At 53.8% G+C, this 70,163-nt stretch overlaps 1 protein-coding gene across 1 annotated transcript; it reads left to right on the top strand.

The window, feature by feature from the left end:
* The first annotated feature begins 12,153 nt into the window (after positions 1-12,153).
* Positions 12,154-38,681, top strand: LEMD1 (LEM domain containing 1). Its single transcript, XM_062210755.1, has 5 exons — positions 12,154-12,235; positions 12,770-12,892; positions 15,389-15,453; positions 35,899-35,975; positions 38,492-38,681. Exons 1-5 carry the CDS (start codon positions 12,154-12,156, stop codon positions 38,679-38,681), a joined length of 537 nt encoding a protein of 178 aa, XP_062066739.1.
* Positions 38,682-70,163: the final 31,482 nt, after the last annotated feature.

Genomic DNA, 70,163 nt, shown 5'->3' with positions numbered 1-70,163 from the left:
GATAGGACCCAGCACCCCAAGAGCCAAGATCTGGAATCTGTTCTTTCAACAGGAAAGCAAGATCAAGACACGACTTCCCAATTCCATGTTGCTGAACAGTCCCGCACCAGGGCGTCTGGCTGTGTCAGAGAGAATCCTCCAGACCCCCCAGGCCATCCTGGAGTGGTCTTTGTCGACTGTGTGGGGTGTGTGGCCGTCCTACCTGAGCGCCCATGGGATCAGAGGCACAGAACCTTGGCTCTCTGTAGGGGAGCCCAGGAGGTCAGACCGCCCACCAGGAGGGTACGCTGAGGAATAAATTCCAAAAGCCGGAAACCCCCAAGGGTGAGCAGAGCAGCCGTGGCTCTGGCAGAAACCCCCAGGTTCTGGAGTTCACGGCTTTTCCCGCTGGGCGGCTGGTCGGCTCCCTTCCCCTCTGGGGCAGCCCTCCCTCCTCGCTCAGCTCATTGCTACGTTCCATCCGTTCCATCCAAGGGGCGGGAGGCTGCGAGGCAGGAGGGGGAGATGGCAGGACCCAGACAGATCCTCCGGACTCTCCCAGCCTCCGTTGCCATGGCAACGCTGCTATTTTTATCCCCTTGTTCATGATGCTCAGAGCTCTTTCTCCTTTCCAGAGAGGCCAGGCTGGCTTCTGCCCTCACCCACAGCACAGCGCCTTCTCCCAGCAGCCCGAGGAGGGACAAGACTGAGGCAGGGAAGGAGGACACCCCCCCCCCCGGCACCCCCTCAGAGGTCTGTCTCTGTGCTGTGGAGGGTTTGCTTTTCTTCCTGGCTTAGTCCGCCAGGTTCTTGTTTTCAGGATCAAAACTCCCCCTGGTCTCCCTGGGAGGCTGCCTTGACAGGAAGAAGGAAGCTGGGTGTCTCAGGATGGACTTTTGCCCCACAGCGGTGACACCAAGCGGTTCCCCTTCTCAGGAAAGCCAGACTTGGCTCTGCAGACTGTCCTGTTGGTGCAAGGGGACAGAGAACCGGGTTTGGTTCATCAGCGATCAGATACACAAGGGCGGGGAATCAAAACCAAGGCTTTCCTTTCTGGTCTGTCCCTCTACCAAAGAACTAGGACAAATGGCCTCATGTCTTTGTCCCAAAGCAAAAGAGCAGATCCTCTCCAGGCCGGGAAGCAGGCAGCCCTGTTTCCCTCCAGGGACTTGAGGTCTTGACTCGGTATTACCAAGAGCGATGCTCTCGATGCTCTCGAAGGCGCAGTTTAATGAAAGCTCTCAGAGCTGCCCTTGCTCTGTCTCTCTTCCCAAGTTCCCACCTCCGCCCAGGGACAGGGGAGCCCTGAGTGAATGGTGCTAACATCCCCATACTCTCCTCTGTGGGTCAGTGACCTCCGAGCCCAGCACCTGGGGTAGCTGAGTTACGGAGGTCTCATATCCTAAAACTGTGACCTTGAAGATGACCCAGATCTTAGCCCAGTCAAGTAGCAGTCCCTACCCTCTCAAACTCCTGCACTGAGGTCCTGCCTCAGCTGAGCTGGCTCCTGGATGGCTCATTTTCCTGGGGTGGCTGGGACCCACTTCCTGAGCCTCGTGTTGGTTTTGTTTTGGCTCAAGCTGCACGGTTTCCCGAATCTATGCACCTGGAGTAAGCACTTTTCTGGTTGCCACTGAAAAGCATGCCGGCAAACGCTGCTCTGTTAATTGCTGTAATAAACAGAGTTTATTACATCCCTTTGCAGTAAATGAATTATGTTGTCAGCATAGATGGGGCATCGGCGTTTATTTCACACTGCAATACACTGCAGCAGCAGGAGCTGAGCGGCTCTGCTGAGAGGAGGGGCCTGGAGGCTGGGAGGGAGAGTTGGGAGGTGATGGGGCTCAGGAGGGGGCTTCGGCTGTGCCCTGGGCCCCTGGAACTCTGGCACCCTCAGCTATGCTATCTATAAATCCAAGGAAGCCAAGTCGCTGCTTCCTAGTGTCTCCGAGAAATAGTGGCTGGAGACGGATCGGGGAGGTGGGTTAGGAGAATGGTAAGATTACATAGGGTTTTGTTTTTTAAGATTTATTTTATTTGAAAGACATAGTTACAGAGAGAGAGAGAGAGAGAGAGAGAGCGAGCTTCCATCCACTGGTTCACTCAAATGGCTGCAATGACTGGGGGTTGGCCAGGCCAAAGCTTCTTCCAGGAGCTTCTTCCAGGTGTTTGGACCATCTTCCTCTGCTTTCCCAGGTGCATTAGCCGGGAGCGGGATCAGAAGTGGAGCAGCTGGGACTTGAACTGGGGCCCATGTGGGATGCCAGTGCTGCAGGCTGCGACTTTACCCACTACACCACAGCCTTCAACCACGTAGTTTTAAAGGTGCTTTTGAGAAAGGATAAAAACCTTCCATTGGGCTCCTCAGAACCGTTGCCAGAACACGTGGGAATTTGCAGGCTCACCAGGAGAGACACACAGCACTAAGAACAGAACGGCCATGCAGCCTGTGAATCGTGTATCGATCAACTGCTTGAAAAAGAACTCCCATGGGCAGTGAAGACACCACCAAGGATGCCCCCGACCCACACGCAAGCGGGATTCCTGGCTCCGGCTCCTGGCTCCGGCTTCCTGCTCCTGCGCAGGCGCCCTGGGAGGCAGACGTGACTGCTCAAGTAGTCGGGTCTCTGCCACTCGCTGGCTTCAGTTCCCGCTCCTGGCTTTGGCCCTGACTGTCACAGGCATCTGGGGAGGGAACCAGCAGACGGGAGCTCTGGTTGTCAGGGAAATAAGTATTTTATAGGAATTATTACATCATGGTTCCAGTTGAACTGGGAAGACAAAGAATTGAGTGATCTCTGAAGCAGGGGGCCCTGAGAGGGAGCAGAGAGCTCAAGCCAGCAGCTGTAATCCCAGACCCTTGGGCTTGGGGCAGGCCACACAGGCAGGTGGGGGACAGGGCAGCGGACCCACAGCTCCCGAGGGCGTGGCCGCCTTGTCCCCGTCTCCAGGAGGGACCTGGGAAGCCTGCTCTCCCCCCTCTGCTGTCTGCATCCCAGGCCTTACCCACAGGTAGGAAATGTGGGCTGCACACCGCGGTCGACCGGATCCATCGAAGCGACCCAGAGTCCTGACCCTGTGTTCTGAAGGAGGAGCTGCGGGGGAGCGCAGGGCGGGCAGGCGCCGTTCCAGCCCTTGAGGAACTCACAGCTTCGTAAAAAGCAACACGGCAAGCACCAAAGCATGCCAGATGCAAGCAGAACCAAGTGCTTCGAGCTTCAGGGCTGTGTGGTGGGGAAGGGTCGGGGAAGGCTTCTCGGAGGAGGTGGAATCAGAGCCGAGCCTGGAAGGATGGAGAAAGCATTCTGGGCACAGATCCCGAGGACCCTTCTGTCCTCTCTGCCAACATCTTGGGACTTCTGCCCACTTCTGTGTACACAGACAGAGCCGGGCGACCCTGCCAGCAGGTGCCATAGGAGACGTCCACTGTCACCGTGGAATGTGAGCCCCCTTGCTCCCAGAGCCCTCTCCTCTTCAACAGAGTCTGAAACCTGCAGGCTCCTTCCTGCCTCCTCTCTTTTAGAGGACCCCTGGGGTTGGAACAGGAGGGAGGGAGCACCAGGCAGTTAGTTATCAGGTATTTGTCCCAGGGCACAGCTGCCTGCATCAGGTGGCTGGGCTCAAACGCGGACTTAGCTCCACGCGTGGCACAGAGCAGGTGCTCCGGATGAGTCTGGCAAGGGTGCCTTTTGCATATCTCACGTATTCCACTGCCTGGAGCACTGGGAATGGGCATGGAGTAAAAATTCAGAAAATACAGGTCAAATTTGAGCTGAAGATGGGTATGGAGAAGGCAGGAATTATTAAGTTAGATCAATGGTGCCCCAAACTTGCTTCTGGTTTCTGGAGGCAAGAAATGGTATATAAAAAAGTCTGCCCCCAAGGGCAGTGTGAGGAGGCCAGAGGGAGCGGGCGCCCCCCAGCGGCCGAGCGCTCACACGTGTCACCTCCCGCGGCTGCATTTCGGGGAGCATCCTGCAGGCGGCGCTCTCCCGTCATCTCAGCCGCAGCCGATCTGGGCTGGGGTAAGGAGAGCGGGGTGAGGGGAGGTGTGAAGGCAAAACAGCCCCACGCGTCACTCACATATTTACATCGGAACTGTCAAAACAGTTATTTTTAAGCCGAGTTCCGTCTGCTGCCGGTTTCAAATCGAGCGGCGCGGGGGCGGGGGCGCCCGGTGGCCCAGCGCGCATGCGCGGGGCACCCCGCGGGCCCTGGGGCTCCCGGCCCAGCGGGGCGGCCTTGGGCCGTGCGGGCGCTGGAGGCTGTGCGGCAGGTGGCTCTAATGTTGGCTACTTTGTCCCCGGCTTCGGGAGCCACGTCTGCCTCATCCACCTCTCCTGGACCACGAGACAATGGGGAGGCTCCCTCGTCCCAGGGGACCCCGCATGCCGACAGCGACCACTGCCCCGGCCTCACCTCCTACCGCCGGCTTTGGCGGCCCACCTGCGCCTTGGCCACCGCTTGTCTCCAGCATCCAGACTCGGTGGGCGCGAGGTCCAGGTGGGATCAGGAAGCTCAGCATCACCCCCAGCCCCACCCAGCCATTCCCTGGGGGCGGGGTCCCTCGGGAGCTGGGATGGGCAAAGGACCCTTGGCCTGCAGGCAGCAGAGTCTGCAGCTTGACCCTCCATGTCGGGGTAGCAAGAATTCATTTGGCTCCGCAGAGTGAGTGGCTGCAGGTTTGACACCAGAGACGCCTTCCTCTCGCTTCTCGCTGCCTCAGGGGCTGTGGGACTTGAGACAGACGCTGGCTGGCCCTGCTGCCATCAATATGTGCCCCGGCCCTGTCCGGTGTCTGCTCGGTAATGAGGTGTTTTGGAATGTCACCTTACCTGGTAATGAGAGCGGCACCTGCGCACAGCCAGAACCGCCTCTCTGTCTTCATTAGGCCTGGCTGCCGGCCGCCCTCGCTGGGTGACAGATGACGGGATGAGGAGCGAAAGCCGCAGCCTCCTGCTGTCCAGGATTCGTTCCCAGACAATGACCCTGAATGTCTGTCCCTGTCCGCACCCCCTCCCCGGCCCCCACCGAAACAGACAGCCGAGAAAGAGATGCCCTTCCAGGGTAGGGTGCAGCAAGGGCAGAGAAGGCTGACAAGCAGGCTGCGGGGCATGGCGTCCTCTCCGGGAGCAGGCAGCTGCCCGAGCCGCTGTGAGGTTCCGTTCAGATGCCCCACTGGGGTCTCTTCCTGCCCCGCCCCCGCTGTTTCTGCAGGTCACCTTCCAGAAGTGCAGAAGTCCCAGGGTGAGGGACGTTCTCATCCCAGACCTGCCTCCCAGCAACCTCATCATCCCTTTACATTCAGCCCTCGGAGGTGCCCACACAGTGGGGCGTGGAGATGAGCCAAGCCCCACATGGCCAGGGACAGGGACACAGCCGGGGATGGTGACGAGGCTGAAGGCACCACGTCCATCCGCTGAGATCAGACTGTGTGGTGGGTACCGTACGCATTCCTGTGGCCCGGCTGCTGTATGCCTGGTTGTGTCTGCCCCGTCTCTTCGACTGCCCGGACCCGTGAGGCTGGGCCAGGCGTGTCCTCCCCACCCAAGGTGCCCAGAGGTGGAGGCGTGCTGGTGGCAGGGCGGTGGTGGTGACGGCCATCACCTGGCGCTACCCGGGGTGATTGTCTGATCCAGAAGGCGCAGGGATGGCGGTGGAAGTGGCTGTCCTTGCTACGGGAGACTAGGAGGGAGCCACGTGGGGGTCTGGGCTTTTCCTGTGACCCCTGCACTGTTGTAGCTCTCTCTGTAGCTGTCTTCACAGGGTCTCCTCTAAGGCGTGGGAATTCTGCTCTGCGGGGTGCAGCTTGGAGCCTCTTGCTCCGGGATGCTGCACGCTGCTCCCTCCCACCATTCCCTGCCGCAGGGGTGGGAAAACTTCTTCCTGTCCAGGGTATTTATAACATCATTCCTGGGCCATCCAAAATGATCAACTTTAAAAACGAGCCTGCTGTAGATGGGCTGAATTTTGAGTTCTGCCCATATGAATGCCAGCATCGCAGGTGGAAGCTTTACCCGCTGTGCCGCAGCGCCGGCCCCATGACCACATCTTACCTCGCATTAGAACCTCGGAAAGAAGGAATCATGGGCACTCATTTTATTAAAAGCATATTTCCCATCGTGTTTATAAAATGCCTTGTTTCACGGACGTTTGTCGGTTTTCCCTGCCCGCCAACTTGGCTTATTGTGTTGGAGAAGATGCAATGCCAGAAACATCACCGCAGCAGGGGTGGGGAACGTCCAGGCCCGCCAAACCACTGAGTCTGGCCCCGCCAGGGCAGCCACGGGCGAGCCTTGAAATTCAACAAATCTGTAGCAGGCTAATTTAAAAAAAAAAAGATTTTATTTATTTATTTGAGAGGTAGAGTTACAGACAGTCAAAGGGAGAGACAGAGAGAAAGGTCTTCCTTTCGCTGGTTCACTCCCCAAATGGGTGCAATGGCCGGAGCTGCGCCGATCTGAAGCCAGGAGCCAGGAGCTTCTTCCAGGTCTCCCATGCAGGTGCAGGGGCCCAAGCACTTGGGTCATCTTCTACTGCTTTCCCAGGCCACAGCAGAGAGCTGGATTGGAAGAAGAGCAGACAGGACTAGGACCAGCGCCCATATGGAATCTGGCACTGCAGGCAGAGGATTAACCTACTGTGCCACAGCACCGGCCCCAGCAGGCTAATTTTTAAGTCGATCATTTTGTAAGGCCTTTGGCAGAAAAAAGGGTCCCTATCATTTTCTGTCCACCCCCCCTCCTTGGACTGGCAGCTCCTTGAGAGCAGAGATTCTGTCTCATTCCTCTTCTCACATGCAACCTCAGCAGGGCTCGGGAACTCCGCTCCCAGGGGGCTTTGCGTCTCTAATCCCGCGCCGTCCTGTCCCTCCAAGAGCTGGACCCAGCTCCTGGCCTCGCGGGCGAGCCCTGCAGTGGATCCATAGACCTTTAACTGCAGCCTTGGTGCAACATCCCTGCTCAGCCCCACTTCTCCTTCCCCTGCCCAGCTGGCACGGCCTCAGAGAATATTAGTTCATTTTAATATTAGCCTAAGAAAGATTAATTAGGAGGGCATATTTGCTCTAAAAGGTATAATTCATTCCGGAGCCAACCAGGAGTGGGGTATGGATTATCTGTGGGAGTACAGCCTTCAAGTGATGTGTGTGGTCCAGGCCTGGCCAGACAAGCGCAGTAGCAGCTTTAGCGTGTCGGTGCTGGGTGGACCAAGCTCCATAGCATTCCTTCTGTAAGACGGTGTGTGGCCAAGCCCAGAGACTGGGCCAAGATGGTGACTCTGCAAGAGGCGTGAACAGCAATCGGGAATCTTATCCTAGCTGCTCTGTCTCCTGAATCATTCATGAATCCTGTGTCTTCCTCTCTAGTCCTCCACCAAGCTGAATCATCCCTTTTCTAGACGGTGGTCAAACCCCAAGTAGTGCTGGAGCCCCCTGACTCTGCCCTACTCACCTGTCCTCCACTCCGTGTTTCAGTATTTTTTTAAAGGATGTATTTTTGGGGGCCTGGCACTGTGGCTTGGCAGGTAAAGCTGCTGCCTCCGGTATAGGCATCCCATATGGGCACTGGTTCGAGTCCTGGCTGCTCCACTTCTGACCCAGCTCTCTGCTATGGCCTGGGAAAGCAGTGAAAGATGGCCCAAGTCCTTGGGCCCCTGCACCCATGGGGGAGACCTGGAAGAAGCTCCTGGGCAGGGCCCATGAGTTCCTGCACCAGCTGGCTGCAGCCCGAGCAAGCCGACTCATGCCCCTTTGTCCATCACCTCACTGCTAGAATGTTCTTCCCCCGCCCCTAGTGATAGCACAAACTCTGGCTCAGCCTGGAAGCTCCGGGCTGAGATGAGGCTTTGGCCCTGTGGGGCTCTGCACTCCGCGCTTCTGCGGCAACTCTGCTGACACCTCCTTGCCTTGCCTTTCTTTTCTCTTGGAAGACGGACTGCAGCTTTCGTATCCTTGCGTCCGCCGCCTCCCCCTGATTTAGGTCAAGCAGAAATCCTGTCCCGTGGGAGAGCTCCCGAGTACCTGCTGAAAGACGTGGGTCAGCTAATGATCAACTGCCCTCAACGATCAGGGCAACTCGGGGAGCTCCAGGAAACCCAGCCCCCACCCCACCTCCATCAGCTGTAAGATCTGGGGCAATGGCTCGGTGGCTCAGTGGTCGGCCCCTTCCTTTGAACGGCCCAGCTGCGACTTGGCGTCAGGTGGCTCTGGAGAGGCAGGTTACCTGGAGTGGGGAGAGACGCAGGCTTCAGACTGACAGCTGCTGATCTTCGCTTGAGTAGATTTCCCCCTTGCAAATGCTTATTGGCAATTGAAACTGCAAATCTGCGCTCCGCTCCCCTATGTAAATTGCATTTACATTTAAATTGTGCATTCTTCTGAAGGCGGGGGCTGGTAACTAGCAAGACTGAACTTGAGAGGAAATTGTGCCCACAGCCAACCTGAGACTGAGTGACATCTGGCTTTTACTATTTCCGTTATTTCGGTTTAATAACAGCGGGTGGCATTAAGGGAAGAGAAATTGGATCCACGTTTTAATGAGAGGAGGAAGCTCTCGAGGTTGAGACTAAGAGTCTCAACACATTGAATACCTAGGTGATTGGCAACGAAAACTCGCCCCCTTCAAGAGATGGAATAAAATGGGGGGAATAAACAAACAAAACCAAGCTAAGGCTCAGGACCGCGAAGACAGAACGGAGGGGGATGCTGCAAACATCAGGGCCAGTATTTCAGGATGCTTCGAGAACGGGAGTTCTGAGCCGCGACCCCGTGGCCTTAGAGAATCGCTCCACACGGAGGAGGGGCTCAGCCCGCCATGGTGGTTGAACACCTGCTTTCATCCTTTCTGAATCTGGTTTGATTTAAACCCCAGAGATCTGTCCGAGAAGGTATTTTAGAAACGCCGGTTTCTTCCCCGTGGCCTGACTGCTGAAATGGAAGTGGTTCCACCTGCTGGCTGCTGTTCTGTCGAAAGCAATTCTGGGAAATGTAAGCAAAATGCTGCTGCATCCTAATAACCCAAGCCTATCATTTTTCTTTGATGGAGACAAATGTGTCAATTTTCCAAGTCTTTGTTTGGAGAATCCAAAGTCTGAGTGTTGGTAAATGTTTGGGTTGCGTGTTTGGAAACTGGTGCTCTGTTCAGAGCGGGAGCCACAGCCTCGGAGCCTTTGGAGTATTCCCAACCGTGCAGGATCTCCAAGGGGCGAGTGTAAAAGGGGTGGGGCCTCCTCAGCAACAGACATTCTGAGGGTAGGGCCCAGGAAGAGTTGGAATAATGGAAAATATTTACATAGTGCTGCCGAGGTGGCTTAGCGGGTTAAAGCCCCAGCCTTCAGTGCCAGCATCCCGTATGGACAATCCAGCTCTCTGCTATGGCCTGGGAAAGCAGTAGAAGATGGCCCAAGTCCTTGGGCCCCTGCACCCATTTGGGAGACCTAGAAGAAGCTCCTGGCTCCTGGCTTCAGATTGGCCCAGCTCTGGCCGTTGCAGCCATTTGGGATGTGAACCAGTGGATGGAAGACGTGTGTGTGTGTGTGTGTCTTCCTCTCTCTGTAACTGTCAAATAAATTTTAAACAATCTTAATAAATAAATAAAAATTAAAAAATAACTTATTGGCTTGTTGGGAGTGCCCTATAGGGAAAGTACCAGCGATTTCCATTGCTGAAGAGGAGGACCCAGCGGGGTTTGTCACTTACCTTATCCTTCCCCACCCAGCTGGGCAGTGGGCAGGCCGGCTCTACTGCTGCCCCCCTAAGCCGTTTCAGACAGTTCCCTCTGTCCCCGTATTTAATCAAGCCATTGCATTTTCTCCCGGTTACATTTTGTCTTGCCTGATTGTTTTTAACTCCCAGCAGTCTTTCTTGAGAGGCACGAGTTAAGAGTCTGACGGATCTTGCCTTATGCAAAATAAAAGCAGCAACAACATGCCTTGTGCAAAGTGGGTGACAAGGGTGCCCGGGTGTGCAAGGAGGGCCCAGACCACTGTGCCTCTGCAGCGTGCTGTTTATCTCACCCTGTCCTGGTTCTTTTTCTTTTCCTTTCTTTAGATTTATTTATTCATTTGAAAGAGAGAGAGGGAGAGATCAACCTCCCACCCATTGGTTCACTCCTCAAATGGATGCAACAGCCAGGGCTGGGCCAGGCTGAAGCCAGGAGCCCAGAACTCCATCTGGTTCTCCCACGTGGGTGCAGGGGCCCAAGCACTTGGGCCTTCTTCTGTTACTTTCCCAGGCACATTAGCAGGGACCTGGATTGGAAGTGGAGCAGCCAGGACTCTAGCGCTCACATGGGATGCTGGCGTGCAGGCTGCAGCTAACCCACTGTGCCACAATGCAGCATCTCTCTCTCTCTCTCTCTTTCTCCTTACATGAGAATCCTTAGTGAATTCATATCAGTTTCTTCTACTTCCCTGGTCTCCCTAGAGCACACGGCCAAACTGCCCATCATCTCCTGTGGGTGTTTCCCCGGGAGCCCTGGACTCTTGAGTTCTTTCTCTCCCCAGCCTCTGGGCAGCCCTTGGGCTGGTAACTCCACCTCTCTTGACTTTTCATTACGGCAGTCCACCCATGAGGCCCACTGGCGCCTCCTTGTGTTTGCGCTGAGGTTAAATTATGTTGGCACGGATCTGTTGCTAAGGGCCTTGCTGATGTCACACTGCCAGGATTATGACGGCCATAATATCTGACAAGCAGAAGGGGACTGGTTGCTAGTGGAAACCCTAGGGTGACACTCACCCCAGTTTAGTGACTAAGCCAGCTGCGTAGACTTTAGACAGCCATGTGAAGGGGTAAGTGGATTAATCACCCAGTTGGATTCCATTTGAATATTGTCTTCCATATGTGGGTTCCCTCTGGGCAATTGTCTAGTGTCACTTGAAATTGATGAGGGCTCTTTTGGAGGTTATTTTTGGGAAGCTGGCGAAACAACAGACAGCTGTTCAGAGAACAAATGTCACAGGATCTGCCTGAGCCGGCTTCCAGTTAAAAAAAAAAAAAATCTGAGGTGCTGCAGGGCTTTGTCCTTTTTCTCCCCAGAATTAGGTAGTTTCCTAGTGACCTAAAGGTGCCAACGCAGCTCCCAGACACAGGAAGGGAGGAAGCCGACAGTCGCTAAGTGCCGAGAATGTGCGAGAATGCGATCCTCCGAGCACTGCTCTGGAGTGGAGCGCACCGGGCGTGGGCAGACCACCCTGTGTATCACACACGCCGCGTAGGACATTCTCCCTCATCGGACGCTGACCGATCACCAATAAAAGCAAAGTCATTACTTAAAATTGGTCCAGACTCTCCCACGCTGGGTACTCACCTCGCAGTCATTTTCTTAAAAAACCTTGAAGCACGATCGAACCGAGGGATAATAAATAAACTCCGACATTAAGATCCGTTACCAGGTTTGACAAATGACCGTGTGTCGGGCTTTTAAGGAAGTGGAGGGGTCCGTTTTGGGAATGCAAGGGTCAATGGCGAATCAATCTGAATTTGTGGCAGCGCCAGTTCGGAGAGCCCCATCAAGACTTGCACAAATCTCTATAAATCAATTTGTGTGCCAGAGAATGAGTCGCCGATTTTTTTTTTTTTCCAAATGCCAATTCAGCAATTACAAAGTCTGCTGGTGGCTAATTAAAAAGTACCATCTCGTTATGCTCAGAGTGAGATTGCAAGTGCGAAAACTACTAGTGTTCGCAGTAACCGACAGCTCGGGACTCTCTGTACTGTCATCAAAAGGAGGGCAGGGATAAATAACGCTCATTTAACTCGCGAGAAAAATCTCTCAGCTCCTTCATATTTAATTAACTTCTCGTTGTCTCAGAGCTCGAACCTTACTCAGAGCTCCTGAGCGGTAATGGAAATATTTGCTCATCTGTCTGCAAGATTTTTCTCTCATTAACTGAGCAGAGAAGCCTGAACCCCAAGGACACTGGGGAAAGTGACCCCCATCCAAAGGCGTGCGCGCAGCCAATGAACCCGAGCCGGGCTTTACTGCAGAAAAAAAAAAAAAAAAAAAGCAGGAAGTGGAGATTTGTGCTTTATTGCCTGTGAACGGGGAAGATGGATCATAAACAGTTTTCTGGGCTAGTGGTTTCACTTCTTATTTGTCAGGCTGTCTGCATGAATTTAACGTTTTCCTATTTCAAGGATTCCGCTGTCGGACAAGAGGCCCGACTTCTGTCACCATGGTGGATGTGAGGTGTCTGAGCGACTGTGAGTTGCAGAACCGACTGGAGGAGCTTGGATTTTCACCCGGCCCCATCCTACGTACGTGTCCGGCACACGACACCAGCGGCTGGCTGTTCAGCCACCGCCAAAGGCACTATATCAGGAACGCGCATAATAACAGAACGCGTGCAGTAATAACCGGTACCGGAGGCGTGGGTGGGGGCAGGGGGGAGCGAGCAGAGAACCCCGAGGGGGAGAAGCCGTAAGTATTCCCGCAGCCCTATTAACAGATGAGTAAACATGGGACGGGCCCTTTTCAACCGTAGAAACCCGGTTGCTCTCTTGGTTATCCTGGCCTGGTTTTTTGTTTTGTTTCTAGCATGCACTGTTTGGGTATCTCTTGTCTGTGTTCCCAGGAGGTAGAACACAATCTTGTCTGTTTGGCCTCCAAGGCCTGTCTCTGCAGCTAAGCCACAGTGGAGGGGAAGGAGTGGCCCCGGTCACTGTGCGGTCCACCTCATTTCAAAAGCCACGATTAACCCCTGATGGAAGGGATGAGAATGAAGTGAGACCTTGAACCCACCAAGGCCAAGTTCAAAAGCGATTTCGTTTGTTCCCCGTGTGCCTCCTCAGCTTCCACCAGAAAAGTGTACGAAAAAAAGGTACTGCAATTGTTGGCCTCCGCTCCCTGTGCCTCACCTGCCCCGAGCAGACGTGTGAAGCTCCAGGAGTCTCCGGACAGTGACGACAGTGAAGGTACGCTCACCAGCGGCACCGGCAAACGGCAGCTCCCCACCTTGCCGGAGACCTTGTCCTCCGTGGTGGGCGCAGCTTCCGGGCTGCTCAGGCTGACCTGGGAAGTGGCCGTGTGGCCTGCTTGTTCACAGAGGCTGCAAAGTAGGTCCCTGGGCAGCACGAGGAATCTGTAACCCCACGTCTGTGTCCACCCCGGGTCGCAGCCGGGTGGGAAGTGGTGGGGAGCACTGGTCCATGTGCACGTCCTGCTACTCACTAGAAGCAAACACGCTGACTCCTTAAAACCAAAAGTTCCTGTGGGTAGATTCGGGGTCTCCTCTGAGGCCTCGACCCCTGGCTTGTCCCCGTCAACAACTTTGGCCATCATTTCCTTCCGTCTGAATGACACCATGCCTATTAAGAAAGACTCAAGGCTCCCAGACCCCTTCTCCGCCAGCTGCCCTCCTGACGCACATGGGGCCTGGCAGTGCTGCGGCATCCAGGGCAGGCACCCAGCAGGAATCCGGTGACCCCCGTTGCATCAAAGCCGCAGAACTGAGGGCTGCACCAGGGCTGCCTCCAGTTTGCTCTCTGCACTTCCCTGCTCATTTTTCTTATGGGAATGAACGCCTTACGTTGTGAGCGCGTATGATTTACAACAGCGAACAACTTCATAAAGCTGAAATCGTGCAAGTGCCTGCGACCCTCTGAAAATTCCCCTGTACTGTATTGGAGAAAGCGTGGGTGCTGGGTGCACTCCCCAGGGGTCGGGCACACTGGCCTCATCTGAAGAAGGCAGCCAGGTTAGGGGATGGGCCCCCCTGGCCCCCGGGCAGGGCGGTGAGCATGGGGGTCCTCGGGCTGAATGGCGGCCCTCAGTGTAGCATGTGTTCAGAGCCCTGTGCTAGCCCCGGGTCTCTCTCTGTCTCTTGCCTTGGAAAGGAGCTCAAGAAATTAGATGGGCCCTTGGGGGGAAACTTAGTGCTGGATTCCAAAACTACTCAGCGCTGCAGGCCAAGGCTGCAAGACCAAGTTGTTGTGGTTGCTGCACACGGCCTCCACGCAGGTGCATCTACGTCAGGGCTAGGGGACAATTGGTCCTTCAGGTTGTAAGCTTGGCTGCTCCTGACTGAGTGCCCCTGGGGCCAGCTGGCTACAGGCTACCAGGTGAGACAGGGAGCTCTGATTCAGTCCTGCCCTGTGACACTCATTTGTGTTGGAACTGGCCAATGAGAGCAAGCTGAAAACCCAGGTCTCCAGGCCGGGTTAGAACCAGACTTGTGAATTTGCTCATTGGAAGAATCCCATGGCCTCTGGAGTCATTAGAAGAGTTTGAAATGGAACTGATTGTGTGTGTGTGTCCTGTGGAGATTCAGCCTTGGCCATTTCACAGAAACACCTGGGGTGAGGTTGTGGGGGTGGGGGCAGTGGTACAGGGAGTTCTAGACCTGTGGGCTGAGTATTATGTCCTCCAAAGAATCTGTGGGTGAGAGCTCTCTTTTTAAAAAATAATTTATTTATTTGAAAGGCAGGCAGACAGAAAGGTCTTTACTAGTTCACTCCCCAGATGCCTGCAACAGCTGCGGCTGGGCCAGGAGCTGAATCCAGGTCTCCCATGTGGGTGGCAGGGAGCCAAGTAGCTCCCAGGGTGCACAGCAGCCCAAGCTGGATCAGAAGTGGAGCAGGGACTCAAAGCAGGCACTTAGATGTGGGACACTGGTGTCCTGAGTGGTGTCTTAACCGCTATGCGGAACACCTGCTCAGTGGCGGGGTGGGGTGGGGTGGGGTGGGGTTGGGGGGGCTTCTCTCTCATCCTTGTCTTGGCACGGGGTGGACACAGATTGACTTAACTTTATTTCAGGCCTCCCACGTTTGTTTAACCTGGTAAGCTTATTCAACCCACTCCACACAAAGCTGTGCTCTGCCTGTTACAGTCCCAGGCTCCTGCTCGGTGGTCCAAGGACTCCATCCTCTGTCCATGGCCCGCACTGTGCCGCCCTGGCCATTCCCCGGGTGTTCAAGCCTTTCAGTGGAAGTCTGTCCTTCCCTCCGCGGGCTGCTCCCTTAGATACAGCTGGGGAAAAAATCCCCCTGCCCTAAGTGGACAGGCGGGGACACACAGGGCCTCCAGCTGGCTCCAGAGGACAATGACTGGACTGGACAGAGCTGTCCAGAGGAGCAGCAGGCACGGGTATTCCTCTCGGAGACCCTTCAACACCGGGGCACTTCAAAAAGCTTGTGGGAAAATGGAATTCAAAGAGGAGTTGATTCTGGTGCCCGCGAAGTGTGAGATCCACGCGGAGGCTTTTCATGTTTTCTGTGAGTTTTTTGAAGGCCTCAGTATTGCCGCTTCCCTGTTTTGGGAAAAGCATCACAAAGCCTCCCGCCGTTCTGGACAAAGGCTAGCTCTCCTCCGCAGGCGCTGGGACAGGTCCTCCTCCCACCAAAGCCCCCTGGGGTTCACCGGGCGAGCGCGTGCGTGTCCTCATGGCCTGTTCTTTGTTTCCCACCATCCAGAGCTTAGTATCGTTTTGAAAGGAAATATCAGACTCTCTGCAGAAAAAAGCAAGGAACTCAAAAAAGTATGTACAATCCTAATGCATGAATGCTTTTACATCTTCAAAGTAGGAAATAGCACTTTTGTTGTGTGTTAAGAAATCGCCAGCTGCTGTATTCGGTCAGGCCGGCAGAACCCTAGGCTCACGGGGTCGTCTTTAAAATCCGTATTTATTTTATCTGCTTGCAAGACAGGTTGACTCCCCAAATACCTGCTACCATCAGGGCAGGGCCAGGCGGGAGCCAGGAGCTCAGTCCTGGATCTCACACTTGGTTGGCAGAGACTCACCACTGCCTCCAGGGTGCACACCAGCAGGAAGCTGCAGTTGGGGGAGGAGCCAAGATGCAAACCCAAACCCAGGCTCTCGGGAGTGGGTACAGGAGTCCCAAGGGGCATCTTAACTGCTGTGCCCAACTCACACCCGAATGGCATCATTTCCTTCTTCTTTTGTTTATATTTTATATTTTATTTATTTGAAAGGCAGAGTTATAGAGAGAGGAGAAAACCCACCCACCCACCCACAACACAGATGTTTCATCCGCTAGTTCATTCCCCAAATGGCCGCAACAGTTGGGGTTGGGCCAGGCTGAAGCCACCAGGTCTCCCACGTGGGTGCAGGGGACCAAGCACTTGAGCCATCCTCCGCTGCTTTCCCAGGCACGTTAGCAGGGAGCTGGATCAGAAGTGGAGCAGCTGGGACTAGATCCAGTGCCCATATGGAATGCCAGCGCTTGGGCGGCAGCTTTACCCACTATGCCACAATGCCAGCTCCTCAGGGAAATCATTTCAAAGATTTTTTTATTTATTTGAAAGAGTTACACAGAGAGAGAAGGAGAGGCGTTGCAAGGGGAGAGAGAGGTCTTCCATCTGCTGGTTCACTCCCCAGTTGGCCACAACGGCTGGAGCTGTGCCGATCCTAAGCCAGGAGCCAGGAGCTTCTTCTGGGTCTCCCACATGGGTGCAGGGGCCCAGGGACTTGGGCCATCTTCCACTGCTTTTCCAGGCGCATTAGCAGGGAGCTGGATCAGAAGTGGAGCAGCTGCCGCCGTGGCTTAACAGGCTAATCCTCCGCCTTGCGGCGCCGCGGCACACTGGGTTCTAGTCCCGGTAGGGGCGCCGGATTCTATCCCGGTTGCCCCTCTTCCAGTCCAGCTCTCTGCTGTGGCCAGGGAGTGCAGTGGAGGATGGCCCAAGTCCTTGGGCCCTGCACCCACATGGGAGACCAGGAGAAGCACCTGGCTCCTGGCTTCAGATCAGCATGATGCGCCGGTCACAGCGGCCATTGGAGGGTGAACCAACGGCAAAAAGGAAGACCTTTCTCTCTGTCTCTCTCTCTCTCACTATCCACTCTTCCTGTAAAAAAAAAAAAAAAAAAAAAAAAAAAAACTAGAACCAGTGCCCATATGGGATATTGGCACTCAGGTGGCAGCTTTACTGGCCACACCACAGTGCCTGCCCCAGGGAGATCATTTCCAAGCAGGGTCTGTTTGGGGAAGTGATCTCCGTGTTCTCCCAGAGCACCTAGGATAACAGGGTCCATCCTGTCCCTCCCTGAGAGCTGCCCTCCACTCCCCCCCCGCCCCGCAGCGTCACGCCCTCCACCCCATCCTGTTCCATCTAGCACTGGTAATCCACACCAGCGCTTCAGTTTGCAAAAAATGAAATTAAAAGATATGCTTGTTTCAGTGTAAAAAAATAGAAATCCATGCCTATGGGGGGGTCTCAAAAGGCTCGTGAGAAAGGCATATGTTGCAAAGACCACACGTGGGGTTCAAAAACCTTTTGCACGTTTACGTGCTTCTCTTGAATCCCATTTTCCCAGTGCTGCCTGAGGTGCCCTGGTACACTCGCGCAGGGCCCCGGGCTGGTTCTACCGAGGTCCACAGGAGGCGTGGAATATACACAGCCAGTTCCCTCCCTCCCCTTCTCCCGCGCTAGGCCTGGCTTCCACGGGGCCGCCCTAGTGAATCACAAGGGTCATGGGTTTGAGGCTGAGGCCTAGCAGGGGGAGAGCCCCTGCCCCCCAGGCTCCCCGTGTGCCTCAGGGGCTCTCCGTAGCAGATGTAAACCCACGCAGATTAAGGTAAAGCCGGGTGTGGAGTGACAGGAGTCAGCAGGGAGTGGGTGCTTGGTCCCGAACTCCGGCGCCAGCTCTGGAGACTCTGCCCCAGCCTCTGACCTCCGCCCTGCCTTGTTCAGAGACACCCGCCTCCTTAGATTCCAGCAGCTCTGTGCTCCCTGGGTTCTTGGTTCTGCACCGCTGATGGGTTCTTTCCCGGCTCGCTGTCTTTGTCTTGGCCCCTAAGGGGCCCTGGGCCCGAGATCTCTGCCTTCAGCCCCCTCTCTCACCTGACTGACCCCTGCCAAATCCACAGGACAGTTATAGGGATGATGGGCCAACTTGCTCCTACAAGGGGCCTGAAAAACTTTATGCAAAAACTTTATGCAAAATGAAATGAAAGGATAAGATTTTTTTTAATGCCAAAGCTTTCGAAATCTGCGTGTGGTTTTGGGGGCTCTCCGTGCAGCTTCATAAACAACCTGCAGAGTTTAAGCACATGGAGCCCCCAGCGAGCTGTGGTGGTTTCACTTCCCATTAAACATAATTCAAGTCTGATGAAGCAATTCAGATGGCATATCACACTCTGCAAGGATTTTACAAGTTCTTCCCAATGGCTCATTAAAGGCATCCTGCCCATTCAGGAAGCCCTTTTGTGTGGTCCCTGCAAAGACTTCCCGGAGAAAAAGGCAACCTGAGCGCTTAAAACGCTTCAGGTGGGGCCAGAACCCTTCAGCCGTGGCTTCCGTCAACCTGAAAGAAAACCGCATCCATATTTTGAATTGGCGCTGGCGTTAAGCGGGAAGTTTGTGATGGCCTACACTCTTTGGAGCTGAAGGGTTTATTTAGGCCATTTTGATTCTCAGAAGGGCCTGGAGACATCTGCTCAACTTTAAATCCAGAAGTAAATATAAACAGGCATTTCCATTTCCATGTGAAAGTGTGTTTATTGAGACACTTGTCTAACACTATAGACTTTAATTACTTAAGAGCAGCAGTCTGTACCCAAGAGTCCTTTCAGTGCCTGGAAAGGAAGGAGTTGCCTGCCTTTAAAGCATCGTTTTCTCTTCTCATCTGAGCAGGAAGACACGCAGAACAGAGGCTGCTTTGAGCACTGGACTGTGTCCTCCGGAGCGCCGCCTGTGTGTCTCATGAGACCACACCTGCAGCATCCGCACTGGGTCACGAAGGCCGCTCAGAAGCCAGGGGATTTTTTTTTTTTTAAGATTTGTTTATTTGAAAGGCAGAGTTAGAGAGAGAGAGAGAGAGAGAGAGGCAGAGAGCGATCAATCGTCCATCTTCCATCTGCTGTTTAAAACCAGGAGCCTGTAACTCCATTTGGGCCCCTCACGTGGATGGCTGGGACCCATGTGCTTGGGCCGTCTTCCACTGCTTTCCAGGTGTGTTAGCAGGAGGCTGCATCGGAAGTGGACTTGGACCACCACCCACATAGCATGCCAGAGTCTCCAGAGGCGCTTCACTCGCTGGGCCCATCTGAAGCTGGGAGGCTAGAACTTCCAGGTCTCCCACATGGGTGCAGGGGCCCAAGGACCCAGGCCATCCTCCACTGCTTTCCCAGGCCATAGCAGAGAGCTGGTCTGGACGTGGAGCAGCCAGGATTTGAAACGGTGCTCATATGGATGCTGGCACTGCAGGTGGCAGCTTTACCCTCTATGCCACAGTGCTGACCCTTAATTAAAAATCTTGAGAGAGAGAGAGATAGAGAGAGAGAGAGAGAGAGAAAGAGAGGGAGGGAGGGAGGGAGGGAGGGAGGGAGGGAGGAGACAATAGGATTTGTGGTTGGCAGCAGGCAGAGTAATTCACAATAGCAGGTTGCATCAAGTGGGTTTTGGGAGGGGGGAGCCATGTAATTACCATCCCAGCCAGGATACCTGTGAGAATGAAAGGGGGCACTAGGCAGAAGGGGTGCTGGGACAGTGGCAGGAAACTGGCACTGTCCTGGGTAAGTGGGGGCACTGGCGTCCCAGCTTAGGGAGCAGTGCCAAGGGTTGCATGTTTGTATGAGCGCACCCCGTCTTCGGAGGGCCCTGGCCCTTGCGGGGGTGGGGGAGTGCTTCCAAGCCCCCTGCCCCACCTGCGGGTTACCTCACTCCCTGCCAGGCACCACATGCCCATTCCTGCCCAGGATCGCAGCCCCTTCTGCTCTGCCAGCCTGGACGCTCCGGGTACACTGGGCTGGAATTTCTCAGAATGCCTGCAGTTAGTCCGGCCTGGGCATCTGCCTTTGCAGCCGCCTCCACCCCATCGTGCCGGGGAGCTTTTACTCTGGGTTGTAAGATGTCGATGGTGAACACCCGTGGCTTCTACTGCTCTGCGTTTAACTCAGTGCCCGGCATCTGGGGAGGGGGCAGCTCCTCAGCCCCCGGCAGCCGCACCGAGAGGAGCCTTCTCCTCCACTGAGGTTGACAGTCCCTGTCCCTGCACTGTGCCCTGTGTCTCTTAGACACGCCTTGAGAGACAGCGCTTAGGTCTTCGTGAATTGACGCCCATAGAGAGAAGGGCTGTGACACAGAGCGTCCACCCCAGGAGTCAACAGCTTTTTATTAAATGCAGGATGTAGGGAGAGAATCAGTGCAGAAGGAGGCATCACTTCTGTCCCAAAGAGACTTAAAAATGAGCTCTGGAAGCAAAGAGTACAGGTACCAAAGACACGGGCTGCCAGAGCCTGCCCACCTGGGCTGCAGTCTTAGCTCTGCTAACATAGACCCCACCTCCCTCTGTCCTCGTCCACTCATCCCTAACCAAGGGTGACAACGGCCACACCTCGTAGGACGATGCAAAGATCGAGTTCAACCACGCAATGCAGAATGGCCATGGGGATGGCACATTGGTGATGTTTGTGCACTGTTAAGAACTGTTACTATCTTTAACACACTTCCTATATAAAAAGTGTGATATTTGGGCCTGTGTTGTGGCATAGCAGGTTAAGTCACCGTCTGCAATGCCGGAATCCCTTATGGGCACCGGTTCCAGTCTCGGCTGCTCCATTTCCAGTCCAGCTCCCTGCTAATGCCCCTGGCAAGGCACCTGGGCCCCTGCACCCACAGGGGAGACCTGGAAGAAGCTCCCGGCTCTTAGCTTTGGCTTGGCCCAGCTCCGGCCATTGCAGCCATTTGGGGAGTGAACCAGCAGATGGAAGATATCTCTCTCGGTAACTATGCCTTTCAAATAAATAAAATAAATATTTTTTTAAAGTGTGATATTTAATCATCCATAATACAAAGCAACATGAAAAATAACATGGAAGTGAAATCCTTGCGACTGAATGCCTTAGTGCTGTAGCATGGGACGCATCAGAGCTCCTACAGACATATTTATACAAGCAAATACGTGGATATCCCCTGTCCTTCACGTCCTTGACAGTTAATGAGTACAGGCCTGTCCTTTGCTGGCTGATTATGATCTGTCTCTGCCCACGGGCTGTTCCTCACATTAACCAAGGCTTCAACTCCGCAGACACCAGCTGCGTGTCGAGCAGCTCCCTCCTGGGCTGACGCTGTCGACCCGAGTTAGCATCAGGTGCCGCGGGTTAAGAGGCTCAGTCCTACAAGACTGCCCCCCACCATCAAAGAGGCTCATATTCGGGGTCTCCCATGCTTCTGTTCGAATGGCTATAAATCAGGGTTCCCACGACCCCCTCTCTGGGTCTGAGAATTTACCAGAACAGTTCCCATTTCAGGAGGTATTGAGAAGCCAACATCCAGGCCTTCAGTGAGCGCCTTCCTGTTGGGCGTCAGTACGTCCAGGCCTTGCAGTGGACAGGGCTGTATGTCTCTGTGTCCTGGTACGCACTGCGTTTGTATAGATTAGGGAGTTGTGCACCGCGTAGTGCTTTTCAGTCGACCATGGATGGCATAGGTGCCGGCGGCCCCACGAGATAGCATCGCCAGGCAATGTCTCAGTTTGTGTAAGTGCCCCCTGTGACGTGTACACAACAAGATCACCCAACAGCGCATTTCTTACAATATACACGCAGCTGCCTAGGCAATGAAAACTCATGAGTTCACATTGCTCTAAATTAGAATCCAATACTCCCTTCACGAATCAGTTCTTGGACAGGGAGTCCATTGTCCATTGCGAGTTTTCTCGTGTAGCCAATGTCGCGGTCACAGTAGCCACCTCCTTCTTTGCATAACCGCTGTCACTGCTTCCTTGACCACGGACCAACTGCCAGGACGCCCTGCGGCCCTCCCCTCCTGTCCCCTTCCTTGGCCACAGGGCACATGACAGCCTCATGCTGCTCCCACCCTGACCGCTCCAGGCCCTCAGCCACCAGGCACGTGCAAGCTTCACAGCCTTCCACCTTACAGGACTCCAGCTCCATGTGTGGTAGGCCCCGCATACAAAGGCCTTAGAAGAGCTGATGCCCAACAGCTCTGCAACAGTTTCTTCGTGGAAAACACCCTTCTTCCCTGTAGGAGTTGAACCTCTGGTTGGGGCAAAGTGAAGAGCAAATTGCATACTTGGTAACTGCTTAATAAGCCCTTTCTTCGTACCTTTGACACACGCTAATGGGAGCTAAACGCCGTCTTTACAAGGAATGTCATTCCACAGGCTTCCTGTGAAAACACTGACCGCCCAGCAGACATGCTCTGGGGGTGCTTAATGATCAATGTGTCTCGTCTTACTGATTACGCGTTGATTTCTCTGTGTCGTAGAACCCAGTTTTTGAAAGACAAGAAGAGCAAGAGGACAGTTGTGATTTTAATAATTTCAAGGTGACAGTCAAGGTAAACTTACTTATTTTCCTGTAACTGAATTATGAGCAAGGGTGGTCTCCTTCTGCAAGAAAAATATGAATTTGTTTAAAAAACGCTCAGTTTTCCTTTCCTTTTCATTGAAACTGTAGCCATCTGCCTTGAGCTAAGCTGTTTGCTTTATGGACAGAGATATATGTTTCCATTCCAGGGAGCAGGGCTCTGCTGCACCACCCACTTGGGCACCGGTGAGCTTATTTTGATCCCTTGGTACTCATCAAGATTCCGTGGGCACCACGCAGTGTTCACACCCAGGCGTGGCTTACTGTGGGTGATTATTTTTCAGGCACATTCCCGTCTGAAGGGCTTCTTGGAGAAGGCACCATAGTTCACCTGACAGACAAGGAAACAGGCAGAAAGGGTGACTGGCCTGGGACCACATAGAGTGTTAGAACAAAAGCTGGAAATAGAGTCTCAGGCCCCTAATTTCCACTTTGTTGCCCTTTCCCATACATCAAGTGACCAAGAGGGACCCGGAAAGGAACCGGGCACCTAGGTGGTGAAATAGCACCCTCCAGTGTTCCTCCTTGGTATTGCAGAAAGAGCCAATAGAGCGATGGGAGGACTTTCTGATGATAGCTTTGTGATGACTGTGTATGGAAGACTCACAAAAGCCACAATTCAGAAATAAGCAGAGTTGGAAGGGGACTGATATATATGCAGCCGGGTAGCTGGAATTTGTCCAAGTGGAGAGAGAAACAAATTTGAATCTAATAACCTCTTTGACATTTTGTTATATCTCATGCATCTGAAAAGGGATAAAGAATTACAGAGAGTAGTTGGAGTCCCACCCGAGAGATTAAAAAGTGAATCATTGCTAAATTGGTTGAAGACTCCAAAATACCCCTCTAGGATCATATGTCCCCTTCCTCTTTCTTTTCCCCAGGGTGATCACTCCCCTGAATTTTCTGTTTTCACTGGTTCTCTTTTCTTTATAGTATCTGCAGATTGTAGACTTTCATGATTGGATTTTGTTTAAATGGCGTCATAGTGTAAGCGTCCTTCTTGGCTTCCCTTTCTTGTTCAGTCCTATGTGGTGGGCGTCATCCAATATTGTGGCTCTGTGCCACTCCTCATCACTTGTATACAGAGTTAGTGCAGAAATGTGTATCTTCATTATCTATTTCTTGAGCTTTTGTATGGTTTCCAAGTTTTCCTGGCATAAATCATGCTGTTAGGAACTTTGTGGTGTGTGATCCAGTGTGTCTGGGGTAACAGTGTTTTCCTCACTGTATGAATATGCATGGAGGGTGCTGTGGATTCGGAGGCTGCACACGCCTCACGCCCCCCATGAACCAGCTGCACCATTTTCAGTTCTATCATGAATATACCTGGAGCTCCATTGTTCTAAGCCCTCTTCCCAAGTTAGGATTGCCAGATGTATCTTTCTATCAATATGGCAGATATAAGATGGCATTTATGACCATAATTTCTATTTCTCTTATTATTAATAAGACTGAGCATCTCTTCTCAATTTATTGGCCTATTTTGTTTTTCCTCTGTGAAATGCCTGTTCATGCCTTTTGCCCATTTTTATTAGATTACCTTCCTCTCATTAATGTATAGGCATTCTTTATATATTGTGTATACCAATCCTTTGTAGAATATGTCTTCTAGTAGTTTGGGCTTATCTTTTCACTCTCTTCTTGGGCCTCTTTTAAATGTGCTTATTTCCTGTAGTTTTTTATTTTGAAATCATTTCAAACTTCCAGAAGCTTTCCAAAAAATATGCTTTTATGAATGGACTTAAGATTCACTAGGTGTTGACATTTTCCCACATTTGTTTTATAATTTTATCTATCTTTTTTCTTGAACTATTTAAGATTAAATTTCAGACATCATGATCTTTTATCTTCTCACAAAAATTTCAGTGTGTATTTCCTTAGAATAAAGACATAAAGAAATTCACTTACCAGGCACAGCACTGTAGGGTAGCAGGCTAAGCCACTGCCTATGATGCTGGCATCCCATATGAGAATCAGTTCAAGTCTCCCTGCTCCGCTCCCAGTCTGGCTCCCTGCTAATGCACCTGGGAAAGCAGTACAAGGTGGCCTGAGTACTTGGGGCCCTGCACCCACGTGGGAGATATGGTGGAGTTCCAGGATCCTGGTTTTGGCCTGGCCATTGTAGCCAGGAAGTGAACCAACAGATGCAAGATCTCTCTCTCTCTCTCTCTCTCTCTCTCTTCCTCTCCCTCTCCATCTCCTTCCCTCTCTCTGTAACTTTGCCTTTCAAATAAATAAATAAACCTTTTAAAAATAAGCTCACTTACATAATCCCAATACAATAATAAGAACCAGGAATATTAAAAACTGAAATGAAATTAACATCATGTAAAAGGAACTTTTCAAAATGTTGTGATATGACCATTTCTATCTTAGTTCCGAAACGTTCAATCACCTCACAATGAAACCCAGCACCCATGCAGAAGGTGTCTCCCCTCCGCCCTGCCCCCACCACAACTACCGATCCACCTCTTGATCCACTGGCTTCACCTTCTGGAAATTTCATATAAAAAGAATCATACAACAGGTGACATTCTGCATCTGGTTTCTTTTACTTTAGCACAAAGTGATTGAGGTCCTTCCACACTGTCATGTGTATTTGTGACAGTATTTCAGTATTTCGTTCCTTTTTATGGCCGAATGAGATCCCATTGTACTTATAAACCACCATTTGATTATTCATCCGTCCGCTGATGGACGCTAGGTTGCTTCCACCTTTTGGCATGTGTGTTACTATGAGCACTCGTATTCAAGTGTTGAGTCCCTGACCTCAAGTCTTCCGGACACACAGCTTCGAGAGGGATTGTTGGTCACACGGCAATTCTATGGTTCGCTTCTTGAGGAGCCACCAAATGGGTTTCCACAGCAGCTGCACCATTTAGCACTCCTGCTAGCAGCGCCTGAGGGTCCCAACTTCTCCACCTCCTTGCCCGCAACCTTCAGGGCCAGGCCAGGAATTCAATGTAAGCGTCCCACCTGGGTAGAAAGGACTTAGCCACCAGGACTCAAACCCAGGCACTCCAGATTCCCCACCGGCTCTTTTCCTAGTGGCCACCCCCTGGTGTGAAGCAGTGGCTCCCTGTGGCTTTTGTACATCTTTCCGCTGTGACTGACGATCCTGTGCATGGTCTCCTGGCTGTCTGTGCACCTGCACATTCTTTGCCCATTTTGGGGCTGCATTGTCTTTTCTGCTGAGTTGTAGAGCGTTTCATTTGTTCTGGGTTACAGATCCTGGTGTGATATGTGGTCTGCCAGCTTTCCCCCATTCTGTACACTGTCTTTTTACTTTCTTTTCTTTCTTTCTCTCTTTCTTTCTTTCTTTCTTTCTTTCTTTCTTTCTTTCTTTCTTTCTTTCTTTCTTTCTTTCTTTCTTTCTTTCGACAGGCAGAGTGGACAGTGAGAGAGAGAGAGAGACAGAGAGAAAGGTCTTCCTTTGCCGTTGGTTCACCCCTCAATGGCTGCTGTGGCCAGCGCACTGCGGCCGGCGCACTGCACTGATCCGAAGTCAGGAGCCAGGTGCTTATCCTGGTCTACCATGCGGGTGCAGGGCCCAAGGACTTGGGCCATCCTCCACTGCACTCCTGGGCCACAGCAGAGAGCTGGACTGGAAGAGGAGCAACCAGGACAAAATCTGGCGCCCCAACTGGGACTAGAACCCAGGGTACCAGCGCCGCAGGCAGAGGATTAGCCTAGTGAGCCGCAGCGCCAGCCCCCCCCCCCCCCCCCCGCTTTTTTTTAAGGTTTATTTTATTTATTTGAAAGAGAGTTACAGAGAGAGGTAGAGGTAGGGAGAGAGAGGGGGAGAGAGGGAGAGAGGGAGAGAGAGATAGATCTTCCATCCGCTGGTTCACTCCCTAAGTGGCCACAACAGCCAGAGCTGAGCCAATCCGAAGCCAAGAGCTAGGAGCCTCTTCCAGTCTCCCACATGGGTGCAGCGGCCCAAGCACTTGGGCCATCCTCCGCTGCCTTCCCAGGCCACAGCAGAGAGCTGGATCCAAAGTGGAACAGCCAGGACTCGATCTGGCGCCCATATGGGATGCCGGCACTGCAGGCGGAGGCTTAGCCTTCTACAGCACAGCGCTGGCCCCTCAGATCCACTTTTCAGCCCCATCTCATTCTTCTCTCCCTCGGGAACCCTGCTAACTCGGACGCCAGGTCTTTCGCTGCAGTCTCATGAGCTCCTGCGACTGCTCATTCCGCGTTGCTGTCTGTGTCCCGTCTGTGGTCAGCCCGGGTGATTGACGTCGCTGTATCTTCACACTCATGATTGCTTTCCTCTGTGCGCTCCGCTCTGCTCTGAGCCCTGCTGGAGAGCTTGTTTGCAAGCTCTTGGTTGTGGTTGTTTTGTTCTAACATTTACACCTGGTTCAACTTTATAGATTCTACTTCTCTGCAGAGAGTTCCTATTTTCCATTTGTTTCAAACATGTCCATATTGCTCATCGAGGCATTTGATGAGGAGTGCTTTAAACTCCTGTGAGATAATCCAACATTCGTGCCATGGTGTTGGTGTCTCTTATCCGTCTTTCCTCGCTCAAGTTATAAACCCTAAATGTTGTTTTTTTAAAATACATTTTAAAAGATTTATTTTATTTATACAAAATGCAGAGTTACAAAGAGAAAGATAGACCTTCCTTCCATCTGCTGGTTCATTCCCCAAGTGGCTGCAACGACTGGGGCTGGACCAGGCCAAAGCCAGAAGCCAGGAATTCCATTGGGGTCCCCCACGTAGGTGCAGGGGCCCAAGCACTTGGGCCATCTTCTGCTGCTTTCCCAAGTGCATTAGCAGGGAGCTGGACGGGAAGTGGCGCAGCCAGGAGCAGAACCCATGTCCACATGGGATGCCGGTGTCCTCAGCGGCAACTTAACCCCTGTGCCACAGCAGTGGCCCCTGAATGCTGGTGAACCCTCCATCTCAGCACCCCTGCTGCGATACCTTGCTATGAGACAGAGGTTGGGGGGAGCAGTGGTGCTTTGCAGTTAGCTGGGTGGAAGCCCAAGCTCCCCAGTAGGAACGCCAGGTGGATGTACGGAGCTGCTAGAAGGGGCTCCCTGGTGGCCGCCGGGGACAGGAGGGCCCCATACCTGGGAATGGGAGTGCAGGTTCCGGGCTGGCTGGGGTGGAGGTGGGCTGTTTGGCTGGCGTAGGGCTGTTGGTATCCAGAGGCTTCCATCTTACCAGGCTGCCCCTTTCCTTGTCCTCTGTTTCCCAGGATGGGCGTTAGGGGTTGCATCCATTGGAATTCCCAGGTTGTCAGCTCCTCCAGCACCTAGGCTGGGATAAGTTAAGGAAAGAGGACATCCAGGAAGCTGCCCATCTTCTCGTGCCTTGGGTCCCGAGGTCCCTAGCCCCTCTCGCCCCTGTTCAGAGCCTTCTTATTGCTGTTGAATGTATTATAACACCCAGAGGCAGGCATTCGGTCCACCAATTAGGACAACCACACGCCATATTGGAGTCCTGGCTGCTGCCCTTGACCCTGGCTTCCTGCTCGTGTGGAGCCTGGGAGGCAGCAGTGCGGGCTCCGGTGTTCCTGCCCCTTACCCTACCCACCACACGACTCCCACCCCAGCTGCAGACATCTGGGAGAGAACCAGGGGAAGGGAGTGTCCTCTCTCTCCCTGCCCCACACCCGCCTCTCAAATGGAAATACATAAGTTTGGGGCGCTGAGTCGGGAGAAGTGCGTGTGCCCCGAGTAGTCCCAGCTCCGTTTTGAGCAGTGACCCTGTCTCTTTCAATCTGCTTGTCATATGTCAAGTCCCACATTTACCGTGCTTCAAGGAGTTCACAGAAAGATGGAATTAAGCGGTTTATTTTAGCGCACAAATTTTTGAATTCTGCGCATCGTTTTCACATAATAGGCATTTTCCATGCATTTTTGAGAACCCCGCACCCCTGGGCATATTTAAATGGGTATTTTAACTTCTTTAAGGTCGTGGAAGTTTTCCTTAGTGTCCTTTAATGAGGCTTATCATTTTCTCAATAAAGGCCATGCTTATCTTCTGTCAGCTTTATCACTGGGTAGGCTATTAATTTTGGTTGCTAATGGAAGGAATGTCTTTTAAATTTATATTTTAAATGGGTTGTGCTGATTTATAAAAATGAGGTTGGCTTTTGTGTATTGATATGATAACAATGAACTCTTGGCAATTATAATAATTTTTCTCCAGATTCCTCTGCAGCCCGGTTTTTATGCCTTTTGTTGCTTTTTGTTTTGCTGTGCTGGCTAAGACCTCTTTACAGCCAGATTGGGCACAAGTGATAATTGTGGGTGTTTTTTCCGACATCTTGATTTTAAAGGGAGTATTTTAAGGCTTTACCTTTGAGTGGGACTTTTGGTGTGGGTTTTGAAAGCCGCTTTTTCTCGAGTAGAGGAGGTTCCTATTCTATTTTAATCTTCCTTTTATTAGTGTGATGAAGATTGTTCAATTAATTCCAAAGCATTACTTAGCTTAAGAAAACACAATATTTAAGATGAAAGCTTCATAACAACAGTGAAATAAGAGTCCAGTCTTATTGTAAGATCTTTCATGAATGTCATTGTTTCCAGTCCAGAAGGGGATTTGGGGCTGACTCCATTTTAGCGAGCTCCAAATAAAAAGTGTTTTTCCTGCCTATAGACAGCTCAGTGTGTCGTTTGCAAAGATGTCGGATTCTACAAGGTTTTCAAAAAACCTTGCGTTCATGAATTAGAGTGATTGGAAAATGTCTCAGGCCCTGGGGGTCTCTGCCTTCCGACTCCCCGTGTGCAGTAACTGGAAGTCACGCAAGACTGAGAGGAGGCCGCGTGGGGGCTCCCTGGACCCCCGCCCCCGTGGGAGTCACTCACGGAACATCAGCCAGCTCCGAAAAACACGGAACATCAGCCAGCTCTGAAAAACACGGAACATCAGCCAGCTCCGAAAAACACCAGCATTCTTCCAAAAGTTCATGGAGAAGTGGACTGAAAACATAAGTTCATTTCGGTGCCAAACATGTGTGAAACCCGTGTGACGAGGCGGCTTCCAGAAGTTCACGGGAATGCGTGGAGTTCAAAGTTTTCTGCACCAAGATGAATTTATACATATATTTAAGTTTATTCATTATTTGTACTTCAAAGGCAGAGGGAGACGGAGAGGGAGAGAGAGATAGGATCTTTCATCCCTTGGTTCACTCCCCAAATGCCTGCCACAGCCAGGGCTGGGCCAGGCCAAAGCCAGGAGCCCAGAAGTCCATCTGGGTCTTCCACCTGGGTGGCAGGGACCCATGTCCCTGTCCGTGAGCCTACGCTGCTGCCCTCCAGGGTGCGCATTAGCAAGAAGTTGGGTCGGAAGCGGAGTGGGGACTCAAACCCCAGACTCTGCTATGGGACGCAGGCGGCATCCTAACTGCTACCCCAGCGCCTGCCCCATTTTCCGCGTACTTATTGAAGTATCTCCATGTATTTCCTGAAGACACACAAACAAACTGCGCTTCTCTAGGGACAGTTAGTAATGGCTTTAGACAAGTTAGATCATTTTTCAAAAACCAAGTGAAATTTTTGATGCGTAATGATTTAATGAGAATAGAAAATGATGTTGGTTCCTTCTGGCTCTGGGTACTGGCCCAGTGTTCCGTAGTTAACTATAAAATGGCACAGTGTGACATAATACCCCGTACACGACCCACTGGCGGACTCAATATGGGATACACAAGTAGGCCAGAATTCGCCCAAAGTTGTCCACCTGGAAAGACCACCTCACCCGGAACATTTAAGAATAGCACGAATGGATACCGAGGTTGCTTCCCCAGGAAAGCCGGGACTTGGTTGGTAATTTGTTGCGTGGAGGAAGTCGTTTTCAGAATATGCTGTGACAGACTTGCAGCCCAGAGCCCCGGGGCCTCGTCGGTGTGGCTGTGCCGTCCACCGCGCTGCCTGGGGCACACAGCCAGCCCCATGAGCTTTATTTCCTCATCCGCAAGCCGTGGCCCTGACAGTGGCCTCCTAGCGTTGTCAGGGAGTCAGTGAGTGCGCAAGATACGAGGCTGGCGCAGGTGGTGCTCACCCCAGTTTTTATATATTTGATGGGCAGAGGGAGACAGAGAGAGGGAATTTCTGTTCATTTGTCAAATGTGTGCAATAGCTAGGAATGTCACACTCTCACACAGTCACACTGTCACACTGTCCCACTGTCCCACTGTCCCACTGTCCAGGCCCCCAGTGCTGGCTGAGGTGCCGCCGCCCGGTTGCTGGCAGATCAGGGGTTCTGGGAGCAAAGTCCAGGGCATTTTCCTCGCCGTCCTGTCCTCCCCGTCGGGTCCTTCAGGCCTCAGTTCCCCTCTGTAAAGCAGGCACACAAACAGTGCCTTCCTCATAGGGCAGCTTTGAGGATGCAAAGAGCTTCAAAGGGGAATGCCACCTGGGGGCCAGCTGGTGTTGTGGCAAGACGCTGGTGCTTACTGTATGGCACGACAGCCATGGGCAGCCCCGGGCTGGTGGGATGCTCCGCCAAGGGTCGAGGTCTCGCATCCCCTGGCTCTGGGCTCTGATGCTTGGCTGAGGTAGCGGTCTCTGCAGCTCCTGGCTCTGGGCGCAGGGACAGCCAAGCAAAGTCATTGCACCTCCCCTGGGGGCCATGTACCCTCCCTGAGCCGCTGTTCTAATGAACACCGATATTTTTTCATTCCTTTGTGGATGTTGTTTGCAGTGAGAATCGTATTACAGCTGCATTAAAGGAAGGTTTTTAACGATGGGCTATAAATCAGCTACAAAGGCGCCACTTGATGCAAAAATCGGTTTCATTGTTTCTATTTCTCTCCAGTGTTTGTTTCTCCAGCAGAGCTTTAAGCCATCCATAGTTTTATAACCTGTGTCATCAATGGCCCCTTTCTCGTCACATAGGCGTGTTTATGTTTTTTTAAAGAGACAGAGAGAGCTTTAAAAAAAAAAAAGATTTATTTTACTTGTTTGAAAGGCAGAGTTACAGAGGCGGGGGAGAGGTCTTCCATCTGCTGGTTCACTCACCAAATGGCCACAATGGCCAGGGCTGGGCTAAGCCAAAGCCAGGAACCCAGAGCTTCTTCCGGGTCTCCCACATGGGTGCAGGGGCCCAAGTGCTTGGGCCATCTTCCATTTCTTTTCCCAAGTCATTAGCAGGGAGCTGGATCAGAAGTGAAGCAGCCAGGACTCCAACCCATATGGGATTCTGGCTTCACAGGCAGTAGCTTTATCCAGTACGCCACAGTGCCAGCTGCGAGAGAGAGAAACTTTCATGTCTGAATCACTTTGCAAATGCTCGAAACAGCCAGGGCTAGGCCAGGCTGAAGTCAGGGGCCAGGAGCTCCATCTGGTCTCCCAGAGGGGTGGCAGGAACTCAAGCACTTGGGCCATCATCTGCTGCTTTCCAGGCACGTTAGCAAGGAGCTGCATTGGAAGCAGAGGCAGGACTCGATCCCAAACACTCCAATGTGGGACGCTGGCATCACAAGTGGCAGCTGACCCCGCTGTGCCACAATGACATCCCCGTCACACAGTCCTGTCCCGTGGATGGATCACAATTGCTCCATTTATGGAAATCAAAATGTCTGCCTTTTCCATGTTGTGGGAGAACTCTCTATATAAATGATTGCAAGGAAAAGAAATTTAAAAAGAAAAGGAAATAAAAGACCCCAACTTCTGGTGGCAGGAGAGAAGGATCAGGAGGAAGCGGGAGTTGTCCAAGAGCAGTGAAATCATCTATTCTGCAACAGACTTCTACCAAAGACAAAGTCACACAGAGAGGTAGAGAGAGAGAGAGAGAGAAGTCTTCCATCTGCTGGTTCACTCTACTAATGGCCTCAATGGCCAGAGCTGAGCCGATCCGAAGCCAGGAGCTGGGAGTTTCTTCTGGGTCTCCCACGCAGGTGCAGAGGCCCAAGCACGTGGGTCATCTTCTACTGCTTTCCCAGGCCATAGCAGAGAGCTAGATCGGAAGTGGAACAGCAGGGACTCTAACCGGCACCCATATGGGATGCTGGCACCGCAGGCAGCAGCTTTACCTGCTAGACCACAGTGCCGGTCCCTGCCCCCACAGATTTTATTTTAACATAGCTATTTTTGAATTTTAGAGAATTAACTAAAGAGACATTGCATGGCGTGGCTGTGTGGAGGCTCATCACACTATTGTCTACTTTTGCATATGTTTGAAGTTTCCCATAAGCTAAAAGGTTAAGATAAATAAGAATTTGTGTATACGATAGTTTCCCAACCCCCTTGGAAACAGCCTGAAATATCTCTGGGTGAGTAAGCCCCCACAGCCCACGCGGCACCCCTGTGGGAATGGTTTTGAGTGTCTCTCCCTCAGCAGCCTTCAGTTCCATCTTCCAGGAAACTGTTGTTCTGGCATGTAAGTCTGTGCTGTCTCCCCCGACGTGGTGCCTGGGAGTCCCAGCCTCCCACCACAGCAGAGGCCCTGCCTGGCGGGAAGGGGAGGAGCTACAGCTGCCCCGTCACCTGTGCAGGGGAGGGAGTGACTGGCAGCAGGAGAGGCTACAGCAGGCCACGCCCTCCCCACCTCGTAGTTGAGGCCCCGCTGGGCTGTCCTGAGACGTCTTCCCTGAGACCAAGCTCCTGTGTTCTGGTGCCTCTGTGACTCGGGCCGGTGCCGCCTCCGCCTCCACACACCCAGTCCAGTCTCTACTGCACCGGTGCTGTTGGAATGTCTGCTCCGGACTGTCCTGTCCTGGTGGCTTTGTGTCCTGGTGCCGGTCAGTCCTTTCCTGTCTGAGTGGCCCCATGTGCTGCCTGCTGTGTCGTTAAGCCTCTGGCAGCACCGCAGGTGCAAAAGGCTCCTCCCATATTCAGGGCTCCTGGGGTTCCTGGAAGGGGGTGGACACAGAAGCAATGGCCCCAAATGTGAACTACTGGGGCTTGATCCACAAGAAGTAGAAGACAGGGGCTAGCACTGTGGCATAGCAGGTAAAGCTACCACCTGCAGTGCCAGCATCCCATATGGGCACAGGTTCGAGTCCTGGCTGCTCCATTTCCAGTCCAGCTCCCTGCTAGCGGCACCTGGGAAAGCAGCGGAAGATGGTCCAGGTCCTTGGGCCCCTGCACCCGCATAGGAGACCCAGAGGAGGCTCCTGGCTCCTGGCTTCAGATCTCCCCAGCTCCAGCCATTTGGGGAATGAACCAGTGGATAGAAGACCTCTCTCTCTCTCTCTCTCTCTCTCTCTCTCTGCCATCCAAACAAATGAATAAATCTTAAAAAAATACTCTTCTTAAAAAAATAAAATTAATTTCCCTCCTGCACAAGCTTGTTTCTTAAGCATATTATTTAGTTTATTTATTTGAAAGGCAGAGACATACAAATCTCCCATCCACTGGTTCACTCCCCAAATGCCTGAGTTGGGTGTGGGCCAGGCAGAAGCCAGGAACCAGGAGCTCCATCCAGAGCTCTCCCACATGAATGGCAGGGTCCCAGGTGCTTGGGCCATCACCTGCTGCCTCCCAGGGTGCGCATCAGCAGGGAGCTGGAGTTGGGAGTGGAGCAAGAGCTCCAACTCAGGCGCCCTGATGTGGGATGCAGGTATCCAAGCAGGGTCTGTCTTTTTTTAGATGTATTTATGTATTTGAAGTGCAGAGTTACAGAGAGGGAGAGAGAGAGAGAGAGAAATCTTTTATCCACTGGTTCACTCTTCAAACGGCCAAAATGGCTGGAGCTGGGCCAATCCAAAGCCGGAGGCCTCTTCCAGGTCTCCCATGTGAGTGCAGGGGCCCAAGCACTTAGGCCATCTTCTACTGCTTTCCCAGGCCATAGCAGGGAGCTGGATCAGAAGAGGAGCAGCCGGGACTCGAACTGGTGCCAATATGGGATGCTGTCATTTTTATTTGACAGGTAGAGTTACAGACAGTGAGAGAGAAACGGAGAGAAAGGTCTTTCATTGGTTCACCCCCCAAATGGCCGCTACGGCTGAAAGTGCACCTATCTGAAGCCAGAAGCCTCCTCCCGGTCTCCCATGTGGGTGCAGGGGCCCAAGCACTTGGGCCATCCTCCACTGCCTTCCCGGGCCATCATAGAGAGCTGGCCTGGAAGAGGGGCAACAGGGACAGAATCCGGCGCCCCGACCGGGACTAGAACCCAGTGTGCCGGCGCCGCTAGGCGGAGGATTAGCCTGTTGAGCCATGGCTCCGGACAACCTGAAAGATTTTTTTAAAGATTTATTTTATTTACCTGAAAGACAGAATTACAGAGAGAGAGAGAGAGAGGTCTTCCATCCGTTGGTTTACTCCCCAAACGGCCACAATGATTGGGGCTGAAGCCAGGAGCCAGGAGCTTCTTCCAGGTCTCCCATGTGGGTGCAGGGGCCCAAGACTTAGGCCATCTTCCACTGCTTTCTCAGGCCATTAGCCAGGAGCTGCATGGGAAGTGGAGCAGGAGGGACTCGAACCAGCACCCATATGGGATGCTGGCACTGCTGGCTGGGACTTTAACCTGCTGTGTCGCAGAGCTGGCCCCAAAAGCTATTATTTGAAAAAAGAAAAAGAAAAACACTTGTGGTCTCTACTCTGTTCTTTTCACAGGGCAACATTTCATTTTCTTAAATTATCCACAAGTCCTTTTCATAGTCGCCTTGTTGTTCTAAATGACTTCATTCCTTGTCTAACAGTGATGCCTGCTCATAAAAAAGCTCCAAGCTATAAACAAGTGCAATAAACGGGGTTGCTATGGAAAAGCAGAATGCTGCTCTCAGCACCTGGCCCTGCTCTCCGGCACCTGTCGTTCTCGTGGGAGTCCCCGCAGTACAGAACTTACTGCTCCTTGGAACTTGGATGTTTTGCTCATTATTGAATAGAGGCGAACTTGAACTTTTCTGTTTAAACTATTTGGCAGGGTTTTTAAAAAGTTACTTGTTTATTTGAAAGGCAGAGAGAGAGAGAGAGATCAGAGCCATCTTCCATCCGCTGGCTCACTCCGCACATGCCCATGAAGCCGGTTGCCTGGGGCTCTGTCTGGATCTCCCATGTGAATGGCAGGAACCCAGGTGCTTGGGCCATCGTCTGCGGCATCCCAGATGCCTTAGCAGGAAGCTGGGTGGGATGCAGGGGCAGGGTTCAGTCCCCGGCGTTCTGATGTGTAATCCCAAGCAGTGGCTTGAAACCCGAACGTTGTGCTATGAAGCACAATTCAGTCATTCAACCTGCTGTGCCCACACGTTTACCAATCCTCAGATTAAGTGATTTTTTTTTTTTTTTTTTTTTTTTTTTTTTTTGTGGAATAAAACCAAAGTCAGGGCAGGAGTTGTGGTGTAGCAAGTTAAGCCACCACTTGGGGGTTCCCCACAGCCCATGCCAGAGCGCCTGAGTGGGGGGCCTCTGCCCCTCCGCTTCCCCCAATGCACCCTGGAAGGCAGCAGAGGGTGGCTCAAGTGCTTGAGTCCCTCCTGTGTGTGTGGAAAACCTGAGCGGATTTCTGGGCTCTGTGCCTGGCCCAGCCCTGGCTGTTGTGGGTGTTAGGAGAGTGAACCAGCTCATGGAAGATCTGTCTCTGTCTCTGTGTCGCTGTCTCTCTCTCTCTCTTTCTCTCTATATGAAAAATAAACATCAAACAAAAAATAAAAGGCACCCCCGCCCAGGGTTCTTGGTAAGCCACTGGGGACAAATTTCTCTGGACATTTTCTTTCTGTTTGCCAGAGACCTGAGCCTTCTGCAAGCAAAATGAAATCTCGAGATGCCTGCTGCCTGGGTCGTAAGCTGGCCACGGGGATCAGGTAATGCTTTTTTTTTTTTTAAGCACATGAGGAAATTGATATTGTTGTGCTCTGTCACTCTTAGAGATGTTCAATTATTCCATCTCTGTGACAGGTGTGAGCCCGAGAAGAATGTGTTGGAAAAGGAGAAAGACTCGCAATATATCACATGGTTTCTTTTTTTTTTTAAATTTTATTTACTTTACATGAAAGTCAGAGTTATGCAGAAAAAGAAGGAGAGGCAGAGAGAGGAAGAAGTCTTCCATCCGCTGGTTCATCCCCCAGATGGCCACCACGGCCGGAGCTGCACTGATCTGAAGCCAGGAGCCAGGGGCTTCTTCTGGGTCTCCCACGCAGGTGCAGGGGCCCAAGGACCTGGGCCATCCTCCACTGCTTTCCCAGGCCATAGCAGAGAGCTGGACTGGAAGTGGAGCAGCCGGGTCTTGATCCAGCATCTGCAAGGGATGCCAGCGCTTCAGGCCAGGGCGTTAACCCACTGCACCACAGCACCAGCTCCTCCTCCTCCTCCTCCTCCTCCTCCTCCTCCTTCTCCTCCTCCACATTTTAGTTATTTATTTTGAAAGAGTTACAGACAGTCAAAGGGAGAAACAGAGAGAAAGGTCTTCCATCTGCTGATTGACTCCCCAAATGGCTGCAACAGCCAGAGCTGAGCTGATCCAAAGCCAGGAGCCAGGAGCTTCTTCTAGGTCTCTGACATGGGTACAGGGGTCTAAGTGCTTGGGCCATCTTTTACTGCTTTCCCAGGCCATAGCAGAGAGCTGGCTCAGAAGGGGAGTAGCCAGGTCTCCAACCAGTGCCCATATGGGATGCCAGCACTGCAGGCCGCGGCTTTACGTGCTACGCCACAGCGCCGGCCCCAATATCACACAGTGTCAAAGCTGACTGGCCCTGTGAGGCCTCTGGCTGGTTGCTCATGTTTGGAAATAAAGAAACAGTGTGGGAGGTCGAGGCAGGTGCTACCAGCCCCGTGAACTGAGAGCTGAGCCCAGCTTAACTAAGGTCTGGCCATTTGGAAATGTTTGGTCCTACTTTGGTCTTAGAAGAAGAGCAAGCGTTTTTGAAATTTAATTATTTTAAGAATTATTTCTAAAAAAAAAAAAAAAGGCCGGCGCCGTGGCTCAACAGGCTAATCCTCCGCCTTGCAGCACCGGCACACCGGGTTCTAGTCCCGGTCAGGGCGCCGGATTCTGTCCCGGTTGCCCCTCTTCCAGGCCAGCTCTCTGCTATGGCCCGGGAGTGCAGTGGAGGATGGCCCAAGTGCTTGGGCTCTGCACCCCATGGGAGACCAGGATAAGTACTTGGCTCCTGCCTTCGGATCAGCACGGTGCGCCGGCCGCAATGAGCCAGCCGCGGCGGCCATTGGAGGGTGAACCAACAGCAAAGGAAGACCTTTCTTTCTGTCTGTCTCTCTCACTGTCCACTCTGTCAAAAAAAAAAAAAAAAAGAATTATTTCTTTACTTGAAAGGAAGCATATCGGGGGTGGGCGTGGGGAGAGATGAAAGAGAGAGCTCTTCCATCTACTGGTTCACTCCTCAAATGGCCACAACAGCTGGAGCTAGGCCAGGCCAAAGCCAGGAACCAGGAGCTCCCTCAGGGTCTCGCACATGAGTGCAGGGGCCCAAGCCCTCGGGCCATCCTCCGCCACTTTCCCAGCCCTTAGCAGGGAGCTGGATTGTAAGTAGAGCAGCCGGGACTTGAACCGGCACTCATACAGGATGCTGGTATTGCAGGCAATAACTTAACCCCACTGTGCCACAATGCTGCTCCCTAGGAGTTTTTTATTTTTGTTTTTATTTCATATTTAAAAAACAAAACCAAAAAGCAGGTGGTTGACATGCGAGCCCAAGCACCTCCCTCGTCAGCAAGTGAAGTTCTGCCACGCGTGGGGTGACAACACAGGAAGACACAGGGCAGAGGTTGATTCATGGGAGTGGAAAGTGGAACGGGGTCGCCAGAGGCTGGGCAAGAGGGTCAGGAAGAGCTTGTCGGGGTCTGGTGTTGGTAGCGCAGCGGGGCACTGTCGTCAACAGAGATGGGATGCTGAGGAAGGGCTGGGGTGCCCCGACCTCCTCCTCACACTGTCTCCGTGTATTGCTGCATCACACTGTACCCTAGAATTCCGGACTATTTTTGTGTGCCAGTTAAAAAAAAAGAAAATAGCCGCAGAGGTAAAGCTTTCTGAGACAGGGCGAGGCAAGATTTCTTTGAACTGCAAAACCAATAGATTTCAAAAGGACCCCCGCTGTGCAGTGCGGGGAGCGGAGCCCCTGGGCACAGGTGCACCCCAGCCACCCCCATGCTTTCTTTTGGTGTGGGGCCAGGGGGCCTGGCTCTTTGCCACCGTAGCAGTAAATGGATGCTTCGGGGGCTGGAGGAGTCTCACCCCTGTTGGGATCAACATGGGTTTCACTTGGACCAACTGTGGTTGCTCCCGGAGGCCCCGAGGTGCAGAGGCTTCCCGAGGGTGCTCGGGTAGTAGCGGCGGCGATCCTAAGAGCCACGGCTGTTTTCACAGGTGTGCTGCGAGACCCTGCAACTCCAGAGTCCTCAGACCCAAGGCGGGGGGTGTCGCCAGAAAGCCCTGCGCCCCAGACCAGAGCGAGGGGATCGGCTTCCCCGTGGGCTTGAAGCTCGCGGTGCTCGGCATTTTCATCATCGTGGTGTTCGTCTACATCACCGTGGAGAAGCGGCCGCTCTTCGGTTAAGATCTCCGGAAGCAGATGATGCACGCGGGCTGACGCGTCACCCTGAGCAAGCCTTCCTGCCCCAGCAAAGACCCAGAGCTCGCCGAGGAGCCCTGCCTGGAGCCAGAGCCTTCACCGGCCCCGCGCTGCAGGCACAGATCTGCACCTGGGCTCCGCTAGGTGGACGAGCAGGGGACAGAAGCAGGCCCCGAGTTAAGAGCACGCGGTTAGGAAATCCCCCACGTCACGTAGGCTGTCATTAAAAGCGTTTCCACCTTACAGCAGACTCCTAAAAAGGAAACTCCACCCGGTATTTTTCTTTCTTTCCTCCCCCGACCTGCCCCAGACAACAGGTTTTTCATATTAATGAACCAGCCTACTTGTGTGGAGCCTAGAACAAAGAGAGAACTGGGATTCCCAATAAAACTCGTCCAACGGCACAGCGGTGACCTTTCCGGCTTACTGTGGTGGGATGATCGATGATCGTGGCTTCGGTGCGGTGAGTGCCATCTCGGTGACGTCCCTGACACCCTCAGCCTGGTTCTTCTCCAGTGTCTCCACCTGCAGCTGCACCTGGTTTTATTACCAGTTCTCATGCAAATTCAGTGGGAGCGTGAGCGATTTTTATTTTTCCCTTGTCTGGAAATTGCTGGATCCTGAAAGTCTCGTGAGAAGACAAGGAGAGGAGCAGTCAAGTGTACACACCACAGAGCCGGGGAAAGGCGCGTGCGCGTGCGTATGCGTGTGCGTGTGTGCATGTGTGCGTGTGTTTTAAAGATTTATTTATTTATTTGAAAGGTAGAGTTACAGAGAGAGAGACAGTGACGGAGGGTTCTTCTGGGTCTCCCACATGGGTGCAGGGGGGCAAGCACTCGGGCCGTCTTCTGCTGCTCTCCCAGGCACAACAGCAGGGAGCTGGATTGGAAGTGGAGCAGCCAGGACTCAAACAAGTGCCGTGTGAGATGCCTGCAGTGCAGGCAGTGGCTTTACCTGCTACGCCACAGTGTTGGCCCTGTGTGTGTGTGTGTGTGTGTATGTTTTCATTACACTGATTGGCCATGGATCACGTGCTATTCACTGTTCAAATTGTGGTGTTTTTGTTTTTTGTTTTTTTTTGTTTTTTTTTTTTTTTTTTTTTTGACAGGTAGAGTTAGTGAGAGAGAGAGACAGAGAGAAAGGTCTTCCTTTTTCCGTTGGTTCACCCCCCCAAATGGCCATAGCGGCCGGTGCGCTGCGCTGATCCGAAGCCAGGAGCCAAGTGCTTCCTCCTGGTCTCCCATGTGGGTGCAGGGCCCAAGGACCTGGGCCATCCTCCACTGTCTTCCCGGGCCACAGCAGAGAGCTGGCCTGGAAGAGGGGCAACCGGGACAGAATCTGGCGCCCCAACCGGGACTAGAACCCGGTGTGCCGGCGCCGCAGGTGGAGGATTAGCCTAGTGAGCCACGGTGCCAGCCCACTGTTCAAATTGTTTTTTTTTTTTTCCAACATATAAATGCAATTGTTTAATGGTTACCATTTGGTTCATTCGTCTACAGAAAATTGCATTCCTTCTAGTTCATTATACTGAACAAACATTCAAATTACTGAACTATACATAATGTTACATAGTTTACATTTTATGAAAACAAAGTTTGAAGGACTATTTATAAATGTCACCTTGAATATAAGATGACAACTTTAAAAGGGCTTCATATCTCTTAAGACATTTAATTTATGTTAATGGTCCAGGAGTGTTTTAGATATAGATATAGATATATTTATATGCATATATATTTCAACAAGAAGTGTAAAAATTTTTAAAAACAAATCACAGCACTCATAGCTGCTTTACATATGAAGGTCTTAGGGTCATTAAGGTGTCAAACTATTACACTTATAGTAAGTATATTTTTAAAAAGACAAAGTGGCACATCAGAAAACTTGCTGAAATTCTTACTAGATGCCCATTTCATTATCATGTTACTGATGTGTCAATTCAATGTGTAATTCCCTTTTCTTCATGGAAAGCACTTGTCCCTTCTATTTGGATTCACTTCTGGGGTCCCTGCATTCTCCTTCCTGGGTTAGGTGGCATCATCTTCCAGTCAGTCAAAGATCAGGAAAACGGCTGGGGTCTTCCTTGTAGTCATCAGGTATAGTAAAGATGGAGGCATCAAATTCATCATATCGAAACTCTTGAAAAGTCACAGTGGCTGTGATCGTGGGAAACACAGGTATATCTAATTTTACAGGAAAGCCACTGTTCAAATTGTAGAGCCAACTATTTGAAAGGCTGCAACAGCTAATTAACAAGAGGGGAATGTGTTTGGTTTTATAAACACAAGGATACATCCAATGTCATGGACATAGTTTAGAGTAAGAGAGCACTTTTGTCTTTGAAACACAGCAGGATTCATAAAAAGCAAGGCCTGGTGAGGGAGCATAGTGGCCAGGCTGGGCAGAGCCGCGTGCGCGCCTGGCTCCTCTCTGTTGGCTCAGTGACCTTGGGTGAATTCGTTGTCTCTGAGTTTCGTTCTCAACTTCTGAAGACGGGCATAGCTTAGATCCCTAGGAGGAGGATTCGCAGAAATGTTGGTGTGGTTTATATCTAATCTATTTCTGGGAAGAGCTAATCCTAAATTCAAGAACTCCTAAGCACCAAGAAATTTACTGTAACAATTTTTATGGCACACAAAACATAGAACCTACTTAAACAGGCCACGATAGGGGAATTGTTTAATAAATGAAAGCATGGTCTTTTAATAGATGATAGTGCAATGACTCATATTGGAGGCGGGGTTTAGCCTAGCAGCTGAGATGCCAGTGGGGACCCCTGCATCCCACATCAGGTGCCTAGATTTGAGTTTGGCTCCGCCCCGACTCAGCTTCTTCATAAAGTGCACCCTGGGGGTTGGCTCTCCAGTGGCTGGGTCCCTGCCACCCACAGAGGGGACCTGGGTCGAGTTCAGGTTTCCAGCCGGCCCAGCCCTGGTCATTGTGGGTATTTAGGGAGTGAACTAGCAAACAGGGGCTCACTCTCTCTCAAATGCATAATTTTAAAAACTATTTTAAAATGTTAACAGGATTTCAGTGGCTGGGACTCTTAATTTTCCCCCATATCTTTTTTTTTTTTTTACATATTTCTCAAAAGTATATAAGCAGTATATAGTACTTTGCCAATGAAAGAAAACAAACTTTAATTTTTAAAATCGCATACTGAATTACCATTTGATGGCAGGGAACATGAAACTGTAGTAAGGCTGGCTTACACAAATAGGGATTTATTTTTATCTCATAGAAGGCTTGCTGGGGCAGGCATTGTGGCACAGCCACTTAGGCCACCACTGGGGACGCCTGCACCCCATTTCAGAGCTCCTGGCTTGAGTTCTAGCTATTGCGTTTCAGGGTTTTTTCCCTTTTTTAAAAAAATTTTTTTGACAGAGTGGAAGGTGAGAGAGAGACACAGAGAAAGGTCTTCCTTTTACCGTTGGTTCACCCTCCAATGGCCGCTGCGGCCGGCACACTGCACTGATCTGAAGCCAGGAGCCAGGTGCTTCTCCTGGTCTCCCATGGGGTGCAGGGCCCAAGCATTTGGGCCATCCTCCACTGCACTCCCGGGCCACAGCAGAGAGCTGGCCTGGAAGAGGAGCGACTGAGATAGAATCCGGTGCCCCAACCGGGACTAGAACCTGGTGTGCCGGCGGTCACAGGTGGAGGATTAGTCTATTGAGCTGTGGCGCTGGCCCCTTTTTTTAAATTTTAAATAATTATTTTTATTTATGTGAAAGGCAGAGTTATAGAGAGAAAGAGAGAGCGCTTTCATAAGGGCTGCCACAGCTGAGGCTATGCCAAGCTGATACTAGGAGCCAGGAGCTTCATCCAGGTCTCCCTCATGGATGCAGGGTCCCAAGCACCTGGGCCGTCCTTCGCTGCTTTTCCCAGGCCATTAGCAAGGAGGTGGATCGGAACTGGAGCAGACAGGACATGAACCCACACAGGATGCCAATGTCATAGACAGCAGCTTTATCCACCATGCCACAATGCCAGCCCGCCAATTAGTTCTTGTAGATCAGAATCCTGGAATCCGTTTAAAGAGACTGCACAGGCCACCTGCTCTCCTGCCTTACTCTCGGGGTGTGGGTTCCCTGTCTGGTCCAGGCCCAGCTGCTGAGCCAGATCCATGTTGTAACGGGATCCCAGGAGGTCCTGTGCATATGGAAGTCTGAGAAGCGCTGCTGTGAGCCATCCCTGTCAGATGCTGTAATGTAAGAAGAGGCAGGTGCTTGATCGCCAGCCCTCGTTCCTGACACAGAGCCCCTGGAACCCTTGCAGTCACCAGAGTGATGAGTGTGCTGACTGTGAATGGGGCTGGGGGCTTTCCACGGCTTCAGCATGGAGGAGGGGCAGCTGGTCACCGGTAGAGGGCTGGAATGTCTGGATGAGGGAGAGGGGCCGAGGGTTGAGTTGACCACTCACGGTCAATGTCATCAACCTCGCCTACATAGTGAGGCCTTCATAAAACCCGAAAGGACGGGGCTCTGGGGGCTTCTGCATAGCTGAACAGGTGGGGGTGCCTGAAGGAGGTGCACCCTAAGAGGTGTGGAGCCTCTTCCCACATAGCCATTGTGCTTCCTCCATCTGGCTGCTCATCCTTTATGATATCTTTATCAAGAAACTTATAGGGGCCAGCCTTGTGGTCTAGAGGGTTGAGCCACCACCTGCAGTGCTGGCATCCCATATGGACACCAGTTCAAATCCTGGCTGCTCCGCTTCCAATCCAGCTCATTGATAATGGCCTGGAAAAGCAGTGGAAGAAGGCCCAAGTGCTTGGGCCCCTGCACCCCCATGCAGAAGCTCCTGGCTTCTGGCTTCTATCTGGCCCAGCCCCAGCCTTTTTGGCCATTTGGGGAGTGAACCAGCAGGTGAAAGCCCTCTCTCCCTGTGTCTCTTCCTCTCTCTCTCTCTCTCTCTCTCTCTCTCTAATTCTGACTTTCAAATAAATAAAAACAAATATTTTTGGAAAATAAAAAAAATATTTTAAAAATGAGGAAACAAGGAAGAAAGGGAGGTAGAAGGGGGCTTTCCTTAAGAAAAAAACAAACTCACTTGATTAGGGGGTCATGGGAACCCTGGTTTATAGCCAGTCAGTAAGCACAGGTCGCCCGCTTAAGATTGGCACCTGCTAATTGTGACAGTCTGTGGAACTGATCCCTCAAGCTGTGGGATATCAAACCATCTCTGGGTAGTATCAGCATCAAATTAAATTATAGGCCATCCTATAAAACCTGGCATCAGAACCGCCGGCGTGTGTGGGAAAACCGGATGCCTGGTGCCCGTGCACTGCATTTTCCTATCTGAACGATGCCCCTCTAGAAGGCATCCCTGAGACTCAGGCCGGAGGACCAGCAGGGTGAGTGTCTCAGGAGTCTCTGCGCAACAAGGGCCAGTTCCCCCTTTGGGAAAGAATTGTCTGAAAGGAAGAGACTCAAGGCATACGTGTCTGGCCCTGGGCCTAGTGTCTCCATTTATTCGGCAATTGACTTGGCATCCCTCATGCACTCACAATAAAATGACAAATAAAATCAACGTGAGATACGGCCCCTGGTCTCAGGGACCACAGGCAGGGAGGGGGGCTGGAGAAGTCAGCAGGGCTTACGGTGTTAGTGACCCCCTTTGGGTGGGAGCTCAGGAGGGGGCAGACTTCTCGGGCATTCGGAGTGGACGTGGAAGCTTCCCGGAGGCAGAGGTACCGCAGCGGAAAGCAAAAGGGTGCGTAGGACTTACTCCAAAGAAGGGGAGAGGGGCCAGTGCCATGGCTCACTTGGCTAATCCCCCGCCTGCAGTGCCGGCACCCCGGGTTCTAGTCCTGTTTGGGGTGCCAGGTACTAGTCCCAGTTGCTCCTCTTCCAGTCCAGATCTCTGTTGTGGCCCGGGAGAGCAGCAGAGGATGGCCCAAGTGCTTGGGTCCCTGCACCCACAATGGGAGACCAGGAAGAAGCACCCGGCTCCTGGCTTTGGATCAGCACAGCACCGGCTGTAGCGGCCATTAGGGGAGTGAACCAATGGAAGGAAGACCTTTCTCTCTGTCTCTCTCTCACTGTCTATAACTCTACCTGTCAAATAAAAAAAATTTTAAAAATTAAAAAAGAAGGGGAGAGGAGGCAGCAAGGCTAAAGGGAGAGTCTGCAGAGGGAGGGCGTTCACCAAGGGTGGGGGGCGTGGCACTGGGGAGCCCAGCGCTGGGGGAGAGGGCAGCGTTCAGGTCAGGGAGGGACTTGGAGACCACATGGAGGAGAACGTGGCCCAGAGTAAGGAAAAGCCGGGACTTCCGTCGAGGCCAGCGTCCTCCGAGTCCATTTCCACAGCCTGAGGCGTGAGAGCTGCAGGGACGAGGCTGCTATGGCGCAGTGGGCCCGGCATCGCGGGAAGCAGCGCTCAGCGTGTGGGCCTCGGACCAGGGCAGCTGAGACGCACTCGGGAGACGCGTGGGTGGCCGAGACTCCCGTGCTGGTGAGCGGATGGGGGCCGGCTCCGCGGGGCGGCCGGGGCAGGGCAGGGAGAGTTGCTGTTAGCGCCCTCTGCTTAGAGGACGCTGAGGATGCTCCTGTCCTGTTTTGTGAGTCTTCGCGGCATGACCCGTCTCTCCTGCTCTCTTGGAGGCGCACCTGCCCCTGGTGATGGGGGGAAGACGTCCCCATCACTGTCCTCTTACAGCCAGCCAGCTGGCCTCAGCAAGGGGGCTGGGGGAGGGAAGGCTCCTTCTGAAAACATGAAAAGAGAGAACTAGAGCGAGGATGTGGAACGAACCAACTCCCAGAATCCCAGGGTCAGGGAAACGCGGATCCTTCACTGGCGCATCCAAGCCCTGCCGCGCCATCCCGAGTGTGGGCCTCCTCTCCTCAGGAGCCTGTATGTTCTCACCCTTCAGAGTGATTCTCCACCCAGGCCAGGACGCCAGCACACCTCTCGCAAGGAGAGACTCCACACAGTACTGGCCCAGACAAGAAACAGCTCACTCGCCCCAGATCCTCCTCCTCTTCCTCCTTTTTTTTGTTTTAAAGATTTATTTATTTATTTATTTGAAAGGCAGAGTTACGGGGGGGGGGGGGGTCTTCCATCCACTGGCTCACTCCCCAAATGGCCACAGCTGCCCAACTGCGCCGATCCGAAGCCAGGAGCCAGGAGCTTCTTCCGGGTCTCCCACGCAGGTGCAGGGGCCCAAGGACCTGGGCCATCTTCTGTTGCTATCCCAGGCCATAGCAGAGAGCTGGATCGGAGAAGGAGCAGCCGGGGCCTGAACTGACGCCCATATAGGATGCCAGCGATGCAGACTGGGGCTTCAACCTGCCACGCCACAGCGCTGGCCCCTACCCCACAGATTTTATTTTAACATGACTGTTTCCGAGTTTAAGAGAATTAACTAAAGAGACATTGCATGGTGTGGCTGTGTGGAGGCTCATTATACTATTGCCTGCTGCTGCATATGTTTAAAATTTCCCATAAGCTGGACCGGGCCAAAGCCAGGAGCCAGGAGCTTCCTCAGGGTCTCCCACATGGGTACAGGGGCCCAAGGACTTGGGCCATCTTCTGCTGCTTTCTCAGGCCATTAGCAAGGAGCTAGATGGGAAGTGTAGCAGCCAAGACTCTGTAGGCGGCGGCTTTACTTGCTGTGCCACAGCTCCGGCCCCTCGCCCTAAATCATTTTAATGTCCCAGGTTTCTCCTGCTCCTGACATGGATGCTGCATTTGTCTGTTTCTATTTTATTATTTTTTAAGGATTTATTTATTTATTGAAAGGCAGAGTTACAGAGAAGGAGAGAGAGAGAGAGACAGGGCGGGGGGTGGTCTTCCATCTGACGGTTCACTCTGAAATGGCCACAACAGCTGGGGCTGGGCCAGGCCAAAGCCAGGAAACTCCAACAGGGTCTCCCACCTGGGTGACAGCGGCCCAAGTACTCTAGCCAGCTGTCCCACGACGCCAGACCCTGCCGCTTCTAGAGCCTGCCTGGGGACCTGGCACGTGAGCACCTGGCCTACTTCCGGGTCTTTCCCTCCTCAGCCCAGCCCATCTTCACCCATCCAAGCGCCGGAAGAACCCACCATACCCAGCTTCTCTGGGCTTTGGGTCAGATCCAGGCCCAGTGCAGGGCTGTCTCCCGCGCCAGTGCCAGAGATGGGAAGACGATCAGCACAGAGATTCACTCTCTTCTTGGCCAGCGCCAACTCCCAGCCATAGAGGGGTTTGTTTCCCCCCCGTGCCCGCAACGTGCCTGCCGCCTCTAGGAATCCGGGAGCTCCTGGGGTGGAGGACTGGCTCTTACTCACCTCTGGGTCTCCGCTCCAGGTGGCGTCTGCGCTCCCTCCACAAAGAGCTCACCTCCTTTACAGGCCATCTGCAACCACAAAGCCGATACCCCAGAACTCGCCTTCCGTGTACCGTGCAGGGAGACGCTCTCAGAACCAGCAGATGGCCGTGGAAAGGAGTCCCCAAACATGCACGTCATGCTGTGTTCCCCCTCCAGCAGGCTCTCGTTCCCAGGGTGGGGATGGGGCTTGCTCGGGGTACGCGTGCCTCGTGAGGGTGTTCTGCGTCTGCTCACCAGACAGTCAAGTAGGGAGCTGGCTGGGGCAACGGAACCTGGCTAATCACGTATAGCACAGGTGGCCAGGGTCCGCCGGCTTGCACTGTGCACGTGGGACCATGGGGCCTGTTCTGTTGCCTGCGTGCCATTGAAATCCCTGCCCAGCCAGCGTGCAGGCTGGCAGATGGAAGACAGTCTGCAGGTTCTATTTCTGGTTTTCAACATTCAAAGAAACACTGTGCTACCGGCTCTTAAAAATAATTGGTTAAGTACCAAGCTATTTTCATTGCCACAGTCATAAATACAGACATGCTAGACCACATTATTTATATCCACAGTGGTTCATAATCATTCTTACGTGCAAGAGAAAGGGCTTGTGGAGCTTGTTTTCTTTCTAATTTCCCCCCCTCTTTCCCCACGCCCCCACCTCCCCGCCAAGAAAAGTCTCGTGGATTAGAATAACACGAAGGAGCCGATCTTTGAAGTAAAATTAAACTTCAGTTTTTCCCGAAGCCAGAGCTTATCTCAGGACTAAAATAAGAGAGTGTCTAACCAACTTGGCATTTGAGCCTGAGGAAAACTCCCCACGGACGCTTGGATGGCAGACAACGGAAGGGAAGCCAATTAGCTGTGTGAGGTGACGGGAGCTCCTACAAGCTTGCCCAAGAAGAAATGAATCTGCTAAGGGGGTCAGCTAGGGCTTCCTGGCTGCCTCGGTGCACAGCCCAGCCGCGCTGCCCGGGCAGAGCAGGGGAGGGGAGAGCCGGCCACTTGCCAGTCTCCAGCGGGGCTCCCTCCGCGTGTTGCCGTGTGTGGGCGTCCCCGCCCCGCGAGCCTGCCTAATGAATCAATCTCTGTGGAGCCAGAGGGGCTATTCTGGGTACGCTGCAGCCTCGGGTGAGGACTCCTAGTTTCCTGGCAACCGGAGAAGCCTGTGACAGCTACAGTTCCTAGAGAGCCCGTTGTTGCAATCCCCTTTGGAGTTCAAGTTCAAGGATGAGTGGAAAACTATGTGGAGGGGACGGATTGGGTTTCTCTTTTTTTTTTTCAAAACAACTTTTCTTTAATATTTTTTTTTTTTGAAAGGCAGAGTAGCAGAGAGAGAGACACACACACACACACAGAGAGAGAGAGAGAGAGAGAGCGAGCTTCCATCCGCTGGTTCACTCCTTAAATGTCTGCAACAGACAGGGCTGGGTCAGGCCCAAACCAGAAGCCAGGAACCCCACCCACTGCCTTTCCAGGTGCATTAGCAGGGAGCTGGATGGGATCTGTGTAGCCTGGACAGGAACTGGCACCCCAGTATGGGATGCTGGTGTTGCCAGTGGCGGCTTAACCGGCTGCACCACAATGTCGGCCCCTTCGTCATTTGCTAGCTATTTATTTGTTTATTTATTTATTTGACAGAGTTATAGACAGTGAGAGAGAGACAGAGAGAAACGTCTTCCTTTTGTTGGTTCACCCCCCAGATGGCTGCTACAGCTGGTGCTGCGCCGATCTGACGCCAGGAGCCAGGTGCTTCCTCCTGGTCTCCCATGCGGGTACAGGGCCCAAGCACTTGGGCCATCCTCCACTGCCTTCCCGGGTCACAGCAGAGAGCTGGACTGCAAAAGGAGCAACTGGGACTAGAACTCGGTGCCCATACGGGATGCCGGTGCCGCAGGCGGAGGATCAACCAAGTGAGCCGCGGCGCCGGCCCCCCTCATCTGCTATTAAGACTCTGGCCTCCCACCTGTGGACAGAGAGCCAGTGTGTCATGGGGTTCTCTTTCGCCCTTCCTGGCCAGTATCCCATCCCACTTCCTCCTCAACAACAGGCTGCTGGCTGAGACAAACTGGACCTGGATGAATCCCTCCGTCTTCCCCATTGTGTGCCCCTGGGGCCCCCACCAGAAGATGCCAGGGCAGGCAGAGCGGATCCACCTGTACCCAGTAATCACAGTTGGGCCCACAGAGCCTTCGTTAGCCTCAAACCACCTCTCATTTCATCAATCCCACTCATTCTTTTTTCTTAAAGATTTATTTACTTATTTGAAAGTCATGGTTACGGGGGGGGGGGGGGGGGGCTCTTCCATCCATTGATTTATTCCCCAGATGGCTACAACCACCAGGACTGAGCCAGGCCAAAACCAGGAGCCAGAGTTTCATCCCGGTCTCCCACTTAATTGCAGGGGCCCAAACACTTGGGCCATCTTTCACTGCTTTTCCCAGGCCATTAGCAGGAAGCTGGATCGGAAGTGGAACAGCCGGGATATGAACCTGTGCCCTTATGGGATGCTGGCATCACAGGTGGCCACTTAACCTGCTACACCACAATCCAGACCCCAATTGCAATAATTTTTTTTTATTATTTTCTTAATTGAAATTGGATGAAGCAGCTGCCCCTCAGGGCCAGGGGTTCCACTCCCCTGGGGCAGCGGCAGGCACACGGAGCACTGTCATTCATGCCTGAGCCCCATGCACAGCACGGCAGGAGAATGCACGCTGTGATCTGCGCTTGCCAGCAGATTTATTTGGAGGTGGGATGTTGAAGGCGAAAGTAGGCCATTTGGGGAGTTGTTGGGAACACATCACACTCGCCCACCAGTCCGCGCCTGCTCGTCCCAAATCTGCCAGCACAGAGGAGGAGTTCGAGCGTTTCCTTGGGCTGGGCTTTCTACGATGAAGTCCCAGGGACAGCACAGATGTCCCCTGCTTCTACACAGCCCTCAGAAGGCTCTGTCTGACTGTGCCCCTTGGGGCGGCAAGCGGGAGCTTTGTGTGGTTAAGCAGAGCAGCGCCCTCGGCAGACCCTGCCGGCCATGGAGGTCGTGGCCCATGTCCAGTGGGTCTTTCTGCCTGACCACTCCTGCGATCCAGTGTAGCCTTTTTTTTTTTTTTTTTTTTTTTGACAGGCAGAGTGGACAGTGAGAGAGAGAGAGACAGAGAGAAAGGTCTTCCTTCCATTGGTTCACCCCCCAAATCGCCACTATGGCCGGCGTGCTGCGCCGATCTGAAACCAGGAGCCAGGTGCTTCCTCCTGGTCTCCCATGCAGGTACAGGGCCCAAGCACTTGGGCCATCCTCCACTGTCTTCCCGGGCCATAGCAGAGAGCTGGCCTGGAAGAGGGGCAACCGGGATAGAATCTGGTGCCCCAACCAAGACTAGAACCCGGTGTGCCGGCGCCGCAAGGCAGAGGATTAGCCTGTTAAGCCACGGCGCCAGCCTCAGTATAGCCTTTTAACTGCTTATTTATTTATGTTTCAAAGGCAGAGAAAGGGATCTTCCATCTGCTGGTTCACTCCCCAAATGCCCACAAGAGCTAGGGGAGGACGAGGCCAAAGCCTGGAGCCAGGAGCTCCATCCAGGCCTCCCACACAGGGGACAGGGACCTAAGGACTCACCTGCTGCCTCCCAGGGTGCACTTTAACAGGAGGTGGGTGCAGAGCTGAGACATCACCCTGGGCACTGTGACATGTGATGCAGGCATCGCGAGTGGGGTCTTAACCGCTGTGCCAAATGTCCACCTGCCTCCTACCAGCGATGCCTCATTCAGCCGGCAATTCTTCTTCTTCTTCTTCTTCTTCTTCTTCTTTTTTTTTTTTTGACAGGCAGAGTTAGACAGTGAGAGAAAGACAGACAGAGAGAAAGGTCTTCCCTCCATTGGTTCACCCCTCAAATGGCTGCTACAGCCGGCACACTGTGCTGATCCGATGCCAGGAGCCAGGTGCTTCTTCCTGGTCTCCCACGTGGATGCAGGCACCCAAGCACCTGGACCATCCTCCACTGCCCTCCCGGGCCACAGCAGAGATCTGGACTGGAAGAGGAGCAACCAGGACTGCACCCATATGGGTGCCGCAGGCAGAGGATCAACCAAGTGAGCCACGGCGCACCGGCAATTCTTCCCAGCTAGGGTTGAGTCGCCCCTCTCTCCCAGCTGCGTATCATTCAGTTCTAATGGATGGGGTCCCACCATGTGCCAGGCCCTGTGTGAGGGGCTGCCATATGGTGACAAGCACAATGCCACCTCCCCTCCCCCACAAGGAACTCACAGAACAGCACAGGAAGCAGAGACGTAAGCAGTCAGTTATCAGCATCCAGAGTGTTCGGAGGGAGGCTGTTTGGTGCTCTGCCCCCTGGGCTGGCACCTCCAGCCCTGCAGTGTGAAAGGGCTGCTAGAGGCTCATGGCGCCCCCCTCCCAACAGCTGTGTCCAGCTTAGGGACCTCTGTCCTGGTCAGTTGTACTTATCGACGGGCAGCTCACAGCAGGCCGATGCGGAGAGCCCTGGCTATCAAGGTGGGGAGCGGATAGTTCCTCAATGTCATTTATGCCCCCAAAGCACCCCACCCCTGGCGATCAAGCCAGAGCTGGTTTCATGCCGCTTTCCTGCTGCAGACCCTCTGAGGTGCACTCGTGCTGTGGGTCCCTTGTCCCAGGGCCTGCTCCTGCAGGTCCCATCTCTGACAGTGCCATGGGGCCGGTTTTGGGTAGAAACCTCCCTGAAACATCGCCCCCTCCTTTGGCCGTTTTAAACAAAACATCACCACCATAATTTTGCATAGTTTCAAGTGACTTCCCACTCAGCTTCCTCCTGGGTAAAATGAGGACACTGAGGTGGACGCTCGCCCTCCAGCTCTGCGGTATCTGTGACGTCATAGCTGTGAGCATCATTTGGGGGCTGGAGTGGAAAGAGAGAGAGACCCGGGTTCAGATTCCGACTGCACACCTAACAGCTCAGGGCCCTCTGCTTCGACGGCTTCCCTGTCTGTCTCCCGGCCCGGGCTAGGGCTGGGCCATCCTTTGCTCTTGGATCAGAATCGAGTTGGGATGCTTAATCAGCTGCCGGTGTTGCTTGGGCCATGGGGCACGGATGAGTCGTGAGCTGCTTGCTCTAAGATCAAATTCCAGAAACTGCTGCCGTGGTACATTTTGTTCCCACAACAATTAAACTGGTTAAACAACGGCCTGACCCCCGGATGGCTGGCCGAGAGCCCAGGTTTGATCCTCTTATCTGTCCACCGGGAGCCTGCAATGCGGGAGTCCCTGCCATCGGCCCAGTAAGACGAGCTTTTCCTGCTTTATCGTCAAGTCCCAGCGGCTGCGGGCAGCTCTGATCTGGCACAGGCTCAGTGGAGACCGGGTGGATGGAAGGCCCAGGGCGTCACCACGCAGACTCCCCTGACCCACCAGCTCTCTGGCCCGCTGCCCACAAGAGCCCCTGGGGACCTCATCGGGATCAGCGTCTCTGGGGGAGGCACACAGGCATCCGTGTGTAGCCAGGGTTGAGTGAACTGCTGGGGTTACGCCCGTTTTAGAGAGGGCTAAACGATTTCAAATGACAGAGCTCAGAGAAGAGGAGAGCGGGCGCCTTTAAGCTGCTTCTGCCTTGGCACCTGGGCCGAGGGTGCCTGGGCAGGTGCAGCCGCAGGAACGCCTTCCACCTGGAGTCAGACTGTGGCTTGGGCTTGTTGCAGCTGCTTACTCACCACCGGACTTGGGGAAACTCACTCCAGCCTCCCATTTTCCCACCTAAAAAAGGGGGATTAAGATGCCCCCACCCCTTATGGGGCTGGCGGGTTTAGCTGCCACCTGCAATGCCAGCATCTCATATGAGCGCCAGTTCGAGTCCCGGCTGCTCCACTTCTGATCCAGCTCCCTGCTAATGCACCTGAGAAAGCAGCAGAAGATGGCCCACGTGCTCAGGCCCTTGCCACCCATGTGGGAGACCCAGACAGAGTTCCATGCTCCTGGCTTTGGCCTGTGCCAGCCCCTGCCATTGTGGCTATTTGGGAGTGAAGCATCAGATGGAAGATTCTCTCTCTCTCTCTCTCTCTCTCTCTCTCTCTCTCTCTCTCCCCGACCCCAGCTCTCTCGGTAACATTGCTTCCAAATAAATAAATACATCTTTCGGAAAAAAAAAAAGAAGGATTCCTCCCTTACATGGGTTTTATGGTAGATAATACAGAGAGACTTCCAAAAATCTGGGGAAAATGCAATTAGAAGATTACTTAGGTACAAAAACATTTTGAAGTCCAAGTGTTTTCACGATTTGCATTTCCCATGAACTTTTTTGGAGATTCTTTGTATGTAACAAATGCCTTGTATGGCATTTGAATATTAATATTAATATACAGTTATTATTACCCCAGTGGATATCATCAATGCAGCTGGTCCTTACAGAGGCCCAGTCCCTTGGCTTGTTTGTCTTCTCTGTGCGCGCAGGCCTTGCCCATTTAACTCGACAAGGTGAGTGCTAGAAGAAACTGAAGCTGCGGAAGTTGCTCCTCAGGATGGCTTCTGTTTTCGCTGTAGTTTTGCTGCTATTATTATTATTATTATTATTATCCAACTGAGCTAGTTACCAAGTCTTTCACCTGTCCACAGGCAACGCAGCTTTCACAGCAGAACCTGGTACGGGTGACTACAAGCATTGCCTTTTCAGAGTTCATGCGAAAACGACGGAGAAAGTAGGAGCGGGCACGCAGCCTCGTGGCTGAGACCCCTGTGTCGCACGTCGGCGTGCCCGGGGCCGGGTCTCAGCTCGGGCTCCTCACTCCAGCTTCCTGCTAACACACTCTGAGAGGCAGCAGTGAGGGCTTGGGTGGCTGGGTCGCTGACACCCACAGGGAGTGAGTTCCTGGCTCCCAGCTTCAGCTCCAGTCATTGAAGACATCTGAGGAGTAAACCAGTGGATGAGAGAGTCTGTGCTTGCTCTTTGTCTCTTAAATTAAATAAATAATGGAAAAATACACATATGTGGCAGAACGTTTCTTGGCTGCTCTGGTCCTGGTTATACCATCCTTCCGTCAATCACACACCTACCTAAGATATCTTCATAGACCTTCACTCAAGGGGTGTGAAGTTCATATAACACCCCTCCCCCACCCCCACCACCAGCTTAGGCTGTAACACCTTTAACCAAAATTGGTTTGACTCTGATGTCTTCTGGTTTTGTTTCTCCATTCCTTTTTAACCTACTATGCCACAACGCTGGCTCTGGTCATGAAGGTTTAAGCCCATGTTTACCTTGAAGAGTGTTATAGTTGAAGTGGGTAAAGCCGCCACCTGCAATACCAGCACCCCATTTGGGCACCGATTAAAGTCTCAGCTGCTCCACTTCCAATCCAGCTCCCTGCTAATACTCCTGGGAAAGCAGCAGAGGATGGCCCAAGTGCTTGGGTCCCTGTCACCTACATAGAAGATTCAGGAGAAGCTCCTGGCTCCTAGCTTCTGCCTGGCCCAGCCATTTGTGGACATTTGGGGAGTGAATCAGTGGATAGAAGATCCGTCTTCTCTCTCTCCCTCCCTCCCTCCCTCCCTCCCTCCCTCTCCCCCCCCCCCCCCGGCCTCCCTCTCTCTCTCTCTCTCTAACTCTACCTTTTAAACAAATAAGTAAATCTTTTTTTAAAAAAAAAAAGTATTAGAGTTTTAACATTTATGTGTAGATTTTTGAGGCTTTTATCTTAAATGCTATACTTCACTGTTTAATGTGCGAATCAGTAAAGACAAAAACACACCCACGGCCCATGGATGTGGGAGGGCCACAAAAGCTTGAGTCCAGTGGTTAAAATTTGGGGGTTGGGGTAGGGCTGTGGCATAGTAGGTAAAGCTGCCTCCTGCAGTGCCGGCCTCCAATATGGGCACTGGTTCGAGTCCCAGCTGTTCCACTTCTGATCCAGCTCTCTGCTATGGCCTGGGAAAGCAGTAGAAGACGGCCCAAGTGCTTGGGCCCCTGCACCCATGTGGGAGACCCGGAGAAAGCTCCTGGCTCCTGGCTTCAGATTAGCACAGCTCTGGCCATTGTGGCCACTTGGGGAGTAAACCAGTGGATGGAAGACCTCTCTCTCTCTCTCTCTGCCTCTCTGTAACTCTTTCAAATAAATAAATAAATCTTTTAAAAAAAATGGGGGTTAGCGCTGGATCTTAATGATCTGTGTTTCTCCTGCTTCTGCTGTACCTGGAGCTTATACTCACATCCCCTGGCCATGTCCTGAATCCTTAAATCCTAAACTCTTGGCTTGCAAAGGCAGCATGCATGGCTTCCTGAGACCCTAATCAGGTGCCCCCTCCTCACTGGAAGGCGCTGTTGGTAACTGTCTCCGTCGCCAGCTCCATCCCTGGTAGAAGGCGTCCCCCTCTGCTGGAATTTGCAGCTTGTTAATCTAGCAGAGCTTCGCTGGCAGGGGCACTGCCGGTCAGGCCCTCAGCGCTGAGGGAGTGCCTGGCCACAGCAGGTGTCCCATAGATCACGGTGGAATGCGAGGCCTGGGAACTCTGCCCCTGAGCCAGCCCGATTTTCCAGTCTGCTGCCAGGTTTCCATTCAAACACTGTCTGCGCTGATACGTTCTTCCCTTTGCTCAAAAACAGTCCAGAGCTGCTCATTCGTCTGAGAAGCCTCGCTCTTAACCCAGCATTCCAGCAGGCACTGCCTCCAGCTGGCCCAATCTGCCCTCACCTGCCTGTCACAGCGCAGGCTGAGGGTGACATCCCGGCACTGCCACTTCGTCACTGCTTGACTCGAGTCACCAGTCACTTAAACCCGCTCAGCCTCAGTTTCCTCAGCAGCAAAATGGGCACGTTGGAGCTCACGTTGTGCAGGCCGTTACGGAGGCTACAAGTCACACATGGAAGCCTCTGGAATCCTGCAGGGACTCCGTGTGTGGGCGTGGTCCTCTCCTGTCTGGGGTTGCTAGGTTTCTTCCAGCTGAGTTTCAGACCACAGAACGGCTTTAGTACAACCCAGAGACTCAAGTGTACCTGGACCCCCGTGTGTGCTCTGGCTCCCCCACACCCCTGCCGGCTGGTGTGCCAGCCGTCCAGGCTACCTTGACAAAACCCGACATATTTTTGTATCTCTTTGAAGGTCGGGCTCAGAGATCCCCCTCTCCTCCGAGGTCTTCTCGGGCCTCCTCAGACAGCTGTGACTGCCACTTCCCTTGCACTCCTAACGTGCAAAGAGCAGACTAGCCGCCTGTCACTCAACCCACACTTCCTGCCCCTTGGAACAGACCCGCCCTACGCCTCCCCCCCCCCCCCCCCCCCCGCCCCGCAGGCCTGCATGTCTGCCATGCCACCACCTCCTGCTCTGCATCAGGAGGTGCCTGCTGGCTCTTTGGTAAATAAACAAATAAGACACCATAGGGGCTGGCGCCACACTGTAGGGGGTACACCTGCCACCTGCGACACCAGCATCCATATGGGCGCCGGTCTGAGTCCTAGCTGTTCTACTTCCGATTCAGCTCCCGCCAATGTGCCTGGAGGCCTAAGTGTTTGGGTCCCTGCCACTCAAATGGGAGACCTGAGTGAAGCTCCCGGCTCCTGGTTTTGGCCTGACCCAGTCCTGACCATTGCGGCCATTTGGAGAGTGAACCAGCGGATGGAAGGCCTCTCTCGCTCTCTCGGTGTCTCTCCCTCTCTGTAACTCTTTCAAATAAATAAATATTTTTTTAAAAAGACTCGATTGTCCTAAATCAAAGCCACTTTCTATTTTGAGTTTCTGGGTGGATTTCCCCCCCCAAATCTGAGGTTTCTGGCACTTGGGCACTCCAAGCAAATCAGACGGCCTGGGAGGGACTTAATGTGAAATCTTCCAATTTAGGAGAATGGGGGAACAAAGATATGAGAGTTTAGTAAAAGGAAGGAAAAAGAGATTCGGCACCAACAGTCACCGGTTACAAAACAAAGCAATTGTGGCTGCAAAGCATCCAGGCTCTGTGCGCGCCGCCGGCAGAGGCTGGATCTCAGCCTCGCTCCGGGTGGTCTGAACGAAAAGCAGCAAAATGAAATCTCCCGGCACTGTTTGCCAAGGGATTTGCTCCCCTTCTTTGTGCGTCTGCGTTAATCCAGGGATGACTGAGCGCCGCCCGTTTTGTCTCTGGGTTCAGGAAAAAGGGAGAACGCTTTGCCAAAGCAGCCCGAGATGGCTGGGCTCCCTGAGACGGGATCTGGACAAGGACAAAGGAGCCATGTGGGCATCTCAGGAAGGTGTCTGGACTGCATGGCTGGGCCTTCGGACGTCACCTGCTCTGCCGTTTCCCAATCCTGCAGGGCCCCAGCCTCGCCCGCCCCGCTGCGCCCCGGGAGCTCAGCCCCTCTTCGGTGTGCTGTCTCAATGACCCTAACTGGCTGCTCTGTTTGGCTAATGGCTTCTGTCCAACTGCAGGGCTGACATTTACTTACTGGATTGCCGCCCCTCCCTCTGCTCTCCGGCTTCCTCCGTGAGCAGGACCTCAGATCCGGCACCTTGCTATACGGCAGCCGGGGCCTCTCATCTGGGCGAGGAGCGGCGAGGAGCCCCGGGAAGGTGCGCCGAGCTGATCGGTCCCCAGTCCCTGCAAACAGGCCCAGCTTTGGGACTTACCCATGTTCCCTGCACCCCTGAGTTCCGGCGGCCTCGGTGGCCTGGCTTTGCCTTTTAACCGGGGCCCCAGTCTGCTTCTTTTAGCTATGACAAACTGTATTTTGTCACCGAGTACCAGGTCACTGCCAGAACAGCCATTGCTGGTTTTTATCACGGCAGAGGTTCTGGCCGCAGGTTAGACCTGCTCACGCCCGGAGTTCCTCATTCAGAGTGGGAACAGGGCCACCTGTCTGTGTGGCCATCGGAGTTGTCACCACCTCGACTCCTCCCTTTCTCTTCCCGGTCCCTGGACGCGAGCATCAGAGGAGGGACGACAGAAGGAGTCCTGAGACCTCTTCCTCCTCGTCTCTGCCTCTGTCTCTTCAGCTTGTAACCCTGAATGAAACAGGAAACACGTGCCACCGTCCATTTCCTTAGAATGAGTGATCCCGGATGGAGCTGAAAATTATTCTCAGATCTGGATTCAGGGATGGGTGGATGCGTTTGTAGCTGTCACTCCATAGAATACACAGAGATGGACAGCAGGGTTTCTGCTGGTTTGGGGCCATTTGGAGCGTGGCTCTGACCTCCGCCACCTCTCCCTGCTCCGTCAAGTGTCACAGCCTGCAGCCAACGGCCACCAGGCTGCCCTGTTCAGGGACAGAGTACAGCGCAGCAGGCAGCCGGGGAGACGAAGGGGAGTTGAGATGGAGCAGCAATGGTGACGGAGAAGGCTTCCCAACAGGCGTGGGAGGCACACAGGAACGCAGCCCACGTCCTCACAGCAGGGCCTGAACTTGGCAGCTAAGTTAAAACGGGAGACCTGTTACCCCCTGAGAGACTGGTGTCTGAGTCTCCATCAATGGCCCATTACCTACCTGCCCGCATGGCCCACACACAGGCGCCTCCCTCCCCTTCCCCTGCAGCCTTCCTAGCTTCTGCGGTGTGGCCGTCTCTCTCCCCTCCTCCTGGGAGGGGGCAAGGGCACAACAAGGCACGAATGCTTCCCGTGTGCCTCCTCGGAGGCTTGCGTCCAGGGACCGGCCGGCTTACGTGGTCACAGGCACTCATGCTTTTAAAAATGGAGCTGCGGGAGTAGGAGTGTGGCACCGTGGTGGAGACACTGCGGCCCGTAGGGAGCACCTGGGTTTGAGTCCTGACTCTGCTTATTCCGACTTCCTGCTCATGTGTATTCTGGGAGGTAGCAGGCGATGGCTCAAGCACTTGGGCCTCTGCTGCCCACGTGGGAGACCCTGGGTTGAATTCTAGGCCTCTGGCTTCCCTGGCCCAGCCCTAGCTATTATGGGCATTCGGGGAGTGAACTAGAGGGTGGAGGATCTCTCTCTCTCTCTCTCTTTATCTGTCTGTCTGTCTCTCTCTGTGTTTCTCCCTTTCTCTATGTCACGCTGCCTTTTTTTTTTTTTTTAAAGATTTAGTTTTTATTTATTTGAAAGGCAGAGTACAGAGAGAGACAGAAACATAGAGAGACATCTTCTATGCACTGGTTCACTCCCCAAATGTCTGCAACAGCCAGAGCTGTGCCAGGCTGAAGCCAGGAGCTTCCTCCACGTCTCCCACATGGGTGCAGGGCTCAAGTACCTTGGCTGCTTTCCCAGGTGCATTAGCAGGGAGCTGAATCAGAAGTGGAGCATCTGAATCTTATTTTTCTATGAACTTTTTGAAGTAGCCCCATCTCATCTTGGCAGTGCCTCACATCCTGATTCTGAACGTGGGTTGCTTGGGACGATTGTGTAAAATGCTGTGTCACCTATAAAGAACCAAATAAATGGAATATGTGTTAAAAAAAAAAAAGTGGAGCATCTGGGACTTGAACCCGTGCCCATATGGGATGACAGTGTCGTAGGCAGTGAGTTAACCTGCTAAGCCACAACACTAGTTTTTTAAATATAAATAAATAAGTCATTTTTAAAAAGAGAAGTGAGAAGCCACATGCCTCACAGCTATGCTCTTACCCCCTGATTTCTTTTTAAAAAATGGCTTTCCTCTTTCATTTTCTTTTCATTTCCTTGTTTTTAAAAGGTAGAGAAACACACACACATAGAGAAAGAGAAGACTGACAGGTAGACAGGGATCTTCCATCTGCTGGTTCACTCTGCTGTGGCCTGGGAAAGCAGTAGAAGATGGCTTAAGTGCTTGGGCCCCAGCACTCACGTGGGAGACCTAGAAGAAGTCTCCAGCATGGGTGGCAGGGGCCTGACTCCTCCAGCCATCACGGGAGTTTCCCAGGATGCACATTTGCAGGAGGCTGGAACTGGGAGCTGGGAGCAGAGCTGCGACTTGACTGCAGGCACTCCAATATGAGATCCAAGAGGTGTCTGAGCAGCTGCGCCCACCCCCGCCCCGCCCCGCCCTGCCCCACAGCACACATGGTTTTTTAAGCTGCACAGTCTGCTCTGGCATCACAGGTAGAAAAGGTGTTTGGTTGTTTTTTTTTTTTTTTAAAGATTTATTTATTTATTTGAAAGGCAGAGTTACAGAGAGGCAGAGGCAGAGGCAGAGATAGAGAGAGAGAGAGAGAGAGAGAGAGAGGTTTTCCTTCTGCTGGTTCAGTTCCCAGATGGCTGCAACTGCTGGAGCTGCACCGATCTGAAGCCAGGAGCTAGGAGTTCTTCCAGGTCTCCCACGCAGGTGCAGGGGCCCAAGGACCTGGGCCATCTTCTACTGCTTTCCCAGGCCACAGCAGAGAGCTGGATTAGAAGTGGAGCAGCTGGGGCTCGAGCCGGCACCTATATGGGATGCCGGCACTGCAGGTGGTGGCTTTACTCACTACACCACAGCACTGGCCCCAGAAACATGGTTTTGCTACCCCTTGAAACACTGGGTTTTTCATCAGGGAAATTCCTTCACGCCATCTCCCCAAGCAAAATCCTCCAAGGTCCAGAGGGACCTGGTGGCACACGCAGCTCAGCAGAACAAGTAGATGCACCAGCGGTGCTGAGCACTTCCTGGGAGCCGCTCGCCCTCTCTGAACTACTGATGCCCGACTGCGTGGAAAGGCAGAGGTACAGGGTGGCCCTCATCCAGGCAGGGACCCTCATGCAAACAGGTCGCTGACTTCTCTGCTTTTTCCCCACAGTGCGACCCCGGTAGGGGACATCTGCCATGCACAGATCAGGGCCTAGCTGGCAGCATGGCTAAGGACAGCCCCTTGCCCTCTCCCCTCCTTTCTCTCCCATCTGCTGGCGGACTCCGGCTCCCCGGTCTTCTCTTTGTCGGGCAGTTTCCATGGCACTCATTGTCTGCGTGTGTGAGAGCGTGTCCGCCTGTCCCTCGCCCTCTCTCCTCGCAGTGTGGGCTCGGAGGAGGGGGAGGCTCTGCTAGCTGGCTGCTGTCCTCTCAGTGTGTGTGTGGGTGGGGCACGCTTCCCGGAGCTCAGGGACCCCCACGCTTCCGCACGTCTGGGGCAGGGCCTGCTCCGTTCCCGCGGCGGAGGGGCCTGGCTGGATTCCAGTTCCTCGGCTGGAGGCAGCAGCAGAGGGGCGGTCAGCCGTGGAGGAAGCCTTGGGGACGCTGCTGCTAGGGAGCCTCAGAGCCCACCCCCCTGACCCTCGCCAGTGCCCCCCTCCTGTCTTTTTCACACGATCACCAGGCAGCCTCCCTCTCTCCCTGGCCAGGCGGTTCTTCCTGCAGAGTGGCGTCTCTGCACTCCGAGTGCCCACAACCGGCAGACAGGCAGCGGTGTGCAAGAGAGGAGGGCCCCCCGGCCCGGAGGGGCTGGTGTGGGGGCCGGGAGGGGCGGGGTCTCTAAGGTCCTGGCTCCTCAGAGGTAAAGCTCTGGCTTTACAGTTAAAGGTTCCTTGCTACCCAGTATAGCCGAGCTAAGGAACTACCAAGACCACCATCCAGGGCCCAGGCTGACCAACACAGAGCCCAGGCCCAGGATCCCTGGCTTGCAGGCCACGTTCAAGCTACGCAGGGAGTCCATGTCTCGTACAAGCTGCCGTGCCTGGCTCTGAAGGCAACGCTGGACAAGAGTGAGACATAACGTGGTTCCTGCTTCAAATGCTTACCATCGGCTAGGAAAGATGGGTGCACAGACTCCGGGGGTGGGCAAGCGGCTCTCTCACCCCCGTTCTGGCTGGGCGTTATGCACACACGTGAAATTCAGTTCAGCTCATGACAGAAGTACCACTCGCTTACTAACTGTTGTTACTGTGACGGGATCTCAAGGAGGTGCAAACCGGGCGGGATGGGACAACTCCTGCCTGCATGTGCAAGGCCTGGAAGAGGTGGCCTCGAGGCTGCGCCCTGAAGGAGGAAGATGGCTCCCGTGGGCAGGGAAGAGCAGGTGAGGCCGAGAGCACAGGGTCAAGGGCGGGGGCCGGATTGAAGGGCATGAAGGGTGGTCCAGCGGGAGCCTGGGCGTGTGATGCAAAACGCAAAGTGCACGGAGGAGAATCAGTGTTGTCCGCGGGCACGGGAGGACATTCCAGGGAACACATTGCTTCACCAGGAGGCCTCCGCAGACCATCCCATGCAACACCAGACTCCTGGCCGAGGTTGAATGCCCCCCTCCCCGTAACTGAAGGACCCATTCACTCATTGTGTTTCCATTCATCATTCACTCAACAGTATTCCTGGAGCCCCGCTGAGCACCAGGCGTTAAGCTTGGCCCCAGGACAGAGTCATGAGTTAGAGCCCTGGCCGGTGACCCTTAGCAACGTGGGGAGCTGAGGACTTCTGGGAACCCCACACTCGCGGCTTCCATCCCCTGGCAGGCTCCCAGCTTCCTTAAGTATTATTGCTGCCACACACTTGTTTATAGCTGATTTTAGGTTCCCAAGAGGTGCCCCCTGCCCTCATAGATCTTGAGAACGCCTCCTCTCTGCCCTCTGCTGGTGGGAAGTTGCAAACACTTTTGGTAAACAGATCCCACCAGGCTGCCTCCCAGCTCCCTGAGGGGCTGAAGCTTCTTCACGCTTAAAGAGGAAGGAATTTGTCATCAGCACCTTAATGTCATATCAGAGCCACTCTATTTAAATGCAAATTGAATCTTCCGGAAGGAAAACTAATACTCTTTAAGTGATGAAAATAGATAGCAACGTATGAGGAAGGAGAAAGGGATGGCACTGATGTGCAGAGAGAGAGAGAGAGAGTCCATCCACTGGTTCGCTCCCCAGATGTGCACAATGGCCAGGGCTGAGGCCAGTCAAAGCCAGGAGCTGGGAACCCAGTCCAGGTCTCCCCCATGAGTGGCAGGAATCCAGCCGCTCCAGCCATCACCTGCTGCCTCCCAGGGTCTACATGAGCAGGAAGCCGGAATGAGAAGCAGAGCTGGGACTTAACCCAGGTGCTCTGATACGGGATGCCAGGGTTCCGAGCAGCGTCTTAACTGCGGCCCCACGACGCCAGCCCCCTGGAATTGTCGCTCTTGTCATCATTCTTAACCTGCTGCCTGCAGGCTGCACTCCCCTCACCTGGGGATCAGGCTCTGAGGCTGAAGAAGCAGAGACCGCTCCGGCATCTGTTCATGGGATGCTCAGACCAGCAGCCTTTGGAGTGGGTTCCCGCTGGGCTGCGGAGCCGGGGCTGGGGGTGGGGGCGGGGAGGAGAAGCAGGCAGGCATCGTCAAACACTGGTGGCCTAAAAACCTCATGAGCTCCGGGCTCAGCACACCCGCTTGTGTCCGGCATCCTCTCCGACAGCTGAAAGAGCCCGGGCCAGCTCCTAATCTCCCCACGTGCCTTCATGTCACAAATGGAGCTGCTGTTGCCTGTTTCAAGGTGGCTGTAAGGTTTACGTGAGACACAGAGGACGTGTGCCCGGCCCACAGTTAGTACCCGACAAATGGTAGTTCCTTCCAATAGATATCGCTGTGCCAACTCAACAGAACCAGGCACGCGTCAACCACATTGTCCAGGACAAGGTGGCATCCCTCCCTCCCATTCCCGTAAAGAAGCCTAAGGTGGGGGTGAGCACTTGGTCCGCTGCTGAGGGCTGCGACACCTGTGCCCATCACAGAGCGCCTGGGTTCTGTTCTGGCCCCGGCTCCTGACTCCAGCTTCCTCCCAGTGCAGACCCTGGGAGGCAGTGCTGAAGGCTCGTGGAGCTGGGCTCCTGCCACCCACGTGGGAGACCTGGGTGGAATTTCCGCCTCCTGGCTTAGGTCATGGCCCAGCCCTGGCTGTTGCAGGCATCTGTGGCATAAACCAGTGGCTAGGAACTCTCTCAATCTGTGTCTCAAAGAAATAAACGACGTTTTCATAGCCTTTTCTTTAAAGGGCCAGGCAATAAATAGTCTATGCGTTTCAGGCAAGCTCTGTTGCTGGAGTGGGAAGGCTGCCACGCACCACACGTACAAGAGTGAGCGTGGCTGAGTTCCAACGCAACTTTATTTATAGACTCTGAAATATGGATTCCATGTCACTTTCACGTGTCCCAAATTCGTTTTATGTTTTTCCCATTCTTAGACCGTGGATGACGCAATCACCCACATTAAACACAGGGAGCTGCCCTAGAGTTCTGGGGCCCTGCACTAAGGTCTTGTCTGGGATGAGGGCACGGAGGGAGGCCGGGCCCAGGAGCTGCCAGAACATAAGTCCCGGGACTGCAGGGGACGGATGTCATCCCTGTGCTTACACCAGGGCTGCGGAGGAACGAAGGACACACAAGATCCCGGGGGGAGGGGGGCGCCTTAGACCTCTGCAGGCAGGCAGAGCGCCTACGGGCAGACCCTTGGATTTACCCACAGCTTGGCTGGGTTCTCACCTTTCTGGACTCTTGTCTGTTCTTACACACTCACACACACACACACACACAGCCCACTTGCAGCCAGCTCTCTGTCTCCAGCACACAGGGGGACACAGGTCAGCACAGCAGATGGCGACCTTGCTGCAGCAGATGCCCGTCTCCCATGGGAGCGGGGGCGGGAGCAGGGCGCTGGCTGATGCCTGCTCTGCAGTCCCCACCCCCTCGTTTCAACGTGCCTCTGCCTGGTCCGTTCTCCAGAGCCTCTGGGGAGGAGCGAGTGTGTGTGTGTGTGTGTGTGTGAGAGAGAGAGAGAGAGAGCGCCACTGCAGGAGAAGGGGAGGAGGAGAGGAGGGGGAAAGCCACGCCCTACCTCTGTACCTGGAGGCTGAGCTGCACCTGCTCTGGCGCCCCGGGACGATGGAGGCTCTTGGCGGTGAGCAGGGGCATGGGGTGGGGAAGGAAGAGAGGCAGAAGAGGCTGACTCTGAGGCCGACCGCCTACATGTCCTGGCTCTCCAGGAGTGAGTGTCTTCTCCCAGCAGCCATCATTCCTTCTGATCCCGCAAAGGGATCTGGAGCCTTGGATGCCACTAGATGTCCTGACCCAGCAAAATCTGTTGCTATGGAGGGAGGCAGGGAAGGAAGTCGGGCCCCGAGGATGGCTGCCCTCACACTAAGCGGTAAGCTCCAGTGGCAGCCAATGACTGGTAGGCACCAGGCCACCTGGACAGGAGCGGCATCCCCAAGGAGTGGCCCCTGTCTCTCCTGGGTAAAGATGAGGCAGCAGCCCGGTGGCCTGAGCTTTTGTCCTGCAGATACAAGAGTTTTACTGGGAAGAGGGACCCAGCGGGACGTGAGCAGGCCGGACTCCTGTTTAGCCCTTTGCTCTCAACAGGCCTACTGCTCTGCTCACTCACAGCCTGCCAGCAGGAGAGTGCATGCACACACACACGCACACAACACACACATGTACAGCCCACGCATGTACACACATGAACACACATATGACATCACATGCACATGTGTGTACGCGTATGCACATCATACTGTTCCCATATGTGCACATACATGCACACAACACACATGTACAGCCCACACATGTACACACATGCACACATACTCATTGCAACACATGCACTCATAGCAACGCATGCACATATATGCACACAACACTGCTCCCATGTGTGCACACACATGCGCACAACACGCACACACATGGACGTGCACATGCACACCATCCATGGCAGGCTGGCTCATCTGCCAATCAACCCTCCTCGTGGAGCTCCCATCTGGAAGCCGCGGGGCTGGTGTGTAAATCATTCAGGGCCCTCACTCAGCTCTGCCAGGACACGGAGCTCTTTTTAATGAAGAAGAATGGAGGGTGCTGCTGGCTCTGGAAATGGCGACATTAACTTGCTAATGGGCATTTAAACAGCCGTGTGAGGGGTCCGCTCAGCATCCCCGCCTGCAGTCCCTGTTCTCCCAAGAGCTGTCCCGGGCCCTCAAAGCCGCTGCTGTCCTCAACATTAGCCAGGCTAGAGGATAAGGCCCCTGGTGGCCCCAGCACCCAGGCAGGCCCCAGCCTGGGGACAAATGGGCACATCGTCACTTTCAGAGCAAGGGGCAGCTCAGGCTGTGATGTGAGCGGAGTCCTCCGCCTTCAGTCCTGGCAGCTGTGGGAGATCACAGGCACCCAGAAAGGTCAGAACCCAGCTGTGAGCGTGAGCGGGCTTCGGGCAAGCGCCTGAGGCCGACAGAGTGCCAGCCCATCAACCACAGCTGGGCTGACCAGAGGACGATGAAGCTGGTGGCAGCAAAGGGCAGGGAAAGGCCCCCACTAAGGAGCCCTCTGGTACCAGAGTGGGGTGGCTGGCCATGCCCGTGAGAGCCGACAGAGCCTGACCTCTGTGCCATCGCGTGCTCTGGGAGGACACCATCCCGGCAGCCACTGCTTTGTCAGCTTGACTAAGGCTTCCTCCTCCAGGGCCTCCCACCCCGTGAAACAGGCAAGGAGCACCCCAGCTGCACGCTGTCCCCCTCGCCTTCCCAGACCCCAGAAGGTGCATGGCCCGCTCACGGCCAACCGGGGCTGGAGCAGAGCTCTCTGACTGGCAGTCCTGGGTCCTTCCTTTTCCTGGTGTCTCCCCAGGGTGGCAACAGAGGTGACGCCTGGGCCTCCCACCTGACTGTACGTTGTGCTTTAAGTCTCTGACGCTGCCTTTGCAGAACCCGGACCTCCCATGTTTGTTAAGCACAGGGAAACAGCCAGGGTCTTTCAGAGGCGCCCGTTCCGTGGGCGCCCTCATCGTGCGCACCGAACCATGGGGCAGGGTGTGGCTGCCACACCCCTCAGTGTGCATGAGTGTGAGGGCCAGGATGACCCCACCGCTCAGTACCAGACGCCTCCACCCCATCCCCGGGATCTACTTTCCAGCGCTCATTCCTTACTGTTGCCCAGTAAGTCCCTCCGTGTTCCAGACGCCTTGGGGTGTGCTGCATGGGAGGGAGGGAGGGAGGGAATGTGGCTACAGCAACTCATAGCAGCGCTGCAGGTTGGGGGGGGGGGCCCGGACCTCACCCCCGGGGCGGCAGGGCCACGGAACACATGCAGAGGACGGTTTTGACTGCTGCCAGCCACCCCCACACACACCCCGCAAGTCCACTTAAACCCAGAATCCCCTGCGCTGATATGGAGCTGGGCAGAAGGAGGCCTTAAAAGAGGCTTTTCCATGTGGGGTGGGGGTGTGGGAGGCCCTCCCCTTCCCCTGGCCTGCTGGCAGCCTCTGCCCTAATAGGATGAGTCACCCCCACACCCACCCCACCTCCCCCAGGGCAGAGCTGGCCTGAGGTTGGGGATTGAGAAGTGATTATCTGGGGATGCACAGCAGCTGCTCCCCAGATTAGAAGGCAGCTGGGGCTGCAGCAAAAGGGAATTCGGAGAAGGGAGCTCTTGTCCTAGAGACAGGCCCAGGACTACTGCCTGCGGAGGGTGTGGTCTCTGGTCGTGCCACCTGCCTCGTGGGATCGGCAGCAGCTATGTGGGGCTCCCTGGCCTGAATACATAGATAGAGGTGCAAACACTTGCCAGTCACAAAGGGAGGCAGAGAGGCAGAGAGACAGCTGGAGAGAGAAAGCAAGCTTCCACCTGCTGCGTCACTCCCCAGAAACAGCCAAGGCTGGGTCAGGCCAAAGCCAGGAGCTGTGCACTCCGTGGAGATCTCCCACACGGGCGACAAGAACCCAACGACTTGAGCCCTCCCTGCTGCCTCCCAGGGTGTTCATTAGCAGGAAGCTGGAGTCAGGAACCAGAGCCGGAAGTCGAACCCAGGCCCCCATCCTAACCCGCATCTTCCCCTCCAGGCCAAACGCCTGCCCCAGGGCTCTGGCCTCTCAGGACCCTAGGACGCGCCCAGGACATCACCAGGCAGCCCCTTCCCCTCGAGCTCTCTCGCATGGAAGGTGACTTTCCTTCTCCCTTCTCCTCCAGGGGAGGCAGCTGAGATTCAGGGACACAGGGACTTGCTCATGGTCACACGCGCCGAGGAGCCAGGACACAGACCCGGTGTGTCTGAGCCCAGAGCGCTCACACACCCCTGCAATGCCGGGGCACCGCGCCAAGAGGGTGGCACAGAGCAGGCAGACCTGGCCTGCAGGCAGCAGGGGCCCCCGGGGGATGCCGACCGGGGAGGGAGAAGGGACAGCTACAGTGACTGATGGCCCAACGGCTCCTCTTGCCAACTCTTGGAATTGCTCCACGCCTCCATGGGTGCTCCAGCCATGGCCTGTCCACCCCTGCACGCCCCAGCTTCTTCTTAAACCTATCACCGAGTTCCCCGAAAGCAGGATGCTGCAGGTACCAGATGCTGGGTGCGTGCTTGGGAAAATAGCATTTTATCCTACGTAAATTAGACCTCAACCAATCCTAGGCGTCTCTCCAAAAACTACATAGAGCACCTTGTGGAGGGGCCCTGCCTGGGGCTGAGCATCCTGTGCTCGCTGGATTCACCCACATCACAGGATGATGGTTCCACAGCACCAGGGGCCTTCGTGGCCTTCCCCCACCACCACCTCTTAAGCAAGGCCAAGAGTCAAACACTGGAGAAGGGAAACCCAGGGCCCAGTGCTAATGCAAGATCTTTAAAGCAAGAACTTCCTGACCAGGAAAATGGCCACACAGTAGACTAGGGGTGGGTCGGGGTGGGGATGAGAGGAGTCATGGGACCCTCCCCCTGTGCCTGGCTTTCCCCCCACCCCCCACTTGGTGCACGCTCAGCCCCGGCCTGGAAACCGCAGGTGACTCAGGGAATCTTAAGTGGCGGTTGCTAGGTTACTGGCTTCCTCCATGTGCACTCCGTGGAAGGAGTTAAGGCTGTCACCTGGCTGTGGGGGAGGGGGAAGGGACGCAGAGAAGCCAGCACTGCCGGAAAATGAGCCACGGGCCAAGGCCCACCCTCCGTGCTTTTCCTAGGGCCCACGTGTCCAGAGCCACGGTCTGCACAGTCCGCACTGCCTGTGGTCCCTGCAAATACAGGAGCCTCGGTTTAGAACAGAGGGGACCAGCAGTCGAGGGGATCCCTGTGTGGGACTGGGTGTGTCCCTCACCGCAGCTGGACGCCAAGGGAGCTGCCAGGCTTAGTCTCCTCCATGGGGCAGGAGTCTTTCACATGTGACTTCATCGTCATAAGGAGCATCCGATCTGGAATTCACAACCGAGCCCCGCCCCGCACGGCTTGCCACATCTCATTTCACTGAGTCTGCCCTCCTGGGTGCCGACTCCTGCCTTGGCAGCCTCCCCCCCACCCCGGGATGGGGCAGGCCCGGTGGCTCAGGGAGGGCTAGGCTGCTGCTGGAGATGCCTGCGTCCCCATAGGGAAGCGCTGGTTTGAATCCCAGCTGCTCTGCTTCCGATCCTGCTCCCTGCCAATGCACCTGAGAAAGCAGTGAAGATGGCCAAGTGTCTGCGCCCCTGCACCCACCCAAGTGGGAGATCAGGATGGGGCTCCTGGCCTCATGGGACTGGCTGATCTCTGGCTCTCCGCCTTTCAAATGAGTAAATGAAAGTTTTTTGTTTGTTTGTTTGTTTGTTTTTAACAAAGGAAAGATTACAGGGAAATGCACATCTCTCACTGCCTGGGTCTGAAGGCTCAGGGGGCAAAAGAGGCTGAAGCCAAGCAGCCCCTCTGGGAAGGTCCAGGACCCTCAGTCCCCCTGGCCACTCCGTGCTGTTTTGTGGAAGGGTTTGCTCACTATCCTTCAGGGCAAGCTGGGACCCCAGGGTGAAGGAGCAATGTTGGGCGACTTCTGCAACACTTCCCTGATTCAGACCACACTCCCTGGGGATTTCTAGGCTCCTAGTGCACAGGGAAAGTGGAACACAGCCTGCTGGGAAGGTTCTAGATGAGCTTATTTTTAACAACAGAGAATTCAAATGAAAAACAATGGAATTTTAACAAATATCTACTTCGAGAGGCAGAGAGACAGAGAGCTCCCGCCCCCTGGTGCACTCCCCAGATGTCTGCAACAGCCAGGGGCTGAAGCCAGAAGCCCACACTCAGCGCAGGTCTCCCACCAAGGTGGCAGGAAGCCACAGTCAGGAGCTGGAGCGAAAACCAAACCGAGACACTGGCTGCAGGACCAGGACAGCCAGGAAGCCACACGCCCACCCCAACAGTGAACTCGTGAAGCCAAGAACTCAGGACACTGCCCAGGGTGGGATACGGCACAGGCGGGCTGTGACTCTCGTTTCTCACAGGGACGCAGCCTTGGTGCCCGTCTTGGCTTTCCCTTCGCTGGCTATGGATGCTGGCAATGGTATTTATTCCTGGGGGTCCACCAGGCCCTTGCCAAAGGTCCGAAAGTGCACAGAACGCTTTACAAATACGATCCCGTTCGCTCCTCACCAACACCTGCAG

This window comes from Lepus europaeus, chromosome 14, assembly GCF_033115175.1.
Source record: "Lepus europaeus isolate LE1 chromosome 14, mLepTim1.pri, whole genome shotgun sequence".
Taxonomy (NCBI): Eukaryota; Metazoa; Chordata; class Mammalia; order Lagomorpha; family Leporidae; genus Lepus; species Lepus europaeus.
This window is presented reverse-complemented; position numbering and strand designations above follow the sequence as displayed.

Coding starts and splice junctions, on each gene's coding strand:
- LEMD1 (XM_062210755.1), top strand. CDS start 12,154: ATGGTGGATGTGAGGTGTCTGAGCGACTGTGAGTTGCAGAACCGACTG. Junction 12,893..15,388: donor GGACAGTGACGACAGTGAAG/GTACGCTCACCA, acceptor CCCACCATCCAG/AGCTTAGTATCGTTTTGAAA. Junction 35,976..38,491: donor AAGCTGGCCACGGGGATCAG/GTAATGCTTTTT, acceptor CTGTTTTCACAG/GTGTGCTGCGAGACCCTGCA.